This window comes from Phallusia mammillata, chromosome 2 (genome assembly GCF_965637545.1).
Source record: "Phallusia mammillata chromosome 2, kaPhaMamm4.hap1.1, whole genome shotgun sequence".
Classification (NCBI taxonomy): Eukaryota; Metazoa; Chordata; class Ascidiacea; order Phlebobranchia; family Ascidiidae; genus Phallusia; species Phallusia mammillata.
The window spans coordinates 30,503,708-30,575,796 of record NC_137253.1 but is presented as its reverse complement, the minus strand read 5'-3'; the positions used below and the strand labels follow the sequence as shown (position 1 = coordinate 30,575,796).

The 72,089-nt window shown below is 37.1% G+C and overlaps 3 protein-coding genes and 1 long non-coding RNA gene across 5 annotated transcripts in view; 2 read left to right on the top strand and 2 right to left on the bottom strand.

The window, feature by feature from the left end:
• The window catches only part of LOC145214755 (adenosine receptor A2b-like), a 6,619-nt gene extending 4,000 nt beyond the window's left edge, over positions 1-2,619 (bottom strand). Inside the window, exons 1-3 of the mRNA XM_080083356.1 lie at positions 2,476-2,619; positions 844-1,045; positions 1-73 (exon numbers count right to left, since the gene is read on the bottom strand). The exon at positions 1-73 is cut by the window's left edge and continues 99 nt beyond it. Coding sequence (XP_079939482.1) covers positions 1-73; positions 844-1,045; positions 2,476-2,523 — 323 coding nt within the window. The 5' untranslated portion in view covers positions 2,524-2,619. The remainder of the gene's footprint in view (positions 74-843; positions 1,046-2,475) is intronic.
• A 17,075-nt stretch (positions 2,620-19,694) lies between these two features.
• Positions 19,695-31,340, bottom strand: LOC145213817 (junctional adhesion molecule C-like). 2 transcript variants are annotated; one of them, XM_080082225.1, is made up of 11 exons: positions 31,140-31,340; positions 30,500-30,638; positions 29,024-29,175; positions 28,703-28,780; positions 28,424-28,513; positions 28,034-28,164; positions 27,613-27,703; positions 27,075-27,182; positions 25,997-26,024; positions 25,784-25,877; positions 19,695-22,162 (listed from the first exon to the last, which is right to left on the bottom strand). In XM_080082225.1, exons 1-11 carry the CDS (start codon positions 31,174-31,176, stop codon positions 22,139-22,141), a joined length of 972 nt encoding a protein of 323 aa, XP_079938351.1. In that variant the 5' UTR covers positions 31,177-31,340; the 3' UTR covers positions 19,695-22,138. The 2 variants fall into 2 exon arrangements, with proteins under 2 accessions (XP_079938351.1, XP_079938349.1); XM_080082223.1 differs by having other exon boundaries at positions 19,695-20,790.
• A 6,317-nt stretch (positions 31,341-37,657) lies between these two features.
• Positions 37,658-38,397, top strand: LOC145213286 (uncharacterized). Its single transcript, XR_013856818.1, has 3 exons — positions 37,658-37,664; positions 37,714-37,863; positions 38,270-38,397. It is a non-coding gene; the product is annotated as an uncharacterized LOC145213286 (long non-coding RNA).
• Positions 38,398-42,188: 3,791 nt separating this feature from the next.
• LOC145213903 (uncharacterized) lies at positions 42,189-49,183 on the top strand. The gene is made up of 9 exons (XM_080082312.1): positions 42,189-42,421; positions 42,971-43,197; positions 43,413-43,614; positions 44,331-44,434; positions 45,209-45,293; positions 45,591-45,721; positions 46,112-46,223; positions 47,829-48,060; positions 48,537-49,183. The coding sequence occupies exons 1-9, from the start codon at positions 42,265-42,267 to the stop codon at positions 48,778-48,780; spliced, it is 1,494 nt and encodes a 497-aa protein (XP_079938438.1). The 5' UTR covers positions 42,189-42,264; the 3' UTR covers positions 48,781-49,183.
• The last annotated feature ends 22,906 nt before the right edge of the window (positions 49,184-72,089 follow it).

Sequence of the window (72,089 nt, the reverse complement as noted above, 5' to 3'; positions counted from 1 at the left end):
AAACAGAAATTGCGATCCACAGCTACTCGGCCCGGCTCAGCAGAAGACCCCGGTACATCCGAAAGATCTAAACCTAAATCAAATCAAAACTAATGGAGTTAGATACACCGTTAGCGGCTTTGTTTTAAAATAGGTTCAGAGTATACTTGATTAAAACAGTAGTTTTTTACTAATGCTAGTGGTTCTCAACCTTGCACCGTGGCCTCCTAAAAGTAACTTTCGGGTCTCGTGCCCCCCATATGTCACCCTGTAAGACCTGTGGCCCCTGCCAAAAATGAATGTAGCAAACTCAACTGGGAGGGCATGGGCCCTGGTTAAGAACCACTCCTCTAGATTGTTTATCCAGGAATAAGTTTAATGTTTATGATTATTATGACGCATAGCTTTATTTAAGACATGGATTTTTGGTTCGCTCTATTCGAACCTCCTTTTACGTTTTTTGTGTACTACGAACTTAATGCTAAAAGAACTACCAAATCAACTTTCCAAACCGAACAATTACCAAACCCTCAAACATTGTCTACCAGGATAAAAAATTGATATGTTTTCGAGATAAAATTGTGTTGCAATGATAAATTAAATAAAAGGTTTCCAAACGGGGATGAGTTTAACTTTCGAAATCTGCGAAAGGGTAAACGGGGAAAAAAGGTTGAAAACACAGGCTCTAATCATTATATGTGACAGAATAGGACAAATGAAGAAATCACTTTAGCAATAAGGGCTATAAAACCACACATGGCACCGAAACGATTTTAGCACACAATACTAGTCTTAAAGTGCTGAAAAAAACTTTCTTGTCAAGCTTCTAAAAACAACACATCCACATGCAGATCAAGCTCTTACCTATTCGAAGTATGATAGCACAAGGGATTGCGAACAATGCGACTCCAATATCAGCAAACGCGAGACAAGCAAGCAAGGTGTAAGTTCTCGTGCGCAGATGCTTGTACTTGCAAACAGCAACGATCACAAACGTGTTGTTGAAGAAGGCCAAGATTGCGATGAGGATTTCTGCCGTTATATATACGATCATCTCGCCGTGAGACTAAAACGAAAATAAAAGCTTCGGTCATCCGACGAAAGGTTCTTTGGTTCTATTATATATGTTGCTTACGACTTACGTGTGCTGATTTTTTAAACAAAAACACAAAAAAAGAGTTGAATTATTTATTTAGCGGCTAAAGAGGGGTTGGGTTGGGAAATAAGTTTTTAAAATTTTTACAGTAGTAATTAATTTATTTTGCTAGTTTTATTGAATTTTTAATTCTAATACCTTACCCCAGGGTTGGGCAACCTTTGTGACTGTAGGGCCAATTATAAATGTCAAAATTGGATCGCGGGCCGCACATGTGCATTACACAAAGTGATTTTGCTTTGTTTCTTGCCAAATATGCTTAACTACAAGTATAATTCGTATTTGATTCTAGCCACATTTGACAGATCGCAGAAAACTAGCACCAGGCGCATTAATCAGCGCAAAAATATGTAATAATTGGATTCGTTTGCCAGTGCTTTTGAAATCCAAGCATCTCTGCGGACCCGCGGGCCACAGGTTGCCCACCCCTGCCTTACCCCGACCCTAATAGCCCTAACCGTGAGCATTTTTGGAGATATTACGTTTTAAATGTGAAAAGTGCTCAAAAATTAGCTAAATGTGTTAGTAGATTTTTCTATAGACCTTGTGTGATTTTTCACATCAATTATAGGTTATTGTTACTAAGCGCTGTATAAACCGCTATTAGCCTATGTGTTATAATATTTTGTAAAATCACATGTCGGGTCCTATCACATCAGGTCGATATCTATTTAAGGAAATCACGTGATTGAGGACCCCAACGTCGGCCCGCGCGCGTCATTGCCACAAATCGAATCAAATCGCGTCCATCCCTTATGACGTCACAGGGGCTTATTGTGTTAATCCGGGCCAACACAGACCGGATGGGACAGGACGCGATGAAAGTGGATATAATCTCTTTGTAAACAACCCGTGAGTGGACAGAAGCACGTAGCCTGGTCAGTCCAGTGACATATGGCTATTGTGTTGTGCTTGAGTCATAAACAATCACAAAAGTGTTTTTGCAACAAGATAAACGCGTTACCCAAGGTTACAAGATTGAACGAAAATTCTAGGGCCGTGGGCATAGTTTGATAGTATTTTTTGACACTTAATGTGGACCCAATAAATGTCTGTGCTTCTAGATTAGAGATTCTCCATTTAACTTTGATCATAACAAAACAAAACTTACTCCGGTTTTTCGTTACTAGAATATTTTCAGGTTCCTATCCTACACATCTAAGCAAAAATTTTCTTGTCTACATTTATTTTTACGAAAAACAGATTTACTTTCAGGTTAAGAATCCTTGTCCTAAAAGCTCAAAAAATAAGCCCGAAGATTCTTCGTCACTTCAATAAATCAAAAAACTCCAATTTGTTTTAGCGTTTGTGAAAAAACAACAACAGATTTTAGTAAATACCTCGGTCGGTTCCTCATCGTAGAAAGCCAACGGCACCGATGACGTCATTGTACACGTCACAGTGGAGAGATTGCAGATTCGCCATAAATCGTTAAAACCACATTTTATAATTGCACAATTTTGTTCTAAAATACAGAAAGATAAAACAAAACAAATAGGTTTAATGAAAAATAGGCCACAAATTTTCATTTTTCCTAACACTCTACATGTTTGTAAAGGTCAGTCAAATGACCTGCAATAGAAATGGTAAGACATGTCTTCTCAGCTGTTATTACGTTTCCAGAAATTTATACTTTGAGATCTAACGTTACCCCTTTAAAAGTATTTAGTAACCACAAGCTTCCACTGACTAAAATACCAACCACCCCCTATCTAGAACATAATCATTATTTTCACAGTTTTTGAAAACAGTGTTATTTGGTGCTAATCAACGTATTCAACATTACCTCTTTCTAAAACGTTGGCTTTAAGACGTTTCATAATGACCATTATAAGGGTCCACATCTCAATAATCTGCAACCTTTTAACTACAATGTTCCAATAAACTAAAAGCAAGACCTTACTGTATGAGATAACCGCAACCATATACCGCAATCATTTCATACAGAGGGAGGAAATCGTTCAACACTTTGCTCCTTATTCCCACGAGCAATAACACTCCATTAACGCCACCAAGGACCTCGGTAATGCTTAAGGCCACATCGATACCTTTGATAAATCTTAAGAGACTCAAGCTTGGGTGGGATACTGTTACATACGGTTTTGCCGAGTGTGAAACGGCTATGGTTTTAATAGTAACGTACTCTATCCCTGAGCAATGGTCAATATAGAATATACATTATACAAGAAATGATTTTCTTATGCTACTGCAAAATAAGGGGTAAAATGTTTTTAATGTCATCCACATCAATAGCTTAAATACGACATTATTATACAGTGGTTGGTCCTGAGTTCCTATACATTAACTAACTTTCATGTGCCTCGGGAAATCACATTTTACCATGGCTTCTGCTTTTATTACTCCTCTATGCAGAGTCACTACAGAGTTGTATTCACCAATATCGTAACCACTGCCAAAAACACACAATAGCAAGCGTGTTTTTCGGCTTAGCAACTGTCCCTTTTGATGCCCTCTAAGCTTACAGCAGTCGTGGTCAACAAGCGGTCATTTGCTGTCCATCTTAAATCACGCGCAACGAAATATGATAGTTCAACAACGTCATAAGATCGCACAATAACTGAGCTGTCTTTGGTCACAACTTTATCATACATTATCTGGAAGCTTAAACAGAGGCACGTACCTCGAACGCGTTTTCTTGCAGCAAAAAGTCAAGTTTTCATCTTAATAACGCCTGCAACAATCATAACACAAAACAAACAAACTTGCAACTTGAAATCGTTACGCGTGTCCAGTTAATTTATTTAGATTCAGACTTCTTAAAGTATCAGAAAAGTAAACGCGCAACCAAATTGCAAACTAACCTGTATTTTTTGTGTACGTAAACGCTATGTGTTAGTTTCTAATGCATTTATTTTACTGATAACGCAACCAGTTTAAGTGACGAAACGTCTTGCTGCATGCGGAGGCACCCAAGTGGTAGTTAAGTGGTGGTAAGCACACTTCAATACAAAACATTAATTCCTATTAGTTTATGTTTGCCCGAGAACGCATTCTATCAACTTCAAGCCAAAGCAATCACCGGATTCTAACATTTGCAAATAATGGGTAACATAGGCATTGCACTAAAACGAACATAAATCCGAAATTAAACGTTTTTGACCTGAATGTTTTGTGAAGCGTAGAAAGTGCAAAGATCCAACCCAATTAAAATCGACTTGTGTCCAAATACAAGTGTCTAGGGACAAAACTAGATGGATGAAATCAATAAATTATTGTGTTACCGGTTGTAACCTACTCACTAGATACCCATCACTCAATCAGTACTTTGTTATCTTTTTGCATTTGTTTCACAGTCAATTGAGCCATTTAGATCACAAACTGTAATCTTTTACCTCATTTTTTACCCGCATGTCAGAACATTTTCTCACATTAAGATATTATTAGTCTCTCTTTTTTCGGTAAATTTTTGTTCTGTGAAAAAGTGTGTCTTTTTTGTAATAAGCCTAAAATTGTAGTTTGTTGCGAATGTGCTCTCAGTGAATAGACAAAAGGTAAAGTTAAAACGCTCAGTACGGCTTCTTCGTTTCAAATGCAAAAATTAAGCGAATGAATTACCGTCGCGGCATCAAAACCATAGATCATCATGCAAATTGCACAACCAAGTAAATTTATGACGGAAATCACCTGCAGAAAATGCAAAACAACAATCCAAATAAATTAGCAGCAGAAATTGTTTAAAGATCTTAAACCTTTAAACAAAGACGAACGTTTTTACCTAAAACAGTTCATGATTGCCCATCTGTATTGAGCGATAGTGGGGTAGTAGGCCTACTTTACTATGCAAATTAATCAAGCAAAACCACAATCAGTTTTCAAACGATCGGGTATTGCTAGAAAGATTATAGGTTTAAAACTACAATTGAATCTGACGTCTCATCAGAAAAATAATATAAAAAAAGTCTTTGAATACTGCAAAAAGTAACAGAACAAACAACTTCCAACAGAATCTCCATTGATGTATCAATCTTTCTCTTGTTACTGTATTAAAGCGTTCTTCGCTGGGATGTTATGCATTGACTACAGTAATGATGACAATGATGTGTCTGAATTTTGAGGTATATAACACGACTACACATGGTAATTTCGTTTCAAGTAAAGTTCTTGTTCTGTGCTGCTGTATCGGTTTGCGTTCCTTTCGAATACATATATTATTCTTATAAAACTTAACAACTTGTGCAAATACACACACAACGATTTAACTCAGCACACAACGCCTTATAAAAGCCCAGAACACGATAAAAAATGACGAGCAACAATAACTCAGTAATATACACGTTACACCCTATTCGAAAATCTCAGGTCTTACACATCGCCCGGTTAATTTCTCCCTTTTAAAGATCTTTACCACTGGTCAACGCATGAATTATTGAAACATCTAAACACCATTGGGCGATTTCAGGCCTCGCAACAAACAGACGTGTCCACGTTAGATTGTCTCCTAAAATCGATGTCAAAAGATTTTCTCAAACTGTCACCGTAAATTTAAACAATGATAGTGGAATATCCTGATTGTTACAGGAACAAAGAAAGGAGATTTGAACAATGATTGTGGAATATCCTGATTGTTACAGAAAGAGCAAACAATAATAGCGGAATGTCGTGATTATTATGAGAACAGGGAAACAAATAACCCATATTGATCGGTTTGATTAGGTTGGAAAGGTGATTGCGAAGACTGTATGCTTGAACAAAAATGCAATCATACCCATTATTATCCGTTCATCTATTGACAACTCGATTAATATATTGGTTTTACCAAACACGATGCCATACATTGGGCAAGAAACAGCGTTTCTCTAGTTTTTAGCTCACGAATATCTCTCAAGTTTTGGACAGAGGGTTTTTGATCACGATGCTATGGAGGGGTGACAAGGTCAAATGCGTTTTTTTCGAGATTTTTTCCACCGCAGCAACCTTGCATAACCACAATAAGCAATGCGACCGTTGCAAATAAGTGTAGTACAACTATTCGCGTGCCTTGAACGTTTATTGCCTCGGCCAAACCTTTTTTAAATTACAACCAACTTTACCTTTACCCAGTGGTCGCAACCGCCGGTCCGCGAGGAGTCCGTTACCCGACCGCATACTTTTTCAGATTAAATGCTTCATAACAGTCATACTAATTTGGATAATTTTTAATAAACTAATTTAGGCGTTTTCATACCTAAATATTCGTAGTTTTTTGAAGGCCGGTCAGCATAAACTTTCAGTTTCAAAAACGGTCCGCAGTACAAAAAAGGTTGCCGACCCCTACCTTAACCAATCTCCTTAAACCTCAACACCAATGCAAACTAACACGGAAAGAGCAACTTCAACCATCTCATATGAATGGGCTCATTTTTTCTGTTTGCCCAAAAATAACATGTAAATGGACGATGACCAAGCCTTTTTCAACTGACCACTGTATCAGCTTAACGGAGACAGCTAGCACATTTGAGCGCCACAAAATGCACGTGTTGGTTACCACAACAAAACACAGAGCTGACACACATAGTATAGAATTTCAACCACAAACCACAGGCCTGTTACGATTTAATTCAGGACACGTAAAAAGGTTTGTTAGGTTTTGATTAAGGAACGTGGTACCAGCAACCACAACGTTACGCGCTGATGTCCTGTACAAGCTGTCGTCAATAGATGAATGAGGTTAATATGATCGTACATTGTGGTGTCGCAATGATTTAAAAAAATGTATCTGTTTAAGGCTGTATTTAAAATATAAAGGATCATTTGGATCTATTGGTACATTATTATCAACAACGGGATATTAACCAAGCGATAAAAATATACACCAAACGATATTAAGTAATACCAAGCGCTATATAGGTGTACCACTGTGTCAAGGTAAAGGGTATTTACTATACATAAACCTCTCTGGTAATTTCGTTTTTGAATAAATTAATAACTTTTCAAGTTGTGTATTTAATGTTGCTAGCTAAGCTGCACTTATAACACAAAAGTTACAAATGTAAACAACTCCTCAGAAACATTCATGCAGGTCGGCTCAATCTAAGTATTCGTGCACTCGCGAGTAGAAACAGACCCACAGTGGTCTAAGTACAACTAAGTACACGTACTTAAGATAGGGAATAAAAATTGATTTTGCAATCGAATCAATACACAGTTGAAACACAAAGAAATCTTGGTTTGAAACGGCCCAAATCAATTGAATCTGTTTAATTCATGACTGCACTAAAGCATTTAGCATCGAAGTGTCCAATAATCGGTTTAATTAATAATTAACTTGATTTTCTGAGTCAAGTTTTCTATTCATTAAACTTGGCAACACAATTGTGGAATTTCCAAAGATGTAGATCAGCAATTGAAAGTTTTACTTTGTAACTTCTGGTAAACAGTAAACAAGACGTGATTAGGTGGTTTACAATTTACACACAAAATTCCAACTGGGAAAAATTGGTGTTTTTAACATAGGGACTTTACTACTTCACACAAACAGGGTTTAAAAAACAACAACAACAAATACCCTATTTTCCAATCAGTTGCTTAAAAATCTTTACTGATCCTCAATAGGTTAATACACACCAATAACGTTTTCACGTTTAGCCATGCCCTGTTCTCATCAACAGAAATACAACACAGAAACGTGATTAAATGTGTAGTGATTTAAATAAGACGCGACGACGATAAATGTACAGAACCCCTAATTACACTGGCCAACTTACAAACATGACATAAATGACAAGTTTCTACTGAAATTTCTAATGGCAAAATCAAATTACAGCATTTCATGCTACAGAACAAATAACTTTTGCTGCTGCTTGCCATATATGTTCATTAACAATGCAGAAGTACATCGATAAGCCAAGGACCAAATTCGATTGCATATTACCACAAAGCAAATTGAAAAATCAATAACATTACATCACATGGACATATATGATCCCGCCAAAGAATATGCGGCACAACAAGAAGATGACTTGAACTACAAATAGTTAGTCGAGACTTCCCAAAACATCATTCAAACCGTTACGTTCTCATTATATCTATAAAACAACCCGTGTATAGTGATCGAAATTTTTAAACTGTGGCAGAAATGTAAGTAGAATACATACTGAGATTCTGTTGCAGTCCCTCGTTCATTTAGTTTGATTTCTTATAGTTATACCATTTGCATAGTGAAATGCCTTACAGTTTCGTTTCTTCGTATTAGTTTATGCACCTAATTCGTATACAACAGACGAAAACTAATTACTGAACAAACAAGAATTGGTTCTCACAGGTCGGTTCCGTGTTGGCATTTTCATGGCGGCCAATCGGGAAACACACATGCAATCAAACACTAAACAACTCGCAAGTAAACCAAAATAGGAAAAAGATGTGGTTCCAAACCGTTTCCTGGATTACAGTGCACCTTTCCTGAACTCGTAACAAGCATTTAAAACCGCCGTCTATATACCTTAACTTTCTCCTTTAATAATGTGTGTTTACATGATACGCTTTATTTTACACTACAAATTACAGTCATGGCTAAGTTTAATTTGCTTTAGTAAAATAATAACATAACTGCTGAAGGATACGACACCGCCATAGATACACATCAAGGCCAACAAAATAAAACGGAAGCAGAGGCTACAAAGGCTCCTTAAGCTTCCATACTGTTTTGCTATGCTAACAAGTTTTTGAAAACAACACTCAAAAGCAGACAACATAAACATTTATAGCTAATCCAATGTTTCTCTGAAAATAGAAGACGTACCATCAACATCGAATGTACACATCCTTTCATTTATCCACATGAACACGAGGTATTGGAAACTTTGTACAGCAAAACCACGCCGCCGTGTTTGACAGCTCGACTGCTGCTTCGTTCCAAGTCTGTCCCAGGTTAACAGCACGGCATGGTAACGATTAAAACAAACATAGCTACCTTTCAACCTTCGAGTGTTGACATAACGAGACGTCAATCAACATAAACAGGCCACAGCACAAGTTCCTTGCCGATGACGGCTTAAAGTTAAAGAACCACTTGGACTGCACCGAACACATTTAAGTAATACATTCATGAACGGGAACAACCGAAGGTGACATATTTGGTGTTAGGATTACGAGCCTAAGTGTGATTTTCCCCATTCAATTTTTTGTACAAAGTAGCCAATTGCAATGAATGTTGATTCTGGTCTTCATTTTCGACCTCAATTTCACTTTCGGGTCTAATTTAGGGCCTTCTTTCAAAACAAATACGGTTTCGGGTCGGGCTTGTACTTTCAGTTCGACCTGGTTCGGACCCGTTTTAAGGGTTCCGAAACCGAAAGAGGCGGAAATAACTGTTTTATACAGGAAACTATGCTGTGGTTTTCATAATGGACCGAATGACATTAAAAAATAATGGTCAAGAAAAATATTGAAATATTTTTGAAATGCGTGACGCCAAAACCTACAATAGGTCTATGGAAAGTGGTCTTAAATCATTTCTTTGGAAAGAAAATGCGTGGTTCAGAAAGTTTTATATCACTCCCAAAAAAGCAGTTTCACGATATTAACTCACATAACCTATATAACTGGCACTACGAACACTAAAGTGACTTTTGAATTCCTGGTTTGATTAATCGATATGTTACACCGCGTTAACATGATTAAAAAGTTTTACACGGCACCTGTTGAACTACTTTCAGGCCTTGTACAGAAACTTGCTCTCAGAACTACCGGCAACGAGTCTGAAATACGTGAGGAATGTGAGCATCTGGTTTTTCTGGAGATTTCATTACATAAAAACGTGCTAATCCTGCCCCTGTAGGGACAACAGTACAGTTGAACATTGTACCAAAAGGAATTATCGACCAAAATGCCACCATTTCAATGTGATCGAATGGTAATTGTCCGATTTGAGTCACGCCAATGAGGGATGTTGTGGAAATATTTGCTGTAATTCCCGTTTGACTTTGCACGTTTGGTCAATACTGCTTGTTCAAATGGCATATTGTGGAGAATTAGCTACCAAACGCGTAACATATGGACGCTAATATTACTCACAAAAAGGTAGCAAATATAAACCGTGGCCACCACATAGCAAAATATTATTTCTACATCTGCTTTCATCATGAAACTCTTTGTACAGATAGTAAAGACCTTTGCCCTCGCATGAAACACAAAATGTACGAACGATTTCATAAAATTAATGTACATTGGTTAAGACAGAAAGCATTGCTTGGACGAGATGACACGCTATGACCATCCAGCCTCATAAATAACTTGAAAGGGTTAAGTAGATTTTTTAACTAATTTTTTTAAACATGTAAAAACAAAATAATGAGCAGAACGTCAATGAAATAAATTACTCATTCAAGAACATTGGTAAGTTAGGAGCACTACTTTGCTATTAATGTTAATACATATCTGACAACTCAAAGGCCGTCAACATATTTGCATTTACGTCATTTTAATCACTTCATTTTATGGATGAACAGAACAACCATCTTGAGATAAAACAATAAAGTGCAAAATTAATTAAAAAATTTAATCTATACCTTTTTTTACGTGACGCACAAATTACGTTTATCAAATGAAAAATCGCTCCACTAAGAACTAATCGTTCAACTGATAACCAGACCGATCTATCTCCTTGATACGCCGTTCACGTTGTTGTTTCACGATGTGTAACCCATAACCGGATGCTGAAGTATGGCGAACATTGTTATCAGCGATTTGGACAAAAAATGAACTTCACACTGACGTTTTGCTCGACTTGAGTATTTGTTTAGGTTCACCACTAAGCGCTCTTATGTCGTGTCGTGGATGTATTGAAAAGATTAAACATGACGTTGATCAAAACGTATGCTGCACAGATATGGACAAAACAGCCGTCTATTATTTGTGTATTCGCCTTTTTGCGTTAAACAGAGTTTTCACGTTAAGCAGCTATTTCTATGGTTTGGTGATTGTTCTAAGTGTAGTTGCATCTCTACGTTTTCTTGTACCTAGCTATTAAAACGCAACTAATTTACAACCGTTTGGATGAGCAATCCAGTTTAGAATAAAAGTGTTAAGATGTGCGGCGAGTTTAACAAAAGTGAAAGGTGGCGGACGCAAATTTTGAAGTCACTGATGCGTGCAACCACACGAGCTCCAACTCAAAGCCCAATAAACTATCAATGGATTGCAACGTTCGTCAAAGTCTCCAAAAATGAATATTTGAAATAATGTTTATTTGGAACACTTTGCTTTAACGTTATTATTGGTTTAGCAACGTTTTGTCAAGTTGTCGCTATTGTATCACCTAAAATAACCATTTGTTACAGTACAATCGCATTGTACACAATAATGGCCAAACATTCATTGCCAACAATTGTGTGTTTGACGTCATAAACCAGGCACTAACCAAAACAGTTTGAGGTTTTGTTGCTTTTTCTCCAACACGCCTTTTAAAAGTAAAATTGTTCCCAAACTTCTTCAGATTTTTCGATGTTTCGTACGATACCGCTGCAAAGAACCCAAAATTTCCAAGGCGGCCACCACCGTGCTTAACAAACCCAAGGTGGCGGCGTCACCCTGCCACCGCCTACTCGGCGCCTATGTTCTTAAACATTTCTACCAACCCAGTGAAACTAGGTTTGTACAATTACGACTTAGGTATTGTAAAGGGACTTTTACATTCTCCAAAATTTCCTGCTTAATAATAATAAGGAGACTTCATATAGATCAAAATACCATAAGTCAAGTTTCACTCTAAGTCTACCTTTGTGTTGCATCCGACATTAGGCAGCAAATTAAGGCACATATGATGGAGACCTACCAACAAGACCCGGAACCTTCAATCAGTTCGTCAGATCAACAGATTCGTCAAGTCAAGTATAGACGTTGCACTTTGTCAGTCAAGTCGAACTAGCCAGCAGCAGTAGGCGCTGATATGCCGCTGAACATGTTAACAAGCGCGTGACACACTCACGCGGTGATAAGTGCAAGTAAAAGGCAAATCATTTTCATGTCCACTTAGCAAGAAACCACAGCAAATGCTTGCAAGCGGTAGAATATTTGATGTTTTGTCCAATTCATATTGCTATGTTCTACAATTAGAAGATTCCCTTCCGGCAGGGCCTCTCTCGTTTTCACTAAACTTTAGGACTTTTAAAATGTCAACTTTAAACCTGGCTAATCGTGGGTAACGAAGTGTATAAACTGCACTGCAATTCACCCAAAATAGTTAGTTTGCAACTAAGCACGTGTTGTTAACAACGAATGTTGAATAAATTTAGCACGCATTTTTTACATTATTTGTTATCCAGGTTATACAGTACTATAGGGTAACCGGAAACAACGCTGTCCTGTCATGCAGCTTAATGCCTACAACAATGTGCGGCGGCAAACTGCGGAAAAGGGCCAAACTCCATTTATTTTGCGGTCAACAATTAGGCTTAATTAAAGACGTGGTTTTTCTTTGTGATTCAAAACAAGGATCAGTAGGGAATCGACAAAAGGGAACCAACAAAGACAGGAAATCAGGACGGGGTTTACAAAGAAGAATTGCAACACAAATGACCTCACTAACCCTTAACGTGTCTATCAGCCAGTCTTCATTATTGCACCACAACACATGACAGTTTTTTAAGGGGCACAAGTGTTTCATCAGTGAAGCAACGTTGTCTAGTTATTTAAAGCTGCTTTGTATGCCATACGACAAGGTAATCATTATTGGTGGTTGGACTAATATTTTGCCTTTATGGCATTAAACATTCATGACATCACCGTATAGGTTAGCAAAAGGGTAAATGTGGTCAATACCCAATTGCTTAGCTCACGAAGACAACAATTAATCTATTTCTGTTTCTAAAGACACACAAAAACTCACGTAATTTAAATATTCAAATCGTTTCCATATAGGCTAAACCTTAAACTTGTTTATATGCATAGTTTCAATTTCTTTTCTAAATTAGTATTGGAACTTCTAAAATAGTATTGGAACTCTGTGCCGTTGTTTTGACACAAATACCTATATCACAAAATAAACTCAAGCAATGTAAATATTCCAACCTATTCCCAACTGGCTAAAACCTTAAACTTCTTTTTACTCCCTTTTTCGAAAAACTTTAGACAGGTTTACATTAGAACTTCTTCCCGTTTCAGAGGAGAATATAAGATTGTCGTTGCTTATATCTATGTTACGTGCGCATGTCCACCTTGTGGTCGTTTTACAGAAGTCATTAAATCAACAAAATTCCAGTTTCCGATAAATTCCTTTGTTGACAAGTGCACAATATTGCTGTACGTGACGCTTGTCACTTTTTCACCACGTGACAAAAATCGTTAAAAGGTCATTACGTGTTTTGACGAGACACTTGACAGCTTTCAAGGGCCCTTTAACTCCTTGTTACCGCAATAACGTCAATTTTCAATTCCAGACTGGAAATGAACAAGTTTTTCCCATTAGTTACTGTATCCTTTAACTAGTAAAATAAAAGATTTTTACACTCCATACTTCCACTCAGTTCGTATTCACAGAATACCTATTTCCAAAATTTAAAGTCACGAAACGAAATTTGACATTTGTTGGCAAATACAGTAGCCTATATGTCTCCAGGTAAAGCGTTCATTTTTACCTTTGAACATTTCATGAGAATGCTTTGAAACGACAAAAATTGATTTAAACCAAGATTTATTTTCCTGACCAACAACCCTAATTAAATGGTAGGAGAGTATAAGGTTATGAATTGAATCCTGGGGAAACCACAAACAGTATTTAAACGTAACGACTTGGGTTCCTCTTAAATAAGCATAAGGTTTTATTGCTGATCAAACAGCTCAGATGCGGTCTTCGATTACCGGCCGCAATATTGAATTTATTACTCGGTTTTGAGGTTAACCACATATCAAAATCTCGACGTGATCCAGGGCACGTTCATAGCGATGCTTATATTATTATTTCGATCGTATGTTCGATAAATTTCCAGAAATTACGATAGAATCCCAAACTAAACGACTTGGCGGTTTATGGTTAAACAGATAAACAGAAACAAATGCCCAAAGATAATTAAAAGTGAATCACGGTCGTTTGTCGTTTGAAAATGATTTCACGTCTGTGCAAACCCATTTTAAGCCGAAAATAGGCTATAAATTTTACTGTTTTGCCATACGCGCACAGCCAATCTTGAAGAGACCTTTAAAACGACCTCCATGTACGACTGAAAACTAAATCGTGATGCGATTTGAAGCAAGAACAAAAAATATAAGAGCCTTCTAATGCTTGAAACACAGACTGCATAATATGTTATGTAAAGTTAAAGCAACGACTACAATTAGACCTTAAACTCCATCACGAAAACATCTTCTAAGCTTACATTTGGTCATTTTGTCTGAAAAGCTTGTACTGTAATACACGATTTGTTTCAACAAGATTATTGAAACTCCGAGTCAGAATAAACGCTTTATTGCAAAATCTTCTGCTACGTTTGCTTACATTTCTATTCAGGTCCGAACCACCATAGGTAAATACGATGAACACATTGGACTGCACTTATTTTTGACGCCTTTGGTTCAAATTCGCTACCCAGCCAACCACACGCGGTTACTCAATCCAACGGGTTTAAAACAAACGAATGTATCCATTGTGCAAATGAAAAAAAGTAACCACCGTATAATGGTCTGCCTAACTCATCCTACACTAAGCTTTACCAAACGACTCACTAACAAAACATTGACAGTCCTTGCAGTCTTTCCAAACCAACTGACCACTAAACCACACACCAAGCCTAAGATAACAACGTTTACCCAGCTAGACACACACATCAAATGCACGTTGATTAGGTCGAAGTTATACTAGGATCAGAATGTATTTGTTGACGTTGAAAGCGCACGACTGACGCAGCGGACTCGACCGCAAGCTTATAACTGATCCCTATAGGCTGAACTGAAAGCCAAAGCACTTGTTCATTCAGCTTAACAACGTGAGAAAGCATTGACAACAGCTCATTAGGAAAGCCTTGACCTTTTTTGCGATAAACTTTAGTTGCGTACAAACTTTTTGGAACATGCTCACACAGTGATTCATGAGATTAAATCAAAATATACTCTCACGTTGACAATACAAACAACAACTTCACAGAGATTAAACACAAATGTCATTGGTGTAAATAACGATTTAAGTGGACACGTATGCTCGTCTGTGCCCAGGTTGCTTACTAAAGAGCTCATCAGCTTGGATAAACCGACTGACTTCACGCTGGGCATCAATTAACACGTAACTAGTGTAAGTTGATTCCAGGCATTCCAACAACGCGTAAGTTACTGGGTTTGGACATATAGCGTTACCAAACCTCGCATCAATTCCAATAAAGTAATAGACCTTACAGTTATTGATAAAAGTTACTATAGCTAGAGCTGACGTCAAGCTGCTTAAGCAAAGTCAAATATACAACAAGGACCATAACAGAAACATTTTGTAAAGTAACGAAAATTCAATATTGACCCAGAAAACAATCAGACTCTATGACACACATGTGTGTTTGGTAGTTCCATAGAGCGAACCATTTGAAGTGCAAGGCTTAAACGGTTAATAAAGCCTTGCGTTAATTGAATTATTTTACGTCACCACAGTACACACACGCAGGGTATCGGTTGGCGCAGTAATTTGATCACCACATGGCTACTCGTAATTATTTCGACTAACATACAGAAATATACCCTGAATTTCAACTGACATCAGATACAGTTGCAAATCGTTTATATTTTTGTGTTTTAGATTAAACCTTTACAAACGTTCTAAGGCACAAACCAGAAACACTGCCATTCAAGGTACTACACGCCATAAAGTCTTAATACTGGACTGGTAAGACCTTGTTAAAGTTAAAACAAATGAGTCAAAAGGGAAACCCAACGCACTAAATCAAAAGTCCTTATACTGTATCAACCAGCTATGGAAAATTAAATCATTCCATGGTATCAGCCCAGCTTCAACTGCTAATTTAAAGAATCAGCATATACTACACTGACTTTATTTACATTTAAAAGGTACTTAGTCAGCAGTTACTCAAACTCTTTTATCAACCTACAGTGCAGAGTTGATTCGAGGACAAGCGACAAAGTCCACACTGAGCAAACGGAATACAAACAAATCCGGGTATGCAGACGTAAATGCCGTTAATGGACCAAAACACAACACTTTTAACACAACACAAACACGTTGTCACACACACATTGAAGGTCAAGGTAAAAAAGGATAACATTCAGTCAATGACATTTGCAAACCGAGTATCCCCTCATGACGATTTTTGCATTTAAATTATGAAATTATACACTATATAGTAGAGTAGGAAATAAACCTGGCATCACAATCATAAACTTCCCGCCTTAATAAATCACCAAACTGTATGCTATAACTGTACGGAATTAAGCGTCAACGATTTTTACCCCTAACGTGTTGTGCCAACCTAATGACACAAATGGCACAAGTGAAGTGGATAGAGATGATTGTTATGTTTAAGCTTCCCCAACCTGAATGGCAACAAAAGTTACTCAGTACCCATGCAATGCGACTAAATAAAGCTTAAATGCCCCAATGGCGTGTTCAGGGCAGCTGCATGGTCCAGTAATAACTGCTACAATGTAGATTTGATTTCCGGCAGGCAATTAGTCACATGACATTTTAGTTTGCGTGGGAAAGACCCAAAGATATTTTGGGTAGCTTTACTATACCACAACAGCCACGTTAAGTTCGCAATAACTTTTAAAAAGTGATTAATGGGGCATGCTCTTTGTAAACAATCGGTTATTGTATCGAATGTCAAATAACTAACAATGTAAACTATTGTTACATCACTAACCTATTGTTTTCTAAATTTTATTACATTGTTACGTTTACTATATGGTGTATGTTGTCACTATACACGTGGATAAAACCGTATGTGAACAAATACAATTGCATTGTTAATACATTTGTCGTTACTACCTTCATTGAGCGGACACAAGCAGGATATCAATACGTAGGTCTAGTTACAGTAAAACTACAGGAAGAACAAAGAATATTCCTTAGAATCTAAGATAAAACGTTGTAACTTTTACGAGGTAGTGCACTATTTCCCTGATGCAGCGATTCTTATCCATTTTTCTTCGTTGTAACATTGTACAGACGTTCTCACAGAGTTACAAGGCGGTCTGAAATAGAACTGGAACTCAATAACAAAAGCCCCTAACCCCTTTGTGTTGTTAAAAACATTGAACAATGTTCCAAAGTCAGGTTTATCAACATTAAATTACGACATAAATGTGGCAAAATGAGAATTCAGGCCTAAGAGAAGCCAGAACCTGACTAACAACTTTTGGTTCTCAAACGTGGGTAATAACGGAAACGCGAGAAAAAGGTTGAGGACCACTGCCTTACAATACTTAGAAGAACAAATTTACCAACAAGTTTCTTCACTTCCATTTGAAATACTCTATCTTGGACATAAACATATCCCCATTGAGCATTACGCCCAAAACTTACATAAGCTTTGCCCAAAACACTACACAATTAAAGTCCAATATGTCCAGCCGGCTAATGTTGTGATTTTTGATTGCGTTTAAACTTTGAGCGTGTTCGGCTTGTGGCATTGAACTTTCTTTATCTCGACATACAGCTCTCACTACTGTCGCGTTTGCATTGCACAGTTGCAGTGCATGCAAACATTAGTTATGATGAAAGCATGCGCTATACTATGCTACATAAGCTGCCTAGGCCAAAGCCTTCAGAGATAATCAGTTTACAAACGAGCATGCATACAACCAACTTAGCGATTTCGTAACAGCAACCTCCAAAGTAATTTCCCACAATTTCTACTTTAAACCTAGAAGCACTTTCTTTTGCAATGTATCTACACAGTTTCCACACAGAAAGTCCATTGTCTAAAATAAATAAACAAGTATGAACTCTTTAAGTACCTAACAACAAAGTTGTTCCCTTTATAAGGAGCTGCCTAAAGTCCACAAAACACAATTGACCAGTGCACGAGGTTACAGGAAAACACCACGACCCTCTGAACTGAAGCGATTTGTACTGATTGCATTGCATACAGCTGGTGGCGCGGCCGCACGCTTTCTGTTGCAGGAAATTCCCAATCAAAGCACAGTAGATGGCAACCGGCCAAAGTCTATACCGCTTGGCTGGTTCCCAAATTAGGAACTTGATTTTGCATATGAGACTACAGGAAAACGTTAGCCAAAGAAACTTCCGTTTAGGTTGTAAATTTATTTTTACGACTGCAAAGCACATCAGAATTACTTGGCAAAACTAAATTATTGCATTAATCTAAGCAACCTTTATTCCATGCTTTTATATCCTTCAGTTGATTTCCTAAAAAAAGCAGAACTGTATGAGACATTTTAACCACCGATCAATCATCATTACAGTTAACTTACCTTGGCCCCATTAACACGATAATCCTTTCTCAGCGCTCACGGCATAGGTCACAAATAGTTCGAAGATGCCAAGTTAATGCAAGACGAAAACAACATTGTCTACGTTTGACATAAAAGTGCATAACATGGACTTTCTATTCCAAATTTTGATGAGGGTGACAGATACATTTTTTCACTGTTCTTGCATGTAATAAAACTACTACAATGCTGGTGTTCAGTTTGAATATAATGTGATTGTCCAATATTTTCAGATGGCTGCTTTTGATTGCACGTTTATTGCACAAAAAATCCCAATATTGATTGATTTTTTGCGTTGCAATAAACTCTAAATACCTGAAATACAAATTATTTCAATCGCTTGTTTGTACTACACTGAAAAATGAAGTTCGTGGACCAACACTTTATTTAAAATTTAGCACGCATATGTGTTGCTGATGTTTCAAAGTGCAAAATGGATCTGACTCGCAATAGTTAAAGGTAACTTACTGATCTCGTACCCCACCTTGCGGTCTACGAAGTTAGCACAATCCGATCACCAAAGAGGGCTAGATCACGACAAACAATGAAACCTACAGGTTACCGCATTGTAAAATAATGTAAATGTATTCACAAGATGTGAAAACAATCACAAACAATTCTGACAAATCGCTCTGCGCCGTATATAATTACAAAGAGGAAATACGTCCTGCAAATTTCGACTTTGCAAGCACAAACATATGAAAAGCTGCTGGTACAAAACCTGATCTGTTACGGGATTTGAACCAATAACTTCAGCAGCAAGTTGAAAAAGTAAAAACTGCCAGAGAGTCTTGTAGACCAGTGGCTTCAACTGGTGGCCCATGACGACTTTTTGGGTGGTCCACTAAATTTGGTGATAAACTAGAGATGATTGCACATTACATATGGAAAGAGTATCAAAATGTTGGCTGTTAACAATTGTCTCTCACTTCTTGAAAATCGGCTTTTGAAGAATTATGTTTCATGGTTGTTTCGTATGCGTACTTCAATCTTGCTCAAACATGAAATGGTCCACAATATTCTTTTTACTGGGCCGGTGGTCCATGGCCCGAAACGAGTTAAGAACCACTGTTGTAGACAGTGAAGAAAGACGTTTCAACAATCGCAGTTGTCAACATCAACACTTTGGCAGTTAAGTTTCATATCAGGTACACTCTGTGCTAGAGATACTGACAACTTTCGGTTAGCTGTTTTATTAACAATATTGTATTTACAGATGTTGCGCAAAAACAAAGCAGTAAAAACGGGAGTAAAAAGCGATCGCAAAAATTCTAGTTCACTACGAAATTTCTGTCCCGTTCACAGGACAGTGACAGAGAGTTGTATATTTGGCTTAAACGATGACATTTTGCCACGATTTAATAGGATTATAAAGGTATGCTTTGATGCTGTAATAGGCTTAGGATTATTTTTTTGAAATCACGTCAAATTTATATAAACTTGAGTTGTACTACGGTGATCACATATGCAAAGCCATTTAAGCGAAATACACGCAAAAACAAACTGAAAAATGTACATAAATGTCGACGATTACAGAAACTGAACGAATAATAAACAAAAACCCACAGGAGACAGAATTGCGAAATAAATGTACAATGATTTGCTTTTCTGTCTCCTTGGGACCAATTGCTACATGCTTAAGATCGTACCATACCGCCATCCACGGACCTCGGAAAGGAATAAACAACAAAATAAAGACACAACACACAAGTACAACTACACATGAAATGTACTATAGTAACTCCATCGGTACCAGTTCAAAAAGAGACTTTTTGTTAGTATGCTAACTTTAATTCAGACATAAAATATGTATTTTTGAGCCTTCTGAACCGTTTTTTTAAGACCCAATGTCGGTTTAAACCTTAATATTACAAATGCTACTATGTCCAAACTTGAATAAACTAGGGTTTTGAAACACGGTGTTAATTTCGTAAAGAAAAATGCCTATGTGACAATATTTCATATTACTTAATGAATTGATTAGGAGAAAAGAGGTTATTAGATCACAATGCTTGCAACATACATGCTAAAAGCAAAAACAAAACATCACTACTTAACTCTAGTCTACTTGAGTTCATATGAATGTGTAAGCCAAAAACTGGGGACAACTCATTACATAACAGCAAATACAATTGCATACACACATCATATGTACAAAATGGGGCCATCAAAGCTATACTATGTTCACAGGCACATTGTAATATTAGTGCAAGCAAAAACATCAACGTTTCCGTAACTTCTCAGGGCATAACTCTTACAGCACCATCCGGCAACTGGAGAAAAGATTAGTTTTTACCAAAAGTTGACAAGGACAACAGAAATTAATACATTGGGGAAAGAAGTTATTTTTAAAAATTTTATTTTCCTAATTACATTCCATAAACTTTGTTTGTGTTTGTATATTCATACAAAATGGAAAACTTTCTTTCATACTTCTATGACTTAAAAGAAGTTTGTCCACCTGACTTTTTTAAGGGAACCATCTTTTTGCTTAGCTTATATTCCAATTTTGACATCCCAATTTAGTGGTTTGTGTTTAACCAATCAGATAAGTTCAAATTCAAGAAGTTAGATCAATACCCATGTTGAAGCAATTAAAGTAAAACTGTCATAAATCAATATAGTGCTTAAAGTGGATCAGTGCCAAGATGTTGCAGCAGTTAAATAGATAACTTGTGTTTGACAGACAGGTCCAATGGGAATGCAAAAAATCAATAACATTTGTCATTGCCAATACTTCCTTAGTTCTGAAAGTTTGATGTGTGCCGTTTTAAACTAATTTGTTCCGAAAACCACTTGTGGAACTCAACAATGTTAAACCATTACTACATTTTTAACTATTTATGTTGTCAAATGTTTAAAACAAAACTTTTTGCCCCTCCCTCTTTATTTCTCTGGGTTTACTATTATTGAAATGCCATATGTAAACATGAATGGCCCAAGCAAGCATATCAACAAGAATTACACAAAGATTAAAATTTTAAAAGGCCACTAGATATTAGGTGAAAGTTCATGCAATAGTGTTTCATGCATCAGAAAAAAAAAGAAACGAGAATCACATAAAGGTTTTAAAAAACAATTGATTGGTCTTTCGCAACCGAAAAAATATACAAACACCACAAGCCTAACAAACTTGCTTCAGCCTTTTTCTACACATTGCAAGCAAAATTGAGATAAAAATGATACATAAGTTTCTGTTTATCCGAAATTTAAAATCATTGTGAGCATCAATTAAGTTAAAACTGAATTATCTATGTTTAGATTAGAGTTAAACTAAATGCTGACTTTGTACAATAAACTGTGGATTTACAAATCATATAAAATGTGTAGTAAGTTTTGAAAACTGTTAAAACAGTTGACTGCTGAAAAATCGAATAAACCTATTCAAAGTGTGCATGTAAGGAAAATCTTTAATGCCAAGCTACAGCAAACAGTAAGCTTGAAAATATTTGCAGTGTGCAGCGTTACAATGTGAGATATGTGCTGGAAGTGAGATCTACACACACAGCGAAAATAGGGATGGAAAAATATGGAAACAATGAGGCCATAATAGTTTTTGTATAACAAGGCCAACTGCTGCCAGCCGTACTGTAGCATTTACGTAGCTTCCGATTTTTCTGCTCAAATCATCATTGATGCCTCTTGCTGTCAACAAGGTAGAAAAAAATTATTTTCGAATTACAACTGACAGCAATAATCACATAGAAATAAACAAAACTACTTTTTGAGTTTTTTAATGTGATTTTATGGCATTGGCAGGTTAGTAACTTAACAGAGTCTAAGCTTATTTTTGAAACATTTAAAAGTAAAATGGACACATGTCCAAGTATGCACAGTCAAATGCTGTAACAGTTTTTTACAACTCTTGGTTGTGCTTTACTTTCAACTTGTGTACAATTCTTTAGCGCTGTTAGTTGTTGTTGGATACTAAAGTTGCCTATTACTTAGGTGAAATATACATTTCTTAAAAACAGTGGAAGACTTATCAAAGGTTTTCAGTCTGTTTTGGTAGCAGTACATTACAAATTGTTTTTGCCTAAAGAGGAATGTCAACAAAACAACCTCTATGGTTTGGCAATATCATGCTCATGTCACTGATGCAACAACAATTTAGTAGGAAAAAGCAATGTTGTCTTATGGGACAATGTATGCAAACGTGACAGACTAAAGACTGGAGGTCATTATGTGGGCTGTCAGTGTTTAATCACCCTCTTAAACATCACTTCACTGAGTGAGTAGTGGGTCATTAGGTATCAGACAAAGACATTCAACCAGACATGAATGCTTTTATAAATGCACTATGCTATCCCAGTAGTATTTTTGTTAAACCATGACAGCCATTACTCCTCTTGTATGCCCCTTTGGGATTTCAGTGGTAAAATTTTGGCCAGAATTTCTCTAACATAAATTTACCCCTAAAATTAAGCATGCCAATGATATTTAGCTGTCTTTTCTCTCAATCATGTCCAATTCACATCCAATTGAAATCACCAAGTTAACACCAATGGCACATAACACAATTACTGGGCCTACAAAAATGTGTTTTCTGTGTGGACAAATTAAAGGTATAAAACTTTATTCAGACTTTAAATATTTTTTTTGATAAAAAGTTTCGTTTTTGGAGAGAATTCAGCCTATCAAAACGCATTGACTATGGTTTGTCAAAACATTTACAGTATGGTACTGAATAAAGCACATAACTGTTTTAATTTTATTTCTGACTACTGTTGGCATTTTAAGTGATGATGTTGGCTGCTGATCTAATTGGCAGTCTGGACCTGGGAAGCTGGCAATTATCCTATGCTGCCTTCGAATCATTAAAAATTGAACAAGTTAGCGATGATGTAACTTACCAGTTTAATAAGCTTACGCTGGCTGTGTTCTCACTGACGACTGAATTTCCATCTCCATATTAGTTTCCATCAAATCTTTTCTTTGCACAATTGCATTTCTAACACAGTCTTACCTCAAAATGTTAAAAAACATTACCTCCATAGTCATAAATATAAAGTAAAATGCTATTATGTGTTAACTACTACAAATCATTGTTTAGGTATTGTGTAAACAACCTGTACTTTACTACCACTAGTCAATTCATAGAAGCAACTACAGATAGATTTTACTGATAAAGATAAATTCATTAGCATCTCTGCACCTGTCTTTGCCAATGTAGCTATCTTAAGCTGTAGTTATTTGAAATTACACAGGTTATCCATGTTCCATAACAGTATCATCCAGCAACAAAAACAACAAGTTTCTTTCACCTTCACTTCCAGTTAAAAACTTAACTGAACTCTAAATGGACACTACACCAAATAATGTTATGTATTGAAAGTAAACCCTTCTGTAACTGCCAGAAGAATCAAACTTACCAACATGTAAAGCTGAAAGCAAGGTAAACAACCTGTACAATTTGTTCAAAACTTTGTCTAAGAAGGATACTGCTACTTTCTTTCTATGCCAGCCTATTTGCCCATTCAGCACATCTGACTTGCTAAACTACATACAAATTTTATTGCTGTACACATATTCTGCTGCAAGGTTGTGACTTTATTGCTAACATACTAACTTCTGAACAAATACATTCACATATTTTTATGACAACAACTGTTCTCATGTGCTGTAATGGTTACTGTATAAACAGCATGTGTGCTGTTGATTATTCAATGTAATTTACATGTCCTAAAACGTACCTACTGTGTACACTAACAATGTTGTCATTATCAAAGAATCTGTTCTAATTTAACAGTAGTCACACTCCAAAATTCAGATTCTACAATTATGTTGTCCTTGGGTGTACATGTTTATACATGACTGAGTCATATTTAACAAAACAGCTTTTAAGTCAATGTATGTTAGTACAACATTCCTTTTTAAAAAGTTTAACAAAGTTTTTTGTTTCAATGAATCTTGGTTCATCTGTGTTTGCAAAGATTTTTTTAAAACTTTTTAAAAAGATTTTTTTAAAACATTTTAATTCTGGTTACAACAATAAATGTTTTCATAATTATGCTGCGAGGCTCCTACTAGTGGTGTCGTTAGGTTGTATATCGTGCCAATACAGGAAATAATATTTTGTAATACAAGCAGACATCAGTGCCATGCAGTAAGCCAGCGGTTCCCAACCTGTGGTACGCGAGTAGATTTCGTTTTTTTCACAAAAACCTGGATTCACAACTTTATGTTTTGTTTATCTGGTTTTGTTTACAAAAAAACGTTACCTAAGCCTATTCTTATTGTTACGTAACTACTCCTGTTGTGTCGTATCATTACGATCTTACAAGTCAATTGTCAACAAGAAGCACAGTTGCTTTGAAAAACCGTACAACGCTGTGGTACAGTGGGCGTTAATCATGTCAAGCAGCGAAAATGCAAGAAATAAAAATCTGATCAAATTTAGGTATTGTGCTTTAGTGTTATTTTAGTAGGCTAATATTATTCTTCTGAATAAAATATGATTCGATCAAATTAGTTGTTCTGCAAGAAGTGGTACGCGTGGCAGTACAGAGCGTCCAAGTGGTACGAGGTCGTAAAAAGGTTGGGAACCCCTGCAGTAAGCCTATCAGCGTGACATAAATGACAAGTCAATTGCTTGGTTATTCTCTGTGTCCTTGATACATTTTTGACAAGTTTAGTTGCATGCACATTGTGTGGTTGACAAGTACTATGTTTAAAGGCTAGGTTTTGTATTTATTTATGTGTTGGATGCTGCTTTTTTGCAAGTGATACAAACACAATTACACTGCTTAGATGTTTTAAACCATAAAATATTTACAACCTTAAAGTATTGCATTAAATCTTTTGATTTGCATGACAAAGCTGAATAATTAAATTTGCTCTACATTGCAAGATGTACAATTGATGCAGGTACAAACAAAACTAAAAGCAGAAGGAAGGTTCCACACCATTAGGTTCTACCACCACAAAGCATAAGTCAGAAACTAGTTTCTTTCATTTATTTACTTCTTAGCTACATTTAAAAGGGGTACAATATTGAAACAGTAATATGGGTAAAACCTTTTGCCTAACAGATTTGGGCATTTTTTGTTTTTAATATAGTAAAACATGTCTTAAATCTACCCTAAAACCATAAAATCACCGTTTTGTTGATGCTAGTTACACAGGTAGCCCTCAACCCAGGCCTGACCAGGAATGCTTCCTAGGTTGTTTTACAAGTTTGAACAGCACACGATGCCAATGTACACAAGTTCACAAAAGGAATGAGATCAGCAAATTCATTTACCACCAGCAATAATTTCAACGTACCTTTCCTGTGGAGCCATTTGTAACGCTAGCTGGTTTGTGAACCATTGGACCGTTACCATCCAACATAATGTCATTTGAACCATCATCTTCTACCCTACAGTTTTAATAAACAGATGTTAAGGTTGCTTTTATTTTAACCAAGTTTCATTTATATTACAAATATTTCCAACAATATGGCATTGTACATGTCAAGTAAATGTATAAAGAACTTACTCTTCTGGTTCAGACTTTCCGAAAACATCTGAAAACAAAAGAAAAATGGTAAGAATAAGCTTCATTTTGCTGGTAAAAAGTATGAACACCAGTTAAGCATTTTCCTTTACACAGACAACATAACATTTTTAACGTTTTATTGTTAACTTGTCCCCTGTAGCGGTATGGTTGTTATTTATGTTGAAACAATATTATTGACTAAACTTAAGATGGTTTAGGTAAAGAGTTGTACACCTCAAATTTTTAGTTTGTATATTTCGTGATTCACTATATGACTTCCAATAAACATTACACATGCTTGAGTCACAAAAATAGGAGAAAACATCTTTGTCACATGACCATGTATTTCTAAAAATAAACATAAAAACTCTTGTCAATATAGAATGACAACTGAAGTACAAAATGCTTTACAACCTTTCAAAACATAAAGCAATCATTTTTTCAGTTTGATTTACTTGCTATGGCACAGTAAACAAACATTAGATTCAAAAACGCTTTTGTCAGGAGTTTACAGTCTTACATCACAGAGCAAAGAATTGCGCACATATTAATCATTAATCTGAGAGTAGCTTTAGCTCTTTTCGATTAGAACACGAAGGAGAAATATGTTATAAAGCCAAAATCCAAATATGGAAGAAAACACTGTGTTGCGAAGATTAATCTGGTATTAGTAAGTCGTAAGTAGACTTTAAATTGTTAAGTAAAAAGGATCAGTTAAAAATCAAAATTATTAATCCTATCATTTTTAATGAAATAAAAGTCACTCCGCTATGAACTACAATAAGCTTTGGTTTTAAACCTTGTGTAACGCTACCATGTGATTATCATTTCATACAAATCTGTACTTCAAACACATTCGAATCACAATAGTGGTTTGAAGTCAAAGATGCCAGTTGTTCATGCAGTTTATGGACATAATGGCATGGAATATCATTTATTTTGTTTTGTCATGCATGTTTATAAAAAGGTTATGGCCACAGAAGTCTCCAAAAAATGAACAAGTACCAAGCAAACAAAAAATAAATGCATGAGACAGTTAAACAATTTGTTTTTTAAAACATTTAAAACACAGACTTACTGTCACAATATCCCTTCCTCCATGTCCACCAAACGAGTACAGCTATAAGCAGAACACCGAAGATAACAGCAAACACGATTCCAACGATAAGTCCAACATCTTGTGTTTCTGTGACACAAATATGTCTTTTTAAATACACCTCAATCAAATCAAATCAAAGGTTATGTATATATGTGTTTTTGATAAGAGGCCAGTCATATTAATCTAATGGCATACATATTTTAGGTTGATAGTCTTACAACAATGTTATGTATGTGCCTATGCGCTTTGTGATTATGTTCATCGGCAATGGCATTTTTTTTTGCTCTGGGTAAGTCACCTAATTCCAATGACACACGTATTTTAGATAGGTTTCCAGTAAGGTAGCAAAAAGGTTGATAGTCTTACAACCACATAATGTATACATAACTTGGCGCCTATGCGTTTTGTGATTATTATTTTCAGCAATGGCAATTTTGTTGTTAAGATCTGCTAATCTTTCTATTGGCCAAAGAGTGGACGACATATCTAATTTGGAGAGTGTAGTTTTGTTACTCACTTGTGACAATCGTGAACGCTTGACATTGTTCCTCTCCCACTGAATTCTGAGACACACAATAGTAAGTGCCTGCATCACCAGGAACAACTTTCTGTAAACAAAAATACAAATTTGGAACTCAGGAATTGGAGGCATGCAACTAGGAATACTTGAATCTAATCAAGAATTCTAAATCCTGTTTTGGATTTATCTTCATGAAATTTTTCTCAATTATAACATACTATATAGACTAGGCTTTAGATTTTTATTATAACACATCGACAGTTGATCTTAATAAACACACCATTCTCACTGTATGATACAAAAAATAATATAACTGTTTATGCAATGGGACAAAAAAATTAAAAGCTGTCTATAATTTTACAGACATACTATATATAAGAACAAAGTGCAAATGAGGCCAAACCAATTTTCAACCCACCGAAAAGGTAAGAGTTCCAGACATGGAACTATAAGAGAAACTTGTGTTGGCCCACATAGGGTTTTCTTGTGCATTCATTTCAGGCAAGGAAGCACCATTTTTCCACCAAGTGTATGTTGGGTGAGGAACGCCTGCAATAAAAAATGCACATCAGTTTATCGAACACCAACATAAGTACAATTGTGTACAAGTTCAATGACTGATTTACAAGAGTCAAAAACGGCTTTTTAGAAGCAAAGTTCTGGAAGCAACTGTTCTTAAAAAACTACGCACACAATTATACACACAAAGTTGTTAATTCGTTTTAGTGCAAAATTATGCTATTTCACTTCTGAACAAAAGTTGGTAACTTTGAAGTGGGTTTGATATAATCAAAGCCTCTTGTCATACCTTCATTTGATTGACAGTAAAATTCCTCTGAAAACCCAATTGTAATAGCTTGGTCGCTTGGATAACTACACACTGGCATAGAGGGCGGCACTAAAATCAAAACACAAGAGTTACACCCTGAATAAAGTAAAAATTCACATGTCTATAAATGTATTTTCTTAAACAAAAAAAGGAAAACCAGAAAATACTTCATAAACAATTAGATACTAAATAATAGTCCACCAGTCCATCATTCCCTATTCTCTATGTATTAGGTTTTAATTAAGCCAAACACCTTACCTAGCACTGTGAGATTGTAAACACCACCTGCTTGACTTGGAGAATCATTGATAACAGTGACAGTGCAAATGTAGAAACCTGCAACCAACCAAATTTTCTTTTATATGCAAATGGACATGTACTTTAGACACAAGCACCAGAAAAGCCAATGATTTAAAGGACATGTATTTTAAAGAAGCCATTTGTAATGCCTATATCAAAAGAGTTATGAAAAGATAAATTAGAAAAAAATTGAAAATGAACTCATTAATGCATGACTGCAGAAGGTAAGCTTTAAAGTAGACAAAGCATATCAGAAACGTTTTTTAGTGCAAAAAGTACCTTTGTTGTCTCTGTTGACTGTATTTATTGTGAGACTTGATGGTCCCTCGAAAGCAAACTGACCATTGGCAAACTGATCTACAAGCGCACCATCATAAACAATGTGTTGCGAAGATGCCACATCTGCTGTGGGTGAATATCGCCATTCGACTCTGTGGAATAATGGTTAGTGTGTTAGATGAGAAAAAATTAATAAGGACAGTTGGCAGAACAATAAATTGTAAGATTGAGGGAAGCACTTAATCAAGGTAACACATTGTATATATACATATATATATATCTGTGTGTGTGTCGTACAATCCTACAAGCAATATATCATTACAGGAGAAGGCAAGTGTGTACCAGCCCATTTTCTGAGCAAATTAATAAGCACCAGTAACTTTTGTTTTGTCATACAACACACAGAGAATCGCTGACAATATTGTAAGCAGGGTTGCCATGAACATGCCCCCCAAAACAAGGACAACCGAAAAAACAATAAATTTCAGAAAAAATGGAACAAACATTTTTAACCAAATCTTTTCATTGGTTTGATGTCAGAAAGAATTTAAGCAACTTGTGCATCTCACAACAGTTGAGGTCCAGGTTTGCTTTTACTTGTAGCATGTAAAAAAACATGTTTTAGTATGTTCTGAACACCAGATGCCAGGAAACAGATAAAAGTTTTGAAGTTGTTGAAAAAAATAAGAGTAAAAACCCAGGCCTGCAGAAAAGATAAATCTTGAAAAAAGAACATTATGGCAACCCTGTTTATAAGACATGGCTTAGTCCAGTGGTTCTCAAACTTTTTTGACCGCGACCCAAATCTGAGCATTATGAACATCTTGCGACCCAAGCCTCAAACATCAAAATCGTATTTTTTATTTTTTGGATGAATAGTTATCATCCTTACTTTCCAAGTTCAGTTTCGTATGATTAACCTCCTATCATTCCCCGGGCTAACGTGTTACAATTGCCGTGTGCGTAATAGAAAATTGGAAGGCTATTGTCTGTATGTTATATATAATGATTGTTTCATTTTGCTGTATAGCGTTGTCGAGTGAGGCTGTATTTGGCTACGGTGCTATCAAAACTCTCAGAAAACCACTTACTTATGCTGCAATTCTCCAAAGTTACTAAGATAAAGCCACATAAAATGCCTATGATACAATAATTCAGTCATGACTGAGAATTGAAAATACTTGAAAATTGAAATGAAAAAAGTTCGTCACCACAGCGCGACCCATGTTTGGGTACTTTGAGAACCACTGGCTTAGTCTTTAATAATGTGAGTCATATTTTGGACAACAGTACTACATGCAAACTCATACATGCATACATTTTTTTGCACATGTTTACTTTAAAACAACCACATTACACCACTATTTTAACTGCTTACTTTGGGTCGTATGGGCTGATTAAGGACCAAAATCCAGATAAAGCATATAACATAAGGAATAAAATTTTCACAGTAATATTTATCCATATTTTACTTACGCAGCGCTGGCCTGATCTCCTCCTTGAGTAAGTGAAAAACTACACTGCAGTGTTGGACTTGTTCCTTCAAGTACTTGTTTGTTAACTTCTACTGTGGCCCCACCCTCAAGTGTGACCCGAACAGAAAGAACAGCTTGTGCTAACATAAAAAAAAGTAAATATAAAACAAGGCAGTCTACCAAATAATATTAAATTACCACTACCCAGTAGCTTGGTCACCCAAAAATGTTGTAACTTAGTTTTATGTATATTAAGTTATGTTGAGTTTATTTCGCTTGGTGAAATAACACAGAGCGACACAATTGCACTAAAACAATCACCAAACTGGAAATAGCTGTGCAACGTTAAAACGTTATAAGGCACAAAAAAGTGGAGGGCACAATTGGTGAATCATGATTAAACACGCTGCAGCAACACCGTATATGTTGAGTTATAATCAGTTAATTTTGTATTTCGTTCACAAATTATCGATGTTAGTGCAAGTTTGAAATATATATAATTGAGGTCTGCAAGTTTTGTAGCAAAAATGTTGACTTTCAAGTTCATAGAGATGATACAGTGTCCATAGTTTGTAAAATCACAAAACTGTAGGTTTGACATAAAAATGATTGTTAAGTAACTTTACAAAAGTATAGCATACCTGCCAATACAACCACAATCAAAAACCTTAAAACCATATTGGTTAAGCTTCTCTTCAAAAATAAATAATTCCGTTTTGATAATGTCCAAAAGTTTAAGGGTTATCCTGGTAAAAGATGTTGCTCAGAATGTAGAACAGTCAATAAACAGTAAACTGATACTCAATTTGCAAAAATATTGTGCCTGTCATATACAAAAACAAAAGGTGTTTATTTCTCAAAATAGTTGAATCTTAACAGCTAAATAGTTAACACTGATGCTGATCGAAAAGACTGGAAGTAGTAACAGATTTTCTAAAACTCACATTAACAAATCGGTTCTCTTTTCTGTAAATGTTTAAAACTAAAAACAATCTCACTGACAAACAGTTCAAACAGCAATTCACATATAAGTTATAAAAGGATGTTGTTAGTTTTTAAATACTACTGATTTAGTTGTTTTTGATTCACATTAAATTACATCTCATTTTACGCCGCGCCCAACTCTTGATAATCGCGAATGGCGACGAAACGATTTGAAAAGCCAAAACCATTCAAGCGAAGTAAGGAGAAAATCAATTACGGTCCTTTTTCCAAAGCCACCTACGTCTTTTGACTCCATCATACAAGCATTGAGTCACACGCCCAGTACGTAATGTAAATAGAGTCAACTCTGTTAACAATCCTATATAGCATCCTGAATTGAGTCGTAAGGAAATACAATGGACGCTATTCGGTGCGCCATATAAGGCAAGCGCGTTTCCTATAGTGCTTTTGGTTCCCATTTCGGCGCAAATTGAACAACTGTGTGTGGGCAAGGTAGTGGGAATTAAACTTGCGATGTCGTTTCGCTTTTACGGCTCAGCAAACACAATTCACTGGGATGTCGCAAAGGCGTTTAATAATTAACTGATTTTCAGCATTGATGCCCGCAGCTACAGCCACCAAACCGGAGACTTTCAGACATCAAAAATTATAAAATCACTGCGCTGACGAAAACTTTACTTATTAAGTCGCATCCAATACGGTACAATTGCCAAGGCTCCTTAAAATTATGTCCAGAAGCTTCTGAAAAAATGCTATTATATTTGATTACCGCCGTAGGCTGTTTAAGTCAGACGCAGGCTCGCCTACACTCTGTTGAAAGGAATGTTATCATATTTGTTTGAGTGGACGATTTGACGATATGGGCGAACTGATATTTCGATACTTTTAATAGCTTTAAAGCTTAAAATAAGATTGATTGGAATCCGCTATTTGGTGTGGCAATATGCCAGACCTAAACGATTAGTTATTTTCGCTCCCAAGTTTGGTTCTAAGATGCACGAATGCACATTTCGAAGAAATAAACTAAAACCCAGCTAATGTTAAATATTAAATTAGGGTTATTTGGCAACAGAAACCAAACATTTATATGTGATAATTGTGATTTAGTACCCTACTAACACACATACACACAAACGAACGATTTGTTATTCCACGTTAAATTTTACTGTTTCTGTTCCGTTTACAATAATCTCAAACTCGTATTCACGCTTGTTTCATAAGTAGGCCTAACTTTTTAATTGTTGAGACTGCTACCCTAAAGGTGTCAGTGCTAACTTCAGGTAAAAGCAATTGTCTTTTTGTTGAAAAATTGCGCCACACGTGCTCACAGTGACTACTAACTCAGGAATAGATGACACAACACTGCAAAACAAACCAATGCAACAACAGGCACTATTAGGCACGACCTGAGTCACTTTAGGCCTATGTTAGACACCCTGGCGATCGCATACATTTGTGCTCTCATTAAAACAAACCTACCCTATACGAAGACACTGAATGTAAACAATTTTGTGATGGTTTTCTGTTAAGCTGACATTTTCGCAAACGCCCACATTTACACAAGACCATAACATTCCACAATCTTGTTAATTAGCGGGGTCACAATTCCAGACTCCTTGTTTGAAGCCGGCCCAGCTTCAGCTTGTAACCCGAACCTGTCATAGTGACTGGGCTCTCAAAACTTCCCATCGTGACTGATTCTGCTCACTCTGGTCTGCATTGTCTCAACCCTCTGTGACGTCACACACACTGGTTTTCATTTAGCTCTGATTAATTGCTTATGGACCATAGCTTCGGTTGACCGAAACATTTGGGCAAATACGCCTTATTGATGAGACTTCGAATCTTTACACCTCTTCATTAAATTGAGAATCGGCTGATACCCCTTTGCCTTCATTGCGAAAAAGCATAAACCTTAACTCTTACTGATAGCATTTTGCACTGAAGTAATTAATTTATGTTCTTTTCTAATTCTTGTGGTAAAGGAACTTCGATCTTAAGTGCGTTATTTAAAAGCAAAATTGGCAATACCGTCGTATTTTTTTACCTAATTCCACATGTAAGAGGTTTGACTCACTATTATAAGAATAAATGTTTGTTTACACTCAAATTAAAGAAAAAGGGAAAAAACAGAAATTGCTTCAAAACCGTCTTTGTTAATTTTTCAGTTTAAATCTATTTAGTGTTGTAATTGTTTACTGTACTGCTTTGTAAGTTTCATACAATTTCTGTACACAAATCCAACAACGTCTTTGTTTCATTTGCTTCATTGCTTCTAGTAAACTTGTAAACAGTTGCGAATGAACCATTTGTGACAACATATTTCAGCTCTTACTCCCCAAAACCACATGGCGTTAGCAGCATTTTTCTCACCAGTACCTCATGGCTATAATGTTAGTAAAATGCAAAGCGCCTGATCAGATTGCATCACGCTCAATTTTGATATGAGCCGAAATTGCGAAAGGCAGCAATCTTGGAATGGCTTCAACTGAAATGTCAAAACAGCCTCGAATGTCTTGCAATAGTTTGTTGGCCCGTAATTATCAGTGGTATTTGCGTAATCCTTATTCTTGAGACGTAGTATTTTACAATATATATATATATATATACGTGTCAAAGCTTGACAAAACGTTTTTACTTGTAAAATGGAACATCTTAATTTAAAGCAGGGGAAATAAAAACTTTTCATGTCTACAGAAACCAACAGTTCAATGTACAAGTTGGCAACAATCTGGGTTAAAGCATTCTTCGCACATGTTTTTGAGTTCGGATTTGGGCTTACATACTGTTTCAAAATTAGTCGGGAAAACCGATTACAGAAATCAATTAACTTCAAATGAACCTACAGTGTGTAAACGATTCGACACTAAAAATTCAAGTCGTATTATTCACTGTGTGTAACTTCAAAAAGAAAAGAAAAATATGCTAGCTATTGTCAAAGTGGCATCAATATATAGTGCTATGAATCTGCTTTTGCCAAAAATTACCACATAATATACAAACAACACAAACAAAAAGCACATCGACCAAAAAAACATACTTTATTGTGAAGTGTAGTGAAGTGTATTAGGGTATATTTCAGTTGTTAAATGATTGACTGCGGATCACAGTCCCAAAAAGTATGTTTTATTTTCTGCAATACCAGCTGCACGAATGGACCAACATTCATCAAGCAATCTTGTCACATTTCTTAGTGACGCGATAATCACTTGGCAACAGCACTTGATCACGTGCATCCTGTCGCCGGCGTAGAAGCGCGATGCACCAGAAGTCTCCAGAATGAAACAATTCCTAGCAAGGGTTGAACTTTGGCCCTGGGAAAAAATCGCACGGTGCCTATTTACTTCCGGGTGCCACTACAAGCGTGTTTACGTGAGCGAGTAAAATATGAAAAACACCTTTCGAGTAAGGCCTGGCGTACTGTGATTTATAAATGAATATGCCGTGATCGCTGGTCTACATGAACGCCTCAGGGTTGATCCCAGTATAAATGTTTCTTCTTCATAGCTTGCAAGTAAATGTTTGTTTTATCAGCTAGTTTTTTTTTAGCTTTGCCTATCTGACTCTAAGCATAGAGAAAATATTCACATATGCGTAATTCTGTAATGTTTCAAATTTTCGAGATGATTTGATAATGCTATGGCGATTATTTATTCAAACTTACCCCTTTTATCTTTAGCCGTGTTGTGTTTTTTTGTTGTTGCCGAAACAAATTAAACTTATATATATATATATATATATATATTTGTCGATTTATATAGGCGTAAACATATGGCGTAATCATAATACAGTATATATAGGCGTAAACGCAACGAAGTATACGTTGCAAAAACTTTCGGAAAGTTTACAAAATATGTCTTGCATAAAAAAGACTATATTCATAGAAAATGTTGTTTAGAAAAAATTACACGAAAATTGCCCCAAATGTTATCGCATTGCGTTTGCTATTTTGCAGGCTATAGTTAATGAAATGTTTTGCATGATAATACATATTTTCTTTTCGGTAAGCCTATATAACATCAATCTTACTGACAAATCTGTTGAAATAAATGTTATTAAAAATTGGTACAAAAATAAGAAACGCTATGGCAACATAAAAAGCGAATAGGGTAAAGTGAATGAAACATTTTTTTAATAAAAAGTGCATAAAATTAGGCGGGATCAAATTCCCCAAAGCGTTTTCCTGCAAACTGTGTTTTTGTCAGCGGTTTCGAACCTACGACGTTCTCATGCAGGGAAGAATTCCAAACAAGATGTTTTGTGTCGGTATGTGGGTCAGGCGCAATGGACTATTCGGCCAATTTCCCAAACCTTTTTTTCAAGGGTTTCGAACCCAGGACACTCCCGGGAACGAATCCCGATCAAGGTTTTTTTATGTCTGTGTATGGGTCAGGCGCGCCAGACCATTCGGCCAAGTTCGTGCCCTAACCCTTGCAAACTTTTTTTTCACGGGTTTCGAACCCAGGACACTCCCGGGGACGAATCCCGATCAAGGTTTTTTATGTCTGTGTATGGGTCAGGCGCGCCAGACCATTCGGCCAAGTTCCAGCCCCAAACTACGAATGTTTTGCAAGCAATAAATCACGTACGCCACTTAACGAGATTTTTAACTTTACAATCAATACCGTTTGGTAGCGCCCCTACCAACATCAAAGGACCATATTGGGGCAGGATATAATGAGCAATAAGAGCTGAGAAGGATAGAAAAAGATGGTTTAAAGAAACATATGGGAGTGAAACATGAGAAGAGTGGAACAGGAGAAGATATAGGCACCAAGCTTCAACTAACGGTTGCGAAAAACGGACACCTTCGCACAAAGCAGGGCTGGTTTCAGTAAACATCTCTCAGTGTGCGTTGGAGCTTGTGGGTCTACCTCAGTAACTTTTTCTAGCTTATGTAGTTGAAACCTATGATTAGAGCTAATAAGAATGTCTGTAGTATGAATTGAACACATTTACGCGTGAGCCGAGAATTTGTTTTTGATGAACATTGTGAAAATTTTTGTCATATTCTGTACCCAAAGAGTTAACCGTTTGAAACAGTGTATTTATGTTGTAGATTGTAGATTGTTTCTCTTTGTGTTGAGTTTTCTTTTGAATTAGCAACAAAATTTTCAGTTTATGCTTCAAGTTTGTGTGAGTGCTTGTTAGTTTTTATGCTACTAGACTAAAATCTAAAGTACTCAACGCACATTGCTGTGCATGTGAACACGAGGCATACAAAAATATTACCCGTACAAGAAATAAAATGTTGGCGTGAACAATATGACTGGAGACAAGTAACATAAAATTACATAGGCTGCACAATACAAGTAAGCTACTGTCGTATAATTTTGAGATCTGTCCACGACCAACGATAACTTGTCGTTACTGTCTGGCAGTATGTTATTAAAGGGGAGATCGATATACACACAGACTAAATGCAACATAGTTAGGACTTTAATTTGATTTGAAACGATTTTTGGTGTTTTATTAAGTCTTAGTCTTCCATCGACAGGTTATAGGAAAAAAGGGTATTGAGTTGCGTAGGTAAAGAACAATCGAATTGTGACTTGACTCTTCACAATACTCTCAGCAGGATGCATTACTACATTGTCAAGAAAAGTAAGCTTTTTGTTGGCTGTGAATAAAAAAATCCAAACCGTTTCACAAACCTACTTTATAACTTTATGTTATACTTGCTTTTTCTGCAAATTTACGTTTATTCGTAACAGTAATAAAAACGAACTATGCCAATATTTCATCATAGTACACCAGGCCTATTGACGACAACATACCGAATCAGCCGGTATCCAAGCATTCACCAATCGACAAGACGTAAAATCTAGAAAAATATAGCCTCTGGTGGGATTCGAACCCACTACAGGAGTCCTTCCGGGACTCGCGCTCTAAATTTGACCACTTTTGGCGGGTCCTCCGCTGAGTCTGTGTAGCTCAGTTGGTAGAGCGCAAAGCCATAGTCATTTCGGTTCGTTTTTTCTCTAACGTTTAAGCTTGAATGGGGCTTAACTTTAAAATTGGGCACATGAGTAGCTTTACTTCAGTAAATCTAACTTTCGGGGCAAGTTTGGGCTTTTCAAGTCATTTTCCGGCATGTACCGACTATTACCACGAACGCTTGGCCTATGAAACTTATTATCGACCATTTGTAGGACATTACAACTATGGTACATACAATGCGTTGGCAACAAGCGAGTCATTGAGTTAATATATTATGTCAGGTAGCAATGGTACAAATGAATGTAAATTAAACTATCGGTTATGGTTTAGGTGAAGGGGCAAATTATAAAGATGTCAAGGAAATACCGAAATCTAAAATGCAAGAAATTACCGATTCCACAAATCCTGCTGTGGTTCAAAGGGCGGTGTACTCCACTGTACATGAGATTATGAAAAAGTCTGGAAATGAACAACACGGAGGTTAGTAAGATATGGAAGATACGATACGAAAGGATTTCGGTACGGTTTCGATTTAAGAAGTGTGAACATGTTTGTTAAACAACAGTAAACTCCACCAAAGGGCGCTATAATGCTGTCACGATTGTAGCGAAGTGCAAAGAGGCCGAATGATCTGGCGCGCCTGACCCATATACAGACATAAAAAACCTTGATCGGGATTCGTCCCCGGGAGTGTCCTGGGTTCGAACCCCGTGAAAAAACAAAAAAAAGAATGTTAGAATAGTTTGCAGCTTATAGGCTACCCAACGCCATCCTTAAAATGCAATCTAAGTTTATTTAATAATATTTTAAATGCACTATAACCGCACTTGTGTTGTTATAGTGACTTGACAATAGTAACCGAACTTTGTGATTGTTTATCTCCTAGACTTGTACTTCAGCAATCAAGATCCATCAGAAAGCAATTACGGACACCTGAAGATAGTTTCGGACAATATGGGAGACCTAGTAGCATGGGTAACCAACGACGACCGAAACATTTACTTCTTTGATTAGTGACATTTTCTATGCTCACTAATTGCTACACGTGTTACTAACTTTCTTATAATCATGCAAATATATAACCACTCTTTCAGTTTTCTACGCATTTTACAGCGCGTGTATATCGTAAGCAACACTTAAGTGATCTGTAAATAAAATAATTTGCTGCATTTTGTTTATCTTTGTGACAGATTGACCATCTATAAAAATGTTTGCTTAATGAAAATATGGACTAATATTTACTACATGAGGTTAAAAACATTTTTTGGTCGTAGATTGGCCGATATTATGTTGACACCAAGTTGTTTTGCAAATTATTGTGTTTTGCAAAAATACTGAATAGCGAAATGTAGATATGTCATTTAACTCTTGTAAATGTACGTGTGTTATGGGACACATAAGGAAAAAAGGATACGAGATTGACTGAAAAGCAAAACCAGCCTTTTTGAAGCCTTTAGAAACCACTTCGGTTACAGAAAAACAGCCTTTTTCTTAACCTATAAATAATGAATGCGGACAAAAAGAAATGCGTTTGACTGTCATCTGTTAAATGCAGCTAGTATTGAACACTAATGAAAATCTTTTGTGTAAGGCAAGTGACAGTTTAGTAGTATAAGAACTACAGCAAAGATTTAACTATTTTTCCAAACATTTAAAGGAAATTTGTAAGTTAGTATAAAACTTTGTGTGTGTTAAAACGTGGCAGGTAAATATTCGGGTTAGGCTACCAGTCATTACAATATCGGGTGTTTTCCTCCAAGGTTGCAAACCTCATTAGGTTCCGCCTTGAGCATGAACCACAGCTGGATGCCACGCCTGTGAGCAGAGCCCTCGAGAGAAAAAAATATGCTAGTGTAAGTCAATTTTTGGGCTTCTATTTAGAATAGTATAGTCATGTCCAAAGAAGTTCTGATAAAATATTTTTGTGCACCAAAGTTCATGCTCCGCATTTATACGTTCAGTCGTCAGAACAAACCAAGAAAAGTTGGCGAAATTACATTGAACTTACTTAATACACAAAGCATAAGTCAACATTTCACATGTCTATGAAGACAGATGTGTTTACAAGACCGCTTTCATCAGGGGTAGGCAATTAATTTTAGAAAACTGACTGGTGTTGGAGGGCGAACCAACAATAACTTGAACTTAATTCTGCTCAGTATTACCTTTTCCCATTGTATGTAAATATTTAAAGTTTACTTAAAAAAATCGGGCAAATTGACATGAAAATTAGCAATTTACCTTGCAATACTACGCTGAAATGTTGAAGCCCGAAATTTGGCGAATCAAATACGCGTTTGAGCTCTCAAAATTTTATCAAAAATTAGACTATCAAATCAAAATCCACATTATGCAATCAGTATTTTTCAGTTTTAAAACAATCATAAAAATGCATACACGTTTGACTCTTAAGTTTTAATAATATATGGGCCACCGAGACTCTCATGGGCTCCAGTGCGGCGCATCGGCTAAGCCCCCCTCTTGTAGGGCCTGCCTGCATGTAAGGACTTTGTGGCAAGTTAGATGGCGCATTTCTTTTTAGGGCATTAGTTAAACAGTTTCGTATTGAGATGAATAAAAATGTGTGACTGGTGGTACACTTTTTTTCGTTGCCCCAAGTCAAACGCTGACAATTTATATGAGATATGTCACTGTTTGTGTTGGGCATTGAGTAAGCAGATAGGCGAGCTTAAATCCTAAATTCAATCTACTTTGTTGGTATTCGTATTCGCCATTTCACAAAAGCTTATTGTACCTTAACGCGTATAGAAACCGTTTTTAAACAATTCTTTGCATTTGTACGAGCCATTGTTACGATATTTTATATTTCGCAATATGGCATAAATGTCAAAATGACAGTAAATTTACATCATAAGACTTTGGTTAATAGGAAGTCACTTACGTGACAAAATTTGGAATGTCTTAAGCCATGGGAAGGGTTTTAAATTGCCTTACAGCTCTTTTGTTCGAGTTTTTATTTTGAAGGTAAACTGGCTTCTCACGCGGTTGGTTAAGACGCAATCTGGGCGTTGAATCATTGTGTTTTTGCTGACCACTAAAGTTCCTTCTTGAGTGGTTAGCAAAAACACAATGAATCACTCCTCCTATTTCCTTAAATTGAGTGGATCGCCATTTCTTTAAGTAGCCGCTTTATCTAGGGCAGGGGTCACCAAACTTTTTTCACTGTGGGCCGAAGTTTAATAATGATTCGCACGGGCCGCATAGTTTACATACCCCAGCGTCGTCTTTCTAAACTTAGCCCTCGAAGTGATTTCTACGAGGGCGCCAAGATATGGTCTTTCTACAATATCATTTAAAATCTGGTAATGGGACTGTTAAACTGTATAGTTAGCTTCAACTGTATAGTTAGTCTCCACAAGCAATGCTTGTATATCAAAAGTCACAAAAGAAGGCAATTGTCTTGTTTGTGATGCAACAAACCGGCTTTGAATCATTTCTGGGCGTTGTAATCCTACGAAACTAGGTAATATCAATCCAACATATCGCAAAAGTAAACGTTTCGTAAGGAGGATATTATTGTTTGAATGTTACTAAAGTTATCAATACAATTTGGCAAACCAAAAAATGTGGTCGCGGGCCGGATAAAATGACCTCGCGGGCCGGATCCGGCCCACAGGCCGTAGTTTGGTGATCCCTGGTATAGGGTTTTGCAATTTTCGTCCGCATTTTTTCAATCTTAGATCGATCTAGACCTGTACCTATGTACATAACGTGTGTATTTTCTGCGGTAAATTAGTTCTTATTAGCGCTACGTTCGCTTATGTAACAGTCTTACACGTGTAACGTAAACGTACAAACATAATCTGGTAATTATTTCTAAACCAATCAAGTAAATAAATATGACTTAGGTCGCAACAGCCATGACATGTCACATGCCATATTTTTGCCAGAAACAATCTGTTACAGCAATTCCTTGTTCGTAGAAATAACTTAAAAGTCTAGGTTTACTTTTACTTGTAGCGAGCATTTGACTTGTAATTGTTAAAAATTAGACATAATAAGGACATAAGTCAAAAACAAGGAGATTTCTTAAAAATAAGGAAAATACATTGCCCTTCAAAATAAGGACAAATTAGGGCAACCCTAAGTATAAGTTATTGTTTTTGAAATAAAAAAAGTCGTATTCACACAGTCGTGTCTGCTGTTGACGCGGATTAATTTCTTCCGCAAATTTACGCTCCAACGGTGTTAGGAATGTCACGACTCAGCGAACGGTGTTAGGAATGTCACGACTACGACTTAGACTTAGCGACTTTCTATGGGCGGAAATAGGATCATCGACTGCTGATGGTTGCGAAACTGTGGCTTTGAAAAAACAACAACTGAAGCTGATAGTGTGCAACATTTTTCGTCGGTGGGCCATATAACCAATTTTGGACACCAAGCGAGGGCCATGCAATTTTTTTCATGTACTCAACAAATTTGAAATTCTTGCAAATCATCTATTAGGTAATTATTGCGTCACATTCGGTGAAGTACGTGCAAGCTACTGTATGGTCCACCGGATGGAAAACGCTGGTTTAGCTTATACCTGTTACGTATAGTATAGCAACTTAGGAGATTTACCAAAATCTAGTGGAAAATTGTGCTGAATTTAAGAAGAATTGCATTTTTTCTCTAAATCAGTGTGTAAGTGAGGGCCACACTAAATAGCTTGGGGGACCGGATTATGACCTGCGGGCCGCCTGTTGCACACCCTTGACTTAAGCCATATAATTACTCTCATTAATGTGAAGCAGGCTAAATACTTTTTAGCAAGAAACTTCTTTTTCTTTGCAGACTTTTCAATTTTTTTTAGACCCATTGCGTAGTTATAGTTTTAAAATATTGACTTGCCATTTTAAAACTCAAAAACTCAAAATGAACAGCGAAAAACTTCTCACATCGCTTGAAACAGCTTCCAAACAACACGAGGAATCTGTGGTGATTGAATTGGGTACTGATCGGCTTATAAGATGGATAGGAGTGTACACCACTCTATTCCTGGCTGTTGTAACCAAAATTGCTGACTTTGGAAGTAAGTTTGAACACAAACTGTGTGTGCTATTAAAGTCGTTATTATGTTGGCTAGGAAATGGCACACACAAAAAAAACTACCAAAAATGTATTTAACATGTTATATCACAGTACACCAGGCCCATTGAAGGCGCCATACCAAATCAATGGGCCTGGCGTACTGTGATTTACATATGAGTGTGCCGTGATTGCTGAATATGTGCTTCAGGGCTGATCCCAGTTATGAATTTATGTTTTTCTTAACTAACATGTCATATATTTTACAAAAATTATACAATCGTTTTTGAAAGACAGAATCAGTCAATGAAGAAAATAGAAATCACTGTTTTACCTAAAAGCGCCTTAAGTTTCTTATTTACATGGACTATATTATCTGAATTAAGATTCTACAAACCCCAACAATAAACAAACAAATCTATGTACATTTAAAGCACTGCGTTTTAATTTTTGTTTCGAATCATATGAGTCAAGGCCAGAAAAATGTTTTTATTTGACAAAAGAAAGTAGATTGTTTTTTAAACATTTATATAATATTCTTGTGTTTATGCAGCATCTTCCATTGCTTGTTACCCAGTCGGTGGGTCAGAGCCGAACCGACTGATTACTGCATTTGCGGCAACCTACTGCTGGGCGAGCAGCGGCAACAACGACCCACAAATACTTCCTTTAAGCAATGTCTCGACGTGCATTGCACCAGATGGAAACATTACACTGTCACGTGACCCAACGGAGCTCAAGCGTTTCGTCGCATACTTCCCTTACTTTATTATCGGTCAGGTATGGGCCTTTAGCAAAACAGAAAAAAGGTAATATAGGCTTTTGAAAGTACCTTTAGGCAAACCATTTCAAACACTTTGAACACACTAAACACAAATCTGTTTAAAAGTCTTATAGGAAAGACCATATTCAATCACAAATGTTGACATAAGCATTGGCCTAAAATCTAAAGAAACAAAAAAATGTCATTTTCCGCACAATAAAGTCTTTTGCAGGCTTTGATTTTTGCCTTGCCCTTGGCTTATTGGCACTTTCGCGTGGGGGCGCCATTGTTGGGTCATCTGCGATTCATGCAACTGCTTCTGACCGAAATCTTTGATACCGTGAGCAAGGTTAAGAACGGGAGACCACGCAAAGCGTACGACCCCAAATGTGAGACCTTGGACGGAAACCGAAAGCAGCCAGAAGAAAATAAGGGTAAGTCACTGTAATGTATTTACTCTCAAGTTAACACCAACCACATAACACGCACACCTCGTGTAAATCCTTGTAATGACCTCTCGGGCAAAACACGCCTTTATAAAGAAGTTCGTTAGAATTTTTAGACAAATCCTCGACGTGTTTATCGAGGTTTGGGCACCAGACATAAATTCGAGCGATTTGTTCATCTTTACAACACCCAGGTGACCTTTTTTGTCACGGGGTTCGAACCCAGGACACTCCCGGGGACGAATCCCGATCAAGGTTTTTTATACCTGTATAAGGCCCGGCGCGCCAGACCATTCGGCCAAGTTCCTGTCAATTTGCCATAAAGAACAAAACGCAAATGAGTATGATGCTTGCGCCAGCTAACGGTATTTGGCAAACTTTAGCAAACCATTTGTGTAATTTAGTCGCACCCAGCCTGGCGGGTCAAATAAACTTTCGAAAAATTAGTACAAATTGTGTGATATATTGTATAATTAGAAATTGCAGTTTTAAAGAAAAAATAAATTTTACGGCTTTATATATAAGTATTTTACTTTGGTAAACCTTGTTTTCTCTATTTTGACGCAATAAATCATCATTTTTTTGTGGTTTTGAATAGCACGAAATTTGTCTTGACACCGTGCATTTAAACAGCGCTGTTTTTCTGTATTTTGGTGTCATTTTAACCACGTCCAGCCCTATATTAAGCTTGCCAGTTTTTGTAGAGACACCGTCAACTGAAATTGACACCGACACAGATTCACCGAGTAAAAAAGATCAAACGATTTCAAGCGATCCTGTGGAACCCGAAAAGAAAACAACGCCCGAGGTAGAGACGTTCAAAACAATAAAATCTGAAATACCAGCGCACGTTTTGATCGTTTTCTTTTTAACTCAAATTGTTATAATCGGCATTTTGTGAATGTTTCTGGATTGAGTCAACTTTGTTTGCCGTTGAAGTAAAAATCAAACAAACATTATACTCAATGGTTCTCAAACTTTTTTATTGTCGGGGCCAAATGGTAGTTTTGTAAGTGTGTAGGGAGTCCCCAAAACGAAACCTTGAGATAATCACTAAAGATTATTACCTTGAGAGCTAAAATAGCAATCTATGGTGGTTTTATAAGTCAAGTCAAGTCAAATTTTATTTGCATAGTCACTTCATCATCACAGTTCCATTGTTGAACGGATAAGTAAACAGCAAGGACACCGAAACAATCCGAAGGTTATCGAGTCAAGTGTCCTTTTATTTGAATTGTGGTTGAATTCCGTTTTGGGTATGTTCTGCCGTAGGATCGCAACCGACCGCACGAGCCTGACGGGGTACGTCCGGTTGCATAAGACGGTAGTTGAACCCGCAGGTTCTGCTGGCCAAATGAAACCCGCCTAAACGGAAACACCAGCTCGGTATAAGGTTTTGTGGGAGCAACAAATAAGTAGTTGGGAGTCGCATGCGGCCCTGAATGCCGTGTTTGAGAATCACTGATTATACTTGTAACGCTGTGAAACACTTAAATAATTTTTTTTGAGAATAAAACTTTGGGCCTGAGAAGTTTGAGAACTTTCTAATCAGTTACTCTTGCTTAGCTACCTTTATGTTTAGGGCGAACAGCCTCCTGACGATAAGACCCTAAATGGCAAGAACACACAGCCATCAGGGAAACAAGATGTCAGTATCGCAGTTGAAGGTATATCATCAAAACGGTGAAGTATCTGAAATATGAATTTTACAACAAAAGAAGATAGAGTCATTTTAACGACGTCCAGCTAGTGCTGGGATTCAGCCGGTTCGCACCAGTTCTATAGAACCGTCATACGAAATTTTATGAGATTAGCGAACCAGTTAGCATTACTGGTTACTGTCAATGGACTTTTTGTAACAGAACCGGCTCAAAAATATGACTTTTGTGATTTTTTTTGACTGACAAGAAATTTGAATCTCACCACTGCGTCTAGTCCTATATACAGTTTGCCGGTTTTTGCAGGGTCATCGCCGCCTGAAAAAGACGCCGATTCTCCGAGTGAAAAAGATAAAATGATTCCAAAAGAGGCTACAAAACTTGGAAAGAAAGCAACGCCCAAGAAGCAAAATGAAAGCGAAGAAAGCGACGCCAAGGTAGAGACTTTTTGAGTGTTTTCTTTTCCAATTTAAAGAGTGTAGCCTAAACCGCAATTCGTAATAGCTTTTTCTAAATTAAAAGGTTTTCTAAAACTTTTTTTCTAAATTAAAAAGTCAAGCCAAGTCAAGTCAAAATTTTATTGGCATTGTCACTTTATCCAATTTTCATTGATGAACAATTTCGTAAAAACAGCAAGGACACCAAAAAAACATTGGTTATCGAGTCAAGTGTCCCGTTATTTGAACGATGCTTGCAGTATGAAGCATTTATTTGTGACGTTGTGGCACACTTGAATAAAATTTAAAGAAGTTAATCTTTAAACTAGACCTGTGATGATGCGGAAATTTTCTAATCGATTACACGTGCTGAGCAACATTTATTTTTAGGGCAAAGATTTCTTTGACTTTTTAGCTGGAGAGACGCAAGACCGTCATCTATTTTCGATTATGTGTTACGAAAACTTCGCCAATCTGCATCACCTACCCTACATTATGTCTGGTAACTATTACGCGCAGACACTTATGCAATGGTTGCTTGCTTATAAAGACACCCAAGTATAATCTCTATTCTACAAGACCACAGGGCAAAAAAATTTTATGTTATCATACCCGCCTTAAAATGTTCAAGCCGAAACCGAGTGTTCGGTCAATAGGCCAGAATCTTTTAAAGCCCCCTTCTAGATAGACTTGTATGACTGACCCTTGTATCATTGATGCAGATGAACTGATTTTAAAAATTCCAGAACAACTGTTACAATGCGTAAGCTGAATAAAACACGCAATGTTTTGCAGACAACGTGGCTCGTAACTTCGACATACAACACAAATAGTTCGGTTTTAGCCGAATTTTTAAAATGATTCGGCTCGAAACCGAAAACCTTGGCGGAAACGGCGTTTACGGCCGACCGAAACTTCCCTGCATGACTATGCACATTCTTACAAACGAGCTCCAGAAAAACACCATTAATGATTCGCCAACGTTTAACTAGGCTTTGTTTTGCAACACTTTAATTGAGTTAGTATTGTTACCGAATTGCTTTGACAGCCGCGGAATTGGGTCTAGCGATTTCGGGTGGCGGTATTACCTTTGCCAAACAAACCCCAAAACCCCTGCCAATCTGATCTTTTCTCCGAGACTGTCTCCCCAATTCTGTAAACGGTCCAGAACCCTGCAATAACGGCTCACCACGAAAGCCGAATCTACCTAACACTGGTTTTGCTAAACGGGCGTCTCACAGTTTATTATATTATATGATAAAACACGTACAACGTTACACAAACGTCAACAAACCAGGTCTATTCACCTGAGAACTACCACTGCACATAAAAACAACGTCACAAGGAAAACGACCGCACACTAGACGCCCACAAGAAGACTGCCGCTCCTTATGCAACGATTACATGCCGACCTCGACACATAGGCGATTGACCAATCACGGTCCTCCATACGATTAGGTTATCAGGCACACCTGGGAGTGGTGATTACTGGGAAAATGCGGCAGAACAATAATGCGTGAAAAATGAAACTTGTGAGGCAAACTAAAACAAACGGTGGGACAAACAAATCAAAGCAACGAATCAACGATAAGTGAAAATATATGGTTAGAGTGAAAGAAAGACAAAGGTGTGAATAACGTTAAAAAAAGGTAATATAGGTGTAACGCATTTTTCGATAAGTGAAAATATATGGTTTGAGTGAAAGAAAGACAAAGGTGTAAATAACGTTAAAAAAAGGTAATAAAGGTGAAACGTATTTTTAAGCTAGACATAAGTGAAACATAAGTAAACACATTAATGTGAAACAATTGTGGAGACGACACACAAATAAACATGTTTTAAAATGTGAAACAAACCAATAGAAAGCAAATACCAAATGATGTACAGTGTACTTAAATAACTAAAGGTGAAATATTTTCGCCACAGTATCATTTATAAAACGAAATCAAGGTAAATCTAATCTACGCTTAATAGAGGACAGAAAATACTTTAAAACCTTGTTATATAGGCTATAACATGAACTACAATTGGGTATGTAGGTTCTGTTTTGCAACACGTCGGGATTTTCGACAAACAAACAACATTCCTCATGTATAATGTTTTTCAGTTTTCATCATCAATGAGTTTCATGGGAAACCGAAAAAGGTGATGCCGACTAAGAAAGCTTTAATGGAGATCTGGTGCCACGAAGACAATTTAACCAACAACTTCCTCGTGAAACGCTACGTAGGAAAACATTTCGTTACGGCCTGTGCAGCGCTCTGCATGACTGGGGCGTTGATCGCTTGGTTGGTAGTGGGCGGCTTGTATCAGGAAATAATGGAGTCCAACACTTTTGGGTAGGTGGTTGGCTTCCTGCATGTAACGGACGGATATGCTTTACTGGTGGTATAGCGGTGAAAATTTGTTTAATAAAACGAGCTTTAAACTATAGTGCAATAACAGCAGTTTACAGGACTGCGGACCATATTGCAAAAGTCTAAGTCGGTTTAGGCATCAGTTTGAATGTAACGGTCTTGTTTTTGACCGGTCGTTACATTCGGGCACGGTTGAGTGTTTGATATTTTTAACTTTAATAAATACGTTTTCCATTTCGAATCCGTTTTGGGGCTTGGTCCTTGGATTCAACCCAATTCAGGCTTTCTTACAGCTATGTGATTTTGTACTGATAGACCTAATAGTTGTGTGTAAACAAGAACGGTATTGAACAAAAATGTGTGTAACAACACAAAGAGAAAAGCATGTGGTTGTATTCCAACTTTTATGTCATACATTTTCGCGTTACAACTAACATAATCTGGTCTTTTTAATGTAGTTGTCAAATTCCCCACGTGGACTACTGCCTCCTGTGCTCCATCAAGCGGCTGTCAGATATTATTGTGCTTTGTGTCATCGACCTTTTGCTCACAATGGTGGTGTTTGTGATGTCACTATACAAGTTGTGTGACGTTCGCAGCAGCAGAAATCTGTACAAAGCACATTTCTTCGAGAACCTGAAGAAAACTAGCAATGTATCGTTTGAAATGAAACAAAGTGAAGCGAAAGAAAAAAAGAAATGATTCTATTTCTTTTGAATTATATTCTAAATCTTTAGTATCTACCCCTTCTAATATGAGTTTGTTTGTTTGAAAAACTGTTACTATCCTGTTCAGGGTTGTACTCGTTCCTAACACAAATTTGTCTCGGTGAAAAAAAATTACCAAATTAAAACAAAACAAACATTGCACTTTAGCCAGCAAATACCCAATGCTGCAGAATTTAATTTTATATTTTGGAGGGGCAATTTGAAAATCTGTTTTTAATATTATGAACAAATCTTCTAGCTTTAAAGCTTGATGGCTCGTTTTAGGCCAATCGAGAGTTTGTGCCCATTATCCATTTTATGTTCTATGTTTTTTTTTCGGATTTTTACGGGTGTGAACCTTCGACCATTTCTAATACAAACCAAGTTGAAGAACTGAATTTAACCCCATTTTATCGAAACTGGTGCTAATACTCGAACCCGACCAAAATAGCCGCCTCGGTTTTTCCAACTCGACTTTCTTTGTTTTATGGGGTTCGAACCCATGCAGGACATCCCATGGGACGAATTCAGGCGCGCTAGACGTGACCATTCGGCCAAGACTTCTTCGAGTTGTGATTGGCGCCGATAGCGACAAAGTTATTTTTTTGTAACATAACCACTAGATTATGCTGCAGAGCTAACATGCCTAATGGTCCGTGGCGCTTGATTTTTACACAGAAATAGAAAAAAATCCTGACTAGAATTCGTACCTGCATGGGAGGGTCCTGGTTTGACCCCCTTGAGAAAAATCTAAATAATATGTATTCTTAAAGCTAACCTCTTCGAATTTTTTACACATTAATTATATTAATTCTTGTATTGTGGTGTGTCGGTTTAATTATATTAATGAGAAGTAACAAATGTATACCACTAAGTTTGAAGTGTGTTGACTTGAGGTAGATGCAAAATAACCCTGATGTTATGTAAAACGAACCATTAAGACTTAATAACGTAAGAGTATAAACCTTTACAACGGGAAAATCCGCCCCTTTTAATCAAAATAGTGTGAGTGCGAAAAGGGACTTGTTAGGTAAACAAAACGAGGCATTCAATTCAGTTGTGGCATTCTCAGCAGTTCGCGCGCGTTTAAAAGTATTTTTCCTGGACAATAAAAAGTGTCTTTAATTGCATTTGAATGTTTTAAAAAACCTAGAACCAATCAGCAGCTTTGTTGATATCACGTGATTTACCCAAACACATCAAGCCAAAACTGCCAGTGCAAGAAAGAGTTGTAAGTCAGGCCGGGCTTTTCGGGTCGGGATCAAATTTCAGGCCCGCTTACTACTCTGGCGCACACATTCCAGATTCTATTTGTTTTCATTCTTTACGTCTAGGGCAGTGAATTTCGAACAGTGCGCTCTGCGTGGTGGCAATGCTGATATTGGTTTGTAAAATATATAATCCTTAAAATAAATGATGAATATTTCCATATGTATGTCAGTAGGGCGGTCCGAAAATTTTGGTTATTTCGAAAGCGCCATTTGAGGTAAAAAGTTTTGAGAAACACTGGTCAATCTAGTTGTTGTGTTTTTTCATGTACGTTACTTTAAATTACTGAAACAGAGGCTTTTACCTTTTTTCTCTTGTTTGACATTTTTCATTTTTGGTTATTCTACAACGAAGGCACAAATCTACAACGAAGCAAGCTCTCTGAAACGTTTTGGTTTTTCAGGCATTAACGTCAAGTGGCAAAACAGTACAGTAAAGATGAACATAAATTCGTAACTGGGATCAGCCCTGAAGCGTCAATGCAGACTCGCGATCACGAAGGCGCCATAGCGAATCACCTGGTCACCAAGCATTCACCAGAACGTGGCAAGGCGTAAGCTAGAAAAATCCAGCCTGCGGTGGGCGCTCTACCAACTGAGCTACGCAGGCTCAGCGGAGAATCCTGGTCTGGCGCGCCTGACCCATATACAGACATAAAAAACCCTGATCGTGATTTTCCCCGGAAGGTTCCTTGGTTCGAACCCCGTGAAAAAAACAGAAAGCGCAGAAAGTTAAATCACAGCAGCGTTGCCTGCCTCGTATGCTGCACATGTCAGCTTCGTAATAGGGGATCGCCACATTAATTACAGTAGTCAATATGCTTATTTATTACAAGGCTTAAAAACGCATCATAAAAAGTGAAAGGAAACGGTGTATAAATGTTTCAGAGCAGGCGTGTAAACCTCTGAAAAGCTCGCATGTATTTGAGATTTTAAGGACCTTCATCCAGAAACAATAAGGAGAAACGTTTCATACTATTTGTAGGGATAATGGAAAAGTTTGGCAGTCGTGGAAAAATACAGAAACGCCTCTCACCTTCCCTATGATAATCTACACAATCAAAAAGTAGGTGGTGTTGGATCTGAGGCATTTTTTTCCTACCTATTTGTTGCGACAGTTCCAGGAAAAGGTGATTACCTCGACCTCACACAAAGACAAAACACATGCACATTGTTTTGTCACAATAAACTCTTCACAAAAGGCCACCAGTCGGCTTTTACGCGGAGTAAGAACTCGTGAAAGAATGTGAATTGTGTCTGGGACGCCGCTTTGTTTCAAACACTCGCTCGCTTACTTACGCGCGTTTAACGAATGAAATTCCACACAGTTCAATTACACCACAACGGAAGCAGAGTTTTAAACATATGATAGGGTGGCGTAACAAGTAGAAATTATCTTTCTTTGATGGTCGGATTTGGGTTTGGAGTGCAGCAGTTCCAAAAATAAAAAAATGCTTTTCGTAGAACTGGTCACAAAAACTGATCAGCCGCTGTTTTTTTCCAGGGTGTCACTTGTAAAAGAACTAATTAAGTTTCTACATGACTGTGGTTTAAAGTTTCAAGTGCAGTTTGTGTTTTTATCGCATACATTTTTTAATCTATTCTTCAGTGTTGTTAACCATACGAAAAGTCAGTATAATTAAGGTAAAAAAACAAAGTTGAAATAAGTCAAAAAAAAACAAAGTTAAAACAAGTCACTTTCCAATCTCAGTTTAAACATCAATTGCCTTCTTTTTTGCCCTATTTTGCCACGTCTCACCAGCAATTCGCTACAGTGACAAAACATGCAATAAGTCTTGTAACATAATGCGCTGAGGCCATAAGTTCAGGCAATACTTTTTACCACAAGACGATTTGACACAACTATCGATTCTTTAAATATAGGTTGCGAATGGAACAAACTTTTCAGAACAGATGTTTCATTCTGCAGCTACTTCCTGACATATTAGGAGAAGGACACAATATGGTGAATTTAAACTGAAACAGATCAAGCAAGCAGTTTTTGCTATATGATTTTTCCATTTTAGTCCACAAGAAGGACTAAAATTGTTTCATCTGTTTTGTCTGTATCTAGTCTCTGTTTTCTGTAAAGAGGGTGAAGGAATTGTTTTCAACATTTTCCAAAATTTCTATTGAAAGTGTCAAAGATGCAGAAATATGTGATTTTATACTTCAAGTGTAAAGTTATGTTTTCCCCTAAAACAAGTTTCTTACATCTTTTTTTAAAGATAAAACCAAGCCATGCATTCATAAAATTTTCGTTCTTCTGTACTGTTACGTCATCAGCTTTTGGAAGCCTATTCCCCGAAAGAGCGCGGGTCCCGGAAAGACTCCTGTCGTGGGTTCGAATCCCACCGCAGGCTAGGTTTTTCTAGCCTGTGCCTTGCCATATGTGTATGCTTGGGAGACGAGCTCATTCGGTTTAATGCCTTTAATAGGCTTGGTGTACTGTGAATTATCGATAAGTATGCCGTGATTGCTGGCCTGCATCGACGCTTCAGGGCTGATCCCAGTATGAATATATTCATCTTAGCTATCAAGCTCTACATTCATAAAATTTTCGTTCTTGTGTACTCTTACGTCATGAGGTTTTGGTAGTTCGCTTCTAAATAGAAATCATATACAGCACGGTTTCTTTAAAGCCCAATAACATCAAACTGCCCAGACAATTTTTTTAACATATTTTTACAAGAACTTAAGTTATGTTTTTTCTGGTACGTTGAAGTTTTTATAATTGTCATTTTTAGAAAACAACTTTGTTATCTAAAAAGCTTGATCTGAATTCAAACATGGGGAGTGTTTATGGAATTGTTTTGCGACTTGGTAAGTTGACCTCCTTTGTAAATCAGGGCACCATACAAAATCGGACTTATAATTATTTCGGTAAAACAAACACACAGTTATTGGACAATTAAACTCCATATAATGCGGATTATGAAATGATAATTTTGTTTAGATGATGATGGTTATGTTGAAGTCGGACGAATTAAACACAGCGACGAATGGGAAGACATCAACTCATGGTCTGCGGAAGTTATGGCGCAGAAAGTTAGTTCTGCTGTAAAAACACAAATGCAGCATGTTTACAATGGCGGTAAGCAAGACTTGTACACTCCTTGCATTATCTCATCACAAATAATTTAAGCTAAGCATAAATGCGATCTAACTTATACTAAAAATTAAATGGTCCAATAACATTTTATTCTGTGCATATGCGTTTGGTAGCATCGTCCAGCTGATCTGGTGTGTGACTACGTTGCTCATGATGGTCTTTAATGCACTCATCATTAGCTGGTGTATTTGTGCAGACACGATATAGAGACATTGTTCCTGACAGAACTGATAGACATTTGTACGCGCAATTGTTGTCTGTACAACACAGGCCATAATCTAAAGCAGGGGTTCCCAACTGGGGGTACTCGAACATCAAGGGGTACGAAGATCCTTGTGCCACGGAGCAGCATTTCAACCAGATTTCACTTTACAGTTTTATTTTGAAATTGTAAATGATATTATGCTATTACAATTATCCAGAAATAATTGTTGTTATTTAGTACGAAGCCTAATCGTCTCACAGCAATGTTTTTTTTTACTTGCTGTCAGCAATAAAAAACAAAGCACAAAGTTAGGAAGAAAATGCACAGATAATAGAGGCATTCAATGTCGTCTTGCTCACTGAGAAGTGACAAACAACATTACTGACATATAATTTCTTTTTGTTATTTTTGCATTCTTGTGTTAGCGTTTAATTGAGCTATAAATGCAACTTAAATTAGCAATTTATATATGAAAAATCCCATCAGCATATTTTTTTGGGGGGGGGGGGGGGGGGGGTCTCGTGACGTAATACATGAGTGATGTCACAAAGTGCATGGTCGCCACTCGTCAAGCTTTTAATTTCTTTTCATATTTAGAGTTGTACTTCAGTGATCAGGACCCGAATCAAAATGACTTTGGATATACGATCGAGCCACAGCACATGGGCAAGCTTAAGAATTGGGCACTCGCTAAAGAGAAATACATTTATTTCTTCAACAAATAACGAGCACCAACAGTTGCACAGAAATATTTTGTACATTCCAATAATTAACGTGTGATCAAATATATTTTCGTATTTACCTGGAAAATAAAACTGTCTTGCCTTAAAATGTATTCAAAAGCAGGGAGCCAAGGAGCAGCCTCGGACAGGTCATGTGACATAAACATGAATAAATGGACTCTTCCGGTTTATACAACCTATTGCTGCCAGGCATAATACCAAGTATTCACGTTTGTAGAGCTCTTCTGGCAAATGCATTTGGTTTCGGCGTTTCGACGCCCTATACAGGTCACCTTCATCAAATACCACCGGCAAAATTTTTGTCACAATAAACTCTTTACAAAAGGTCGCTTGTCGGCTTTGGAGCGGAGTAAGAACTCGACGAGAATTGTGTTCGTGACACCGCTTTGCTTTAAATACTGGCTCGCTTACCCGCGTCCAATGAACCAATTTTCACACAGTTCAATTACACCACAACCGAAGCAGAGTTTTCAACATATGATAGGGTGGCGTAATAAGTGGAATATCGTTTCTTGGTGTTCGGGTTTGGGAAGTATCATTTTTTCGTAGACTCCTGACCTACAAATAGTTTACCTTCACATAGTTTGACACAACCTGGTTCCAAAATCAAATCATGAGGTCAGACAAAAAAATGACAAATACGGATAGGTGGCGTAAAGAGCAGCGGCTAGAGTAAATAGGCAGCCCGGTTAAGAACTATGTTTTATTTTATCAATGGTCAATCTGGCGATTCCCTGCTACAAAGCTGACATGTGCAGCATACGAGGCAGGCAACGGTTTGACTTTAACGGGATCTCCACTGAACCCGTGTAGCTCAGTTGGTAGAGCCCGAATCCCGCAAAGACTTCTGTCGTGGATTCTAATTACACCGCAGTATGTTTTTCTAGCCTACGCCTTGCCGTCTGGTAATGCTTGGGAGACTGGGTTGATTCTTCATTGGGCTTGGCGTACTGTGCTTTATTTTTTTAGCCTAATTTTGTAATCCAACTCAAGTAGCTCTAACCGCCATCGTTTGTGCATAGTTTTCTTATCAAATATAGAATTCAATGCTCGTTGCACTACAGAATTTCTTTAATGGTTTTGCTGTAACAAAATGTCAATAGTACTACACTTTCCAAACAGTGAATATGTGAACTGTATACAAAGGAAAAACGAATTAAACGCAAGCACATTCGGTTATTGTTTATCGTGCACTGTACTACGCGCATTCATTGTTATTACCCAGATGAAGACGACCTGTATAGGAACTCTAAACGTCGAAATAAAAATACATTTCCCAGAAGAGCTCTACAAACTTAATATTATGCCAGGCAGCTATAGCTTGCATTAACTGGAAGAACCCATTTTTCATGCTTATGTCACATGACCTGTCCGAGGCTGCTCATTGGCTCCCTGCTTTTGAATACATTTTAAGGCAAATATGGTTTTATTTTCCGGGTAAATAAGAAAATATATTTTATCACACGTTGATTATAAGAATGTACACAGTATTACTGTGCAACTGTTGGTGCACATTATTTGTTGAAGAAATAAATGTATCTGTCATTAGCCTGAACCATATCTACGAGCGTGCCTATGTTCTTTGCTTCGATCTTATATCCAAAGTCATTATCTTGAGGATTCTGATCACTGAAGTACAATTCTGAAAATAAAAAGTAAAAATTAAAACTTCATTGTTTTACGACCCTTGACGAGTGGCAACCATGCACTTTGTGACGTCACTTATGTATGACGCAACAATCGTGCGAATGAATGTCTATCAGTTCTCAACATTGCACGCTGTAGTCACAAACCAGATCAGCTGGACGATGCCACCAAACGCAGATACACAGAAGGAAATGCTGTTGGTCCCAGTATAAGTTCTTTTACGCTCAGCATAAACTATGTGTGATGAGATTATGCAACGGTTGTACAAGTCTTGCTTACCGCCATTGTAAACATGCCGCATTTGGGTTTTTACTGCAGAAATAATTTTCTCCGTTGAAACTTCCGCAGACCGTGCGTTAATGTCCTCCCATTCATTGCTGTGGTTAATACTTCCCACATCAGAATAACCGTTACCATCTAAAAAATATCATTCATGACGTCTAAACAAAATTATCATTTCATAATCCGCATCGTATGGAGTTGAATTGTCCAAAGCGGTGTGTTTGTTTCGCCGAAGTCTCTTGTCCATTGAATTTCAAATACTATGTTATACGGTGCGCTGATTTGCAAAGGAGGTCAACTTACCAAGTCGCATAACGATTCCATAATAATTCCCCATGTTTGAATGCAGATCAAGTTTTTTTAAAATTACAAAGATTTTTTTCTACAAAATGACACTATTATGAAAATTTCAACGTGCCAGAAAAAAAACTATATTTCTTGGAAAAACACGTTTATGTCTGGGTAGTTGGATGTTAATGGGCTTTGAAGAAATTGTGCTGCGTATGATTTCTATTTAGAAGCGAACTTTCAAAAGCTGATGACGTAAAAGTACACAAGAACGAAACTTTTAGTAATGTATAGCTTCGTTTTATCTTAAATAAAGATGTAAGAAACATGTTTAAGGGGGAAACACAGAAATAATTTGTACAAGTTTTAGAAAATGTTGTGAAAAATCAAAAGCTTACTGCACTACAAAGTATCACCAAAAGTTCCCCGCCTTTGAAGAAAACAGAAATTTTTGGAGACAAAACCTTCTTGTGGAGATGAAAAAAGATATATTTTTCCTAAAATAGCAAATTATATAGCAAAGAAATGCTTTTCTTTTTCTGGTTTAGTGTAAATTTCTCACATATGAAGTCGCTTTACTTTAGTACTTCTTTGTGTTCGCTTCCTTCTCTCTGGTTTACCTCGACGCTATTTCCCAGTTTATATCTTAACCCAGTGGTTCTCAAACTTATTTTCTTGCGACGCCTCTGAAAAAGTTTCCCAGACTTGCGACGCACCAGCAAATAAAAGTTAATGAGAAAACTTATTATTAAAGTTGTGTTTATTGATACAACAACAAAACGCCACGAAACGGAACTATTCTGTGACGACCTTGGAAAACTGAAACGACGCACCAGGGCGTCGCGACGCACCGTTTGAGAACTACTGTCTTAACCCATCCAAGTATTATATCAGGAAGTAGCTGCAGAATGAACCACGTGTAATTTAATGTTTTTTTCCATTCACAAAACGAATTAAACCTATGGTGGTGTCAAATTGTATTGTGGGAAAACGTATCACCTGAACTTATGGCCTGAGCGCATTATGTTACAAGACTTATTATATGTTTTGTCGCTGTCGTTACTGATGAGGCGTGGCTAAATAGGGCAAATATAGGAGGCAATTGATGTTCGGAATGAGCTTGGAGAGTGACTTGTTAACTTTGTCGCTAGACTTAGTGTTTCCGTGTAACAACATGTAACAATAGACTACAAATTTATCCGACAAAATACAAACTACGCTTTAAACTTTAAACTACAGTGATGCAGATCTTAACCCCAGAAAAAACCCTCCAGGGGTGAGATAAAATGAATTCGATTTTTTACAAGTAGCGGCCTGCAGAAAAATTAGCGGCTGATCAGTTTTGTGACCAGTTCCACAAAAGGATTTGTTATTTTTGGGAACTGCTGCACCCCAAACCCAAACCACCAAAAGAATATTTCCACTTCTTACGTCAAACCATATGTTTAAAAATTTGCTTTCGTTGTGGTGTAATTGAACTGTGTAGAATTTCGTTCGTTAAACGAGCGTAAGCGAGTGAGTGCTTAAAACAAAGCGGCGTCCGACACACACCACGTCATTTCAGGAGTTCTTACTCCGCTTGAAAGGCGCCATGAGGTCTTTTGTGAGGAGTTCATTGCGACGAAACAATGTGTTCGAGTTTTTGGATTTTGATGTAACTAACATCTTTGTGAAAGATAATCAGCTTTTTCTAGGAAACGACGGATGACCGTTTTAGAAAAAGATATGTAGCCCTTTGCATAGTCCTCATGCGATTGAGGGCGTTCATGTTGCTACAGTTAGGAGAAACTCCCCGTTTTTATATCTCGATGGTGGCAAAGTACAAACCCATTAACAGTCGTGGAAAAATACAGAAAAACCTCTCACCTTCCCTTTCATAATATACAAAATCACAAAGTAGGTGGTGTTGGATTTGGGTAATTTTATCCAACGCATTTGTTGCGACATTTTCTCGGAAAAGTTGATTACCTCGACCTCACACAAAAACGCTTGTTGCATCATAATCTCAAAACACATACGCATTGTTTTGTCGCAATAAACTTTTCACAAAAGGCCACATGCCGGCTTTCATGGGGAGTAAGAACTCGTGAAAGGACGTGAATTGTGTCTGGGACGACTCTTTGTTTCAAACACTCGCTCGCTTACGCGCGTTTAACGAAACAAATTCCACACAGTTCAGATACACCACAATTAACGGAAGCAGATTTTCAAGCATAAGATGGGGGTGACGTAATAAGCAGAAATAAAGTTAAAGTTTTTATTTTTAAGTCGCTGATCGAGATTTATTTTAGAAGGTAAGAACTTAAAATCGATTTTCATAATGAAGTAAAAAATGCATTGCAGAAAATATGGCGGAAACTGGGTAAAAAAGTTAAACAAGTGTCATCGCCTTATATAGGCCCATAAATTTTTAAATAAAATAACCTTGTTCCTTTTACTTCAATATTGAACTCACTACCAAAAGAGTCGAATTCTTTGACCATTGTTGAAGTAATCAGTAGCAATAAGCTGTGTTTCCGCATATGTGTTGTACGGTGCATGACATGCTCGCTGGCGACACCTTGTGAAAATTTTGACTTGGCAAAATGGTCTTAATTAACCCAAATAAGTTTAAACTTTCTAATGCGAGGTAAAGTATAAACCTAAGTAACAAAGAGGTTTTACTAAACTAAATTTAAAAAGGTACCTAATTACAGCTGTAAATTAAACAGTACTCACACTGTCTTTGTTGCTTTCCAAATCAGATATAAAATATGTTCATTGTATCCTTGATCAAACATCAGTGAAAGCGAACCTTTACAAAAACAATTAAAAATTTATTACCATGTCAATAAGGGCAGATAAGATTCAAAGTTTAGCCAAAAATGCGTCGAGGAAACGGAAAAACTTGAACTTGAGGCAGACAGTTACAGCAAAGCATACACTAAACCGTGTTTTAACTGGTGGGTTAGCTTTAATGTTGAAGCACTTTCTGGAGAGCCACTGACATTTGGTTTTACGAACGGAAAAATACAGACACGCGTCCTTGAATAGGGGGTCTGAAAAGTAAAGAAGAAAAAGGGGAATGGGGTTTAAAAGTGATGTCCTATCCCAGTCAGTAAGCTGACAGTAAAATCAACCTTTGAATTTTGCTAATAGACAAAAATCGTGGAACAGCTTTGCTACCAGTTTTCATATTTTTGAAATTTGTTTTGCATATAGAGACGTTTGCATTTGTGACAGATTGCAAGTGGAAACGTTTATTGCGTTTCTTATTGCCTCTTTGGCACAGTTCCATTATAAACAATTTCTGACTTCTGTTTTATCTTTTTTTGCAGCAAGTGCATTGAAATATATCTGAGTTAAAGAAATCGTCTGAAACATGTCTAGCTACATTGTCAAACAACAATGTAAGTATAAAATAGTTAAGTAATTGCTTTGTTTATGTAAGTTCTTCTTAGTCTGAAATGTACATGTAATAACAAAAATAAAAAGGTAATGTTTCATAAACGGGAAGTTACTTATGACTATTATATAATTTTGATTGAATTCTTTCCTAAAAAAGTTTCTGTCTTAGTTGAAAATGGGAGTTTCGAAAAAGTTGGCGAGATTTCTCCTTCCGATATAAAGAAGGATATTGAACCCTCAGACCCCAAAGTGGTGGCCGAGAAACTTTATGCTGCTGTGAACACAAAATTGAAGACAGACGGAAAGCTTCGTGAGCATTTTCCTTAAATTTTTAAGGGCTTGTCTTTGCACTCGGGAAAAATTTGTGTTCTAACTTCCCATTGGTAAACAAGTATTGCCCTTTCAGCAGCGTAAATATTCTTGCGAGATATGCCTATATCCTGATGAAGGAATCTTGTATGGGACGTCGAAACGTCGATTAATTATTCAACTGCTGGAAGGGCAATGCTCGTTTATACATTATGCTGGCAGCAATGGCTCATTCGTATTGGTAAATTTGACTTTTTAAGTCGGACCAAACTCCTAGATATGAAATTTAAAAAAATGTCACGAGAAAAGCGAAGAAAATAATTAGGAAACATTTTACTTCAATAAAAATCTTAAAATTACTTTAAAAACAATATAGGCAAAATAGCTTCTAAAGTGCTTTCACTTTTTTCAGCTCTTTACTATAGCAATGAGGATCCATCGGCTAATGGTTATGGGCAAGAAATCGTGGCCGACAACATGTATCAGCTAAAGGATTGGGTAAAAGGAGGCAAAACCGACGTTTACTTTTTCAACAAAATATAGAATTTGAACTGAATCTTTTTGTGTCTGCATTTGTCCAACACTGTAAATACCCGATCTGCAGTTTCGCAATAATAAAATACGGTCTCATTTTTTTCTGTTTTATTTTATTTTGCTTTGTCGGAGAACTCCGGTCAATACCGTCGCTAAGCAGTGATAACGTAATAACACATAATCTGTGTTAGAAATGATGGGTTGCTCAGGAGACAAATAAATACAAATTCACGTCCGTCCACTTATTAAATCGAAACCTAAGACTCGTGGCGTTTCTCTTCAGGTATGATACAATTCACATATTCACTGTTGGGAAAATGTAATTTTACCGACATTTCGTTGAAGCAAAACCAGTAAAGATTTGTTACCCACATCAAGTTTTTGAAACATACAATTTTCAACACAGCAACGCTACTATCACGTGACCAATAATGCGACCATGTGGAACGCAGTACATGCCATGTAAAACAATCCCACAATCAGAACTTGTATGGGGCAATCTGTAAAGCAACCTTCATTACCTAGAAAGTAAAAGGTTTGGTAGAAGAAACATGTACTTACTATTCGGAAACAGAATCACATACAGACACACCCTACTTTTTGAATGACTGTGCTAAACAAAACAAACACACCAACGCTCGACTATCACACAGTTGCAGAGCATGACAAATAATTTGGACTAGCCTTTCTGCAGTGAAACAGACAAAAGTTAATCCTACTACAAGCAAAGACTACTAACTAATTTGTAGCATTTAAACAGAACACCTGCGCTTTACAAACTTACAAGTGTAAAACGGGGAAGCAGAATAAGTAAATGGAGCACTTTAATTAAGTGATTAGGTCCGGAGCATGCAAAGACGTGAAACAACAAGGCTGTTTTAAATCGCATGGTAAACGGTCTTGTAGCAACGGTTAACGAAGTAGGATCAGCACTCATATCTGACATAGTTTTGTAAATACCAATATGTGGTGCAAAAAGCAATGAAATCTATATTTAAGAAAAAAAGTAAACATGATGGCGGTTAAAGCTGTTTGAGTTGCATTAAAAATGTAACCTAAAAAAATAAATCATACTACACCAAGCCCATTGGAGGCGTTTTACCGAATCAAGCCAGTCTCCTTAGCATAACCAGATGGCAAGGCGTAGAATAGAAAAAATGGCCTGCGGTGTGATTCAAAACACATAACGGGAGTCTTTTAGGGAATCGCACTTTATCATGATCTGCGCATGCTCGGTGGAGAATCTGCTGAAACTCTGCTCTTTACGCCACCTATCGGTATTTGTCATTTTTGGTCTGTTGATTTGATTTTAGATAAACAAGCTTGTATCAAACTATGTAAAGGTAAAAATGTTGTAAGTCAGGAGTCAAATAAATTATGCATGGAGTTTAGGGTTACCCGGCGTTTCGAAATTCCCTGACATGTCCGAAATGAAATAAACTCTGTGGCCAAGAGAAGCGGAATTTTAGCGGATTTTTCTGATTGCATAAACCGCCGATACATGAGTGACAGCTCTACACATGTATAGGGGAATTGCATTGATGCTTTTTCAGTGTTTTCAGTCACAATGGTGGTGTTTGTGATGTCACTATACAAGTTGTGTGACGTTCGCAGCAGCAGAAATCTGTACAAAGCACATTTCTTCGAGAACCTGAAGAAAACTAGCAATGTATCGTTTGAAATGAAACAAAGTGAAGCGAAAGAAAAAAAGAAATGATTCTATTTCTTTTGAATTATATTCTAAATCTTTAGTATCTACCCCTTCTAATATGAGTTTGTTTGTTTAAAAAACTGTTACTATCCTGTTCAGAGTTGTACTCGTTCCTAACACAAATTTGTCTCGGTGAAAAAAAATTACCAAATTAAAACAAAACAAACATTGCACTTTAGCCAGCAAATACCCAATGCTGCAGAATTTAATTTTATATTTTGGAGGGGCAATTTGAAAATCTGTTTTTAATATTATGAACAAATCTTCTAGCTTTAAAGCTTGATGGCTCGTTTTAGGCCAATCGAGAGTTTGTGCCCATTATCCATTTTATGTTCTATGTTTTTTTTTCGGATTTTTACGGGTGTGAACCTTCGACCATTTCTAATACAAACCAAGTTGAAGAACTGAATTTAAGCCCATTTTATCGAAACTGGTGCTAATACTCGAACCCGACCAAAAATAGCCGCCTCGGTTTTTCCAACTCGACTTTCTTTGTTTTATGGGGTTCGAACCCATGCAGGACATCCCATGGGACGAATTCAGGCGCGCTAGACGTGACCATTCGGCCAAGACTTCTTCGAGTTGTGATTGGCGCCGATAGCGACAAAGTTATTTTTTTGTAACATAACCACTAGGTTATGCTGCAGAGCTAACATGCCTAATGGTCCGTAGCGCTTGATTTTTACATAGAAATAGAAAAAAATCCTGACTAGAATTTGTACCTGCATGGGAGGGTCCTAGTTTGACCTCCTTGTAAAAAATCTAAATGATATGTATTCTTAAAGCTAACCTCTTCGAATTTTTTACATATTAATTATATTAATTCTTGTATTGTGATGTATCGGTTTAATTATATTAATGAGAAGTAACAAATATATACCACTAAGTTTGAAGTGTGTTGACTTGAGGAAGATGCAAAATAACCCTGATGTTATGTAAAACGAACCATTAAGACTTGATAACGTAAGAGTATAAACCTTTACAACCGGGAAATACGCCCCTTTTAATCAAAATAGAAAAGTGCGAAAAGGGACTTGTTAGGTAAACAAAACGAGGCATTCCATTCAGTTGTGGGATTCGCAGCAATTCGCGCGCGTTTAAAAGTATTTTTCCTGGACAATAAAAAGTGTCTTTACTTGCATTTGAATGTTTTAAAAAACCTAGAACCAATCAGCAGCTTTGTTGATATCACGTGGTTTACCCAATCACATAAAGCCAAAACTGCCAGTGCAAGAAAGAGTTGTAAGTCAGGCCTGGCTTTTCGGGTCGGGATCAAATTTCAGGCCCGCTTACTACTCTGGCGCACACATTCCAGATTCTATTTGTTTTCATTCTTTACGTCTAGGGCAGTAAATTTCGAACAGTGTGCTCTGCGTGGTGGCAACGCTGATATTGATTTGTAAATATATAATCCTCAAAATAAATGATGAATATTTCCGCATGTATTTCAATAGGGCGGTCCGAAAATTTCGGTAAATCCATAAACGCACTTTGAAGTTAAAAGTTTTGAGAAACACTGGCCTACCTTATTATTTTGGTATGTAAAATACTTTACTTTGACTGTCTCAAAGACTGGTTTGACTTTTTCTCTTATTTTACATTTTTCAAATCACAGCACGCCAGGCCCATTGAAGGCGCCATACCAAATTAGCTGGTCACCAAGCATTCACCACCAAATGGCAAGGCGTAATCTAGAAAAACCTAGTCTGCCGTGGGGATTCGAACGCTCGACATGAATCTACAAACTGAGCTACACAAGCTCAGTGAAGATACCGCTGACAGTTGAATCACAGCACCGTTGACTGCCTCGTATGCTGCACATGTCAGCTTCGTAATAGGGATCGCCACATTAATTACAGTAGTCAATATCCTTATTTATTACAAGGCTTAAAAATGCATCATAAAAAGTGAAAGGAAACGGTGTATAAATGTTTCAGAGCAGGCGTGTAAACCTCTGAAAAGCTCGCATGTATTTGAGATTTCAAGGACCTTCATCCTGAAACAATAAGGAGAAACGTTTCATATTATTTGTAGGGATGGTGGAAAAGTTTGGCAGTCGTGGAAAAATACAGAAACGCCTCTCATGAGAGGCACCTTCCCTGTGATAATCTACACTATCACAAAGTAGGTGGTGTTAAATCTGGGAATTTTTATTCAACGTATTTGTTGCAACATTTCTATGAAAAGCTGATTACCTCGACCTCACACAAAGACAAAACACATACACATTGTTTTGTTGCAATAAACTTTTCACAAAAGGCCACCTGTCGGCTTTCACGCGGAGTAAGAACTCGTGAAAGGATGTGAATTGTGTCTGGGACGCCGCTTTGTTTCAAACACTCGCTCGCTTACTCACGCCCGTTTAATGAATGAAATTCCACACAGTTCAATTGCACCACAACGGAAGCAGAGTTTTAAACATATGATAGGGTGGCGTAACAAGTAGAAATTATCTTTCTTTGGTGGTCGGGTTTGGGTTTGGAGTGCAGCAGTTCCCAAAAATAAAAAGATGCTTTTTGTAGAACTGGTCACAAAAACTGATCAGCCGCTGTTTTTTTCTCCTGGGTGTCACTTGTACTAATTAAGTTTCTACATTACTGTGGTTTAAAATTTTAAGTGCAGTTTGTGTTTTTATCGCATACATTTTTTAATCTATTCTTCAGTGTTGTTAACTATACGAAAAGTCTGTATAATTAAGGTAAAAAAACAAAGTTGAAACAAGTCAAAAAAGACAAAGTTAAAACAAGTCACTTTCCAATCTCAGTTTAAACATCAATTGCCTTCTTTTTTGCCCTAATTAGCCACGTCTCACCAGCAATTCGCTACAGTGACAAAACATGTAATAAGTCTTGTAACATAATGCGCTGAGGCCATAAGTTCAGGCAATACTTTTTACCACAAGACGATTTGACACAACTATCGATTCTTTAAATATAGGTTGCGAATGGAACAAACTTTTCAGAACAGATGTTTCATTCTGCAGCTACTTCCTGACATATTAGGAGAAGGACACAATATGGTGAATTTAAACTGAAACAGATCAAGCAAGCAGTTTTTGCTATATGATTTTTCCATTTTAGTCCACAAGAAGGACTAAAATTGTTTCATCTGTTTTGTCTGTATCTAGTCTCTGTTTTCTGTAAAGAGGGTGAAGGAATTGTTTTCAACATTTTCCAAAATTTCTATTGAAAGTGTCAAAGATGCAGAAATATGTGATTTTATACTTCAAGTGTAAAGTTATGTTTTCCCCTAAAACAAGTTTCTTACATCTTTTTTTAAAGATAAAACCAAGCCATGCATTCATAAAATTTTCGTTCTTCTGTACTGTTACGTCATCAGCTTTTGGAAGCCTATTCCCCGAAAGAGCGCGGGTCCCGGAAAGACTCCTGTCGTGGGTTCGAATCCCACCGCAGGCTAGGTTTTTCTAGCCTGTGCCTTGCCATATGTGTATGCTTGGGAGACGAGCTCATTCGGTTTAATGCCTTTAATAGGCTTGGTGTACTGTGAATTATCGATAAGTATGCCGTGATTGCTGGCCTGCATCGACGCTTCAGGGCTGATCCCAGTATGAATATATTCATCTTAGCTATCAAGCTCTACATTCATAAAATTTTCGTTCTTGTGTACTCTTACGTCATGAGGTTTTGGTAGTTCGCTTCTAAATAGAAATCATATACAGCACGGTTTCTTTAAAGCCCAATAACATCAAACTGCCCAGACAATTTTTTAAACATATTTTTACAAGAACTTAAGTTATGTTTTTTCTGGTACGTTGAAGTTTTTATAATTGTCATTTTTAGAAAACAACTTTGTTATCTAAAAAGCTTGATCTGAATTCAAACATGGGGAGTGTTTATGGAATTGTTTTGCGACTTGGTAAGTTGACCTCCTTTGTAAATCAGGGCACCATACAAAATCGGACTTATAATTATTTCGGTAAAACAAACACACAGTTATTGGACAATTAAACTCCATATAATGCGGATTATGAAATGATAATTTTGTTTAGATGATGATGGTTATGTTGAAGTCGGACGAATTAAACACAGCGACGAATGGGAAGACATCAACTCATGGTCTGCGGAAGTTATGGCGCAGAAAGTTAGTTCTGCTGTAAAAACACAAATGCAGCATGTTTACAATGGCGGTAAGCAAGACTTGTACACTCCTTGCATTATCTCATCACAAATAATTTAAGCTAAGCATAAATGCGATCTAACTTATACTAAAAATTAAATGGTCCAATAACATTTTATTCTGTGCATATGCGTTTGGTAGCATCGTCCAGCTGATCTGGTGTGTGACTACGTTGCTCATGATGGTCTTTAATGCACTCATCATTAGCTGGTGTATTTGTGCAGACACGATATAGAGACATTGTTCCTGACAGAACTGATAGACATTTGTACGCGCAATTGTTGTCTGTACAACACAGGCCATAATCTAAAGCAGGGGTTCCCAACTGGGGGTACTCGAACATCAAGGGGTACGAAGATCCTTGTGCCACGGAGCAGCATTTCAACCAGATTTCACTTTACAGTTTTATTTTGAAATTGTAAATGATATTATGCTATTACAATTATCCAGAAATAATTGTTGTTATTTAGTACGAAGCCTAATCGTCTCACAGCAATGTTTTTTTTTACTTGCTGTCAGCAATAAAAAACAAAGCACAAAGTTAGGAAGAAAATGCACAGATAATAGAGGCATTCAATGTCGTCTTGCTCACTGAGAAGTGACAAACAACATTACTGACATATAATTTCTTTTTGTTATTTTTGCATTCTTGTGTTAGCGTTTAATTGAGCTATAAATGCAACTTAAATTAGCAATTTATATATGAAAAATCCCATCAGCATATTTTTTTTGGGGGGGGGGGGGTCTCGTGACGTAATACATGAGTGATGTCACAAAGTGCATGGTCGCCACTCGTCAAGCTTTTAATTTCTTTTCATATTTAGAGTTGTACTTCAGTGATCAGGACCCGAATCAAAATGACTTTGGATATACGATCGAGCCACAGCACATGGGCAAGCTTAAGAATTGGGCACTCGCTAAAGAGAAATACATTTATTTCTTCAACAAATAACGAGCACCAACAGTTGCACAGAAATATTTTGTACATTCCAATAATTAACGTGTGATCAAATATATTTTCGTATTTACCTGGAAAATAAAACTGTCTTGCCTTAAAATGTATTCAAAAGCAGGGAGCCAAGGAGCAGCCTCGGACAGGTCATGTGACATAAACATGAATAAATGGACTCTTCCGGTTTATACAACCTATTGCTGCCAGGCATAATACCAAGTATTCACGTTTGTAGAGCTCTTCTGGCAAATGCATTTGGTTTCGGCGTTTCGACGCCCTATACAGGTCACCTTCATCAAATACCACCGGCAAAATTTTTGTCACAATAAACTCTTTACAAAAGGTCGCTTGTCGGCTTTGGAGCGGAGTAAGAACTCGACGAGAATTGTGTTCGTGACACCGCTTTGCTTTAAATACTGGCTCGCTTACCCGCGTCCAATGAACCAATTTTCACACAGTTCAATTACACCACAACCGAAGCAGAGTTTTCAACATATGATGGGGTGGCGTAATAAGTGGAATATCGTTTCTTGGTGTTCGGGTTTGGGAAGTATCATTTTTTCGTAGACTCCTGACCTACAAATAGTTTACCTTCACATAGTTTGACACAACCTGGTTCCAAAATCAAATCATGAGGTCAGACAAAAAAATGACAAATACGGATAGGTGGCGTAAAGAGCAGCGGCTAGAGTAAATAGGCAGCCCGGTTAAGAACTATGTTTTATTTTATCAATGGTCAATCTGGCGATTCCCTGCTACAAAGCTGACATGTGCAGCATACGAGGCAGGCAACGGTTTGACTTTAACGGGATCTCCACTGAACCCGTGTAGCTCAGTTGGTAGAGCCCGAATCCCGCAAAGACTTCTGTCGTGGATTCTAATTACACCGCAGTATGTTTTTCTAGCCTACGCCTTGCCGTCTGGTAATGCTTGGGAGACTGGGTTGATTCTTCATTGGGCTTGGCGTACTGTGCTTTATTTTTTTAGCCTAATTTTGTAATCCAACTCAAGTAGCTCTAACCGCCATCGTTTGTGCATAGTTTTCTTATCAAATATAGAATTCAATGCTCGTTGCACTACAGAATTTCTTTAATGGTTTTGCTGTAACAAAATGTCAATAGTACTACACTTTCCAAACAGTGAATATGTGAACTGTATACAAAGGAAAAACGAATTAAACGCAAGCACATTCGGTTATTGTTTATCGTGCACTGTACTACGCGCATTCATTGTTATTACCCAGATGAAGACGACCTGTATAGGAACTCTAAACGTCGAAATAAAAATACATTTCCCAGAAGAGCTCTACAAACTTAATATTATGCCAGGCAGCTATAGCTTGCATTAACTGGAAGAACCCATTTTTCATGCTTATGTCACATGACCTGTCCGAGGCTGCTCATTGGCTCCCTGCTTTTGAATACATTTTAAGGCAAATATGGTTTTATTTTCCGGGTAAATAAGAAAATATATTTTATCACACGTTGATTATAAGAATGTACACAGTATTACTGTGCAACTGTTGGTGCACATTATTTGTTGAAGAAATAAATGTATCTGTCATTAGCCTGAACCATATCTACGAGCGTGCCTATGTTCTTTGCTTCGATCTTATATCCAAAGTCATTATCTTGAGGATTCTGATCACTGAAGTACAATTCTGAAAATAAAAAGTAAAAATTAAAACTTCATTGTTTTACGACCCTTGACGAGTGGCAACCATGCACTTTGTGACGTCACTTATGTATGACGCAACAATCGTGCGAATGAATGTCTATCAGTTCTCAACATTGCACGCTGTAGTCACAAACCAGATCAGCTGGACGATGCCACCAAACGCAGATACACAGAAGGAAATGCTGTTGGTCCCAGTATAAGTTCTTTTACGCTCAGCATAAACTATGTGTGATGAGATTATGCAACGGTTGTACAAGTCTTGCTTACCGCCATTGTAAACATGCCGCATTTGGGTTTTTACTGCAGAAATAATTTTCTCCGTTGAAACTTCCGCAGACCGTGCGTTAATGTCCTCCCATTCATTGCTGTGGTTAATACTTCCCACATCAGAATAACCGTTACCATCTAAAAAATATCATTCATGACGTCTAAACAAAATTATCATTTCATAATCCGCATCGTATGGAGTTGAATTGTCCAAAGCGGTGTGTTTGTTTCGCCGAAGTCTCTTGTCCATTGAATTTCAAATACTATGTTATACGGTGCGCTGATTTGCAAAGGAGGTCAACTTACCAAGTCGCATAACGATTCCATAATAATTCCCCATGTTTGAATGCAGATCAAGTTTTTTTAAAATTACAAAGATTTTTTTCTACAAAATGACACTATTATGAAAATTTCAACGTGCCAGAAAAAAAACTATATTTCTTGGAAAAACACGTTTATGTCTGGGTAGTTGGATGTTAATGGGCTTTGAAGAAATTGTGCTGCGTATGATTTCTATTTAGAAGCGAACTTTCAAAAGCTGATGACGTAAAAGTACACAAGAACGAAACTTTTAGTAATGTATAGCTTCGTTTTATCTTAAATAAAGATGTAAGAAACATGTTTAAGGGGGAAACACAGAAATAATTTGTACAAGTTTTAGAAAATGTTGTGAAAAATCAAAAGCTTACTGCACTACAAAGTATCACCAAAAGTTCCCCGCCTTTGAAGAAAACAGAAATTTTTGGAGACAAAACCTTCTTGTGGAGATGAAAAAAGATATATTTTTCCTAAAATAGCAAATTATATAGCAAAGAAATGCTTTTCTTTTTCTGGTTTAGTGTAAATTTCTCACATATGAAGTCGCTTTACTTTAGTACTTCTTTGTGTTCGCTTCCTTCTCTCTGGTTTACCTCGACGCTATATATCTTAACCCAGTGGTTCTCAAACTTATTTTCTTGCGACGCCTCTGAAAAAGTTTCCCAGACTTGCGACGCACCAGCAAATAAAAGTTAATGAGAAAACTTATTATTAAAGTTGTGTTTATTGATACAACAACAAAACGCCACGAAACGGAACTATTCTGTGACGACCTTGGAAAACTGAAACGACGCACCAGGGCGTCGCGACGCACCGTTTGAGAACTACTGTCTTAACCCATCCAAGTATTATATCAGGAAGTAGCTGCAGAATGAACCACGTGTAATTTAATGTTTTTTTCCATTCACAAAACGAATTAAACCTATGGTGGTGTCAAATTGTATTGTGGGAAAACGTATCACCTGAACTTATGGCCTGAGCGCATTATGTTACAAGACTTATTATATGTTTTGTCGCTGTCGTTACTGATGAGGCGTGGCTAAATAGGGCAAATATAGGAGGCAATTGATGTTCGGAATGAGCTTGGAGAGTGACTTGTTAACTTTGTCGCTAGACTTAAATGTTTCCGTGTAACAACATGTAACAATAGACTACAAATTTATCCGACAAAATACAAACTACGCTTTAAACTTTAAACTACAGTGATGCAGATCTTAACCCCAGAAAAAACCCTCCAGGGGTGAGATAAAATGAATTCGATTTTTTACAAGTAGCGGCCTGCAGAAAAATTAGCGGCTGATCAGTTTTGTGACCAGTTCCACAAAAGGATTTGTTATTTTTGGGAACTGCTGCACCCCAAACCCAAACCACCAAAAGAATATTTCCACTTCTTACGTCAAACCATATGTTTAAAAATTTGCTTTCGTTGTGGTGTAATTGAACTGTGTAGAATTTCGTTCGTTAAACGAGCGTAAGCGAGTGAGTGCTTAAAACAAAGCGGCGTCCGACACACACCACGTCATTTCAGGAGTTCTTACTCCGCTTGAAAGGCGCCATGAGGTCTTTTGTGAGGAGTTCATTGCGACGAAACAATGTGTTCGAGTTTTTGGATTTTGATGTAACTAACATCTTTGTGAAAGATAATCAGCTTTTTCTAGGAAACGACGGATGACCGTTTTAGAAAAAGATATGTAGCCCTTTGCATAGTCCTCATGCGATTGAGGGCGTTCATGTTGCTACAGTTAGGAGAAACTCCCCGTTTTTATATCTCGATGGTGGCAAAGTACAAACCCATTAACAGTCGTGGAAAAATACAGAAAAACCTCTCACCTTCCCTTTCATAATATACAAAATCACAAAGTAGGTGGTGTTGGATTTGGGTAATTTTATCCAACGCATTTGTTGCGACATTTTCTCGGAAAAGTTGATTACCTCGACCTCACACAAAAACGCTTGTTGCATCATAATCTCAAAACACATACGCATTGTTTTGTCGCAATAAACTTTTCACAAAAGGCCACATGCCGGCTTTCATGGGGAGTAAGAACTCGTGAAAGGACGTGAATTGTGTCTGGGACGACTCTTTGTTTCAAACACTCGCTCGCTTACGCGCGTTTAACGAAACAAATTCCACACAGTTCAGATACACCACAATTAACGGAAGCAGATTTTCAAGCATAAGATGGGGGTGACGTAATAAGCAGAAATAAAGTTAAAGTTTTTATTTTTAAGTCGCTGATCGAGATTTATTTTAGAAGGTAAGAACTTAAAATCGATTTTCATAATGAAGTAAAAAATGCATTGCAGAAAATATGGCGGAAACTGGGTAAAAAAGTTAAACAAGTGTCATCGCCTTATATAGGCCCATAAATTTTTAAATAAAATAACCTTGTTCCTTTTACTTCAATATTGAACTCACTACCAAAAGAGTCGAATTCTTTGACCATTGTTGAAGTAATCAGTAGCA

What these genes read in the sequence shown, in the direction of transcription:
- LOC145213817 (XM_080082223.1), bottom strand. Translation starts at nt 31,176, where the DNA reads ATGGTTTTAAGGTTTTTGATTGTGGTTGTATTGGCAG. An exon ending in GGAGATCAGGCCAGCGCTGC is followed by an intron (nt 29,176 to 30,499) that starts GTAAGTAAAATA and finishes ATTATTCCACAG; the next exon opens with AGTCGAATGGCGATATTCAC. An exon ending in CAAATGGCTCCACAGGAAAG is followed by an intron (nt 20,791 to 25,783) that starts GTACGTTGAAAT and finishes TCTTTTCTCCAG; the next exon opens with TTGCCGGATGGTGCTGTAAG.
- LOC145213903 (XM_080082312.1), top strand. Translation starts at nt 42,265, where the DNA reads ATGAACAGCGAAAAACTTCTCACATCGCTTGAAACAGCTTCCAAACAA. An exon ending in CAAAATTGCTGACTTTGGAA is followed by an intron (nt 42,422 to 42,970) that starts GTAAGTTTGAAC and finishes GTGTTTATGCAG; the next exon opens with CATCTTCCATTGCTTGTTAC. An exon ending in ATGGAGTCCAACACTTTTGG is followed by an intron (nt 48,061 to 48,536) that starts GTAGGTGGTTGG and finishes TTTTTAATGTAG; the next exon opens with TTGTCAAATTCCCCACGTGG.